At 52.9% G+C, this 70778-nt stretch overlaps 1 protein-coding gene across 1 annotated transcript; it reads right to left on the bottom strand.

Moving 5' to 3' along the window:
- Positions 1–38246: 38246 nt before the first annotated feature.
- Positions 38247–64697, bottom strand: LOC117035864 (collagen alpha-1(XIII) chain-like). Its single transcript, XM_033129974.1, has 3 exons — positions 63860–64697; positions 45109–45178; positions 38247–38365 (listed from the first exon to the last, which is right to left on the bottom strand). Exons 1-3 carry the CDS (start codon positions 64151–64153, stop codon positions 38247–38249), a joined length of 483 nt encoding a protein of 160 aa, XP_032985865.1. The 5' UTR covers positions 64154–64697.
- Between the last annotated feature and the right edge of the window lie 6081 nt (positions 64698–70778).

Below are 70778 nucleotides of genomic sequence, written 5' to 3'. Positions count from 1 at the left end.
ACAGGAATAGCAGTATAAAATGGGATGTGATAACACGGGCCTCCAAGAGATCTAGAGCTGAAGCAGGGACAATCGAACAAGGGATTTTTACCTCTTCGAGTCTCATTTTCCTCATCAATAAAATGGGCATAATGATACCCAATTCACTGAGTTGTTGAACAAATCAAATATAGGAAGAGTGATTAGCATAGTGCCTGGCCCATATTAAGGTCTCCTAAGAGATGGCTATTAGTATTATTTTACTTTAAGTCCAGAGCCCCATGGTTGGCACAGCTCTCTAGCATTCAGAAATGGTAACTAGGGGGGGAAATAAAGTGTTTGAGTCTACTCTTACCAGAGGGCATAGGACAAAGCAGGGACATGGTCTTAATCTAAGCTGGCATGCAGGAGGATACCCAGTAAGCCCATGGGGCTGCCTTCCCTTCCAGCCGCCCATTATAGGGCCACCTGTCTGGAAGTCAAGTCCAGTGTTAGAGGGGCTTGCATGCTGCCATCTGCCTGCCTGGGGCCCCAGGAGTGTACCATGGAGGTTTACCCTCAGTTATGGGTGAGAGAAGCTGGAGAGAGGACTCTCACCCAGACAGATCTGGAGAAAAGCGGCCACTCAAACTCACTAGTCCTTGGATTGAGAAAGACCAAGTGAGAGAGATGCAAAGGAAGGAAGCGGTAAAAGCTACTTACTGGGAGGCCAGGTCTTCCAATGGGACCCTGAAATAAAGGGAAAAAGAATGAAATTTACAAAGGTAAGGGTATTGTAATACCTGATGGTTCTATACTGCCCAACAAGCTATGTGACCTTACAGTCACTTGTGCTCTGTGAGCCTCTGTTATTTTATGAACAAAATGAAAGGAGGGCCTTCAAATTCAAGGATTGCATTCAACCAGAGCTGGCAGCTGGACATCATATATTTCCCTGTATTCCTCCAAAGAGACATCCTTACTGCCCTTGGTCATCCGGTTTAGTCTCACAGTTCCCATAATTAAGAAATTCTCTCTTAAATCTAGTGCAGGCATGACCAACAGATGTCAGCTTGAGTGCAGACACTAGTGGTGATTGGTAGCAACTAAATCAAGCACTATGTTAGAAACCTCCTAATCGATTAGCAATGTCTACCATGGGCATGAGGGATGGAGCAATGGTGGCCACAAATTTCCTACCACTTAAATGATTCCTGCTGCTACTTAAAGCCGTCCTTCATGGCTATGTTCTCTAGGGACTGGCCGTCCTCGTGCCCAGAAGAACCTGGGTCTTCCAACTGGAGTACAGAGCCACCCCAGGAGGGGTCCCTGAGATATACCCAGAGCGTGGCAGACAGACCATCGCTACCAGTTGCCATCTCCCTAGCCCTCATCTCTGGCCAATGGCATCCTTCCTTTGCAGAAGCAGAGAGAACAGGGCTAGGAGGTGATTCCCACCCTGGCCAGCTTCCCATTTCCTTCTCATCGTGCCTTGAGGTTTCTGCCACAGTTGAAAAATTCAGGATTCTTCTGTGTCAGTCAGCCTGAGAAAGCGGGAGAGCTACCTGGGCTCCCCGCCCTCACTCCATGCTGGTGGCCAGGCAGGCAGGGAGGGCAGGGGTTGTGAGGAGAGACTCAGAGCCAACCCCCGCATTCGCTCCTGCACTGCAGAGGCCCCAGGAGTGGCAGCACCCTCTCTGTCTGGGAACAGCCCCTCCACCCCCCAGGGTGAGGCCAGCAGAAGCCCTCAGGATGCTGTCTCCCTGGGGAGGGCAGACCCTCCAGTCAGGCAGAGATCCAGAGCTGAGCTACTGGGTGAGCCCAGCAGCCAGGCTGTGGGGAGAGGCACATGGGGGACGTCCCAGAAGTGGGGGGTGAGGGGGACGTGAGGACTCGCTTTGGTTTTGTCGAAAAAGGAGAAAAGCAGCCCATTTTCGGCAGGTGGTCTGTCGAAGTTTCCTATTGCCGAGTTTATTTTGGAAGATTGATGACAGGAATTGAGATCTGACATCCAAAACATGCCATGATAAATCATCCTTCCCTTGCAGGGAATGACATGATTTTCCTCCTCCTCTATAACTCAGCAGGCAGGGAGCTGGGCGGCATCGTCAGCATGTCAGCACGGATTCAATGTACCTCTCAGGACCCAGATGGAAGAGTAAATAATGTCTTATTACAAACTAGGCCAGCTGCTCTCGCAGGTACAGATCAAGAGGAAAAAACGATGGAAATGCCTTCTCCGAGGAAGAAACGCAATGGGGCTTCTTTTAGTAACCTTGAGAAAGATCTGATGCCGAGGGCTGGGCCCTTTCAACTCCAGTCCCCAGCTGCCCCTGCGACCTCTGGGTCTTTTGTTGGGATATCAAATGCTGTCCTCAAGAAGACACGCTCCTGTTCTCTGGATCCATTACTTCAGAGGCCAGTCTCCTTGGGCGCTTCTCAGGTTCTCTGTGCAAATGACTCGGCTCCCCGCCCCGCCCCGGGCCTTCGGGTGATGCCAGGAGAGGAGGCTGAGGTGCAGCCTTTAATTTGTGTTGTCTCCCAGTCTAACCCATTGACAATACTTTCTTAACAACAACAACAGCAACAATAACAAAACCACAACCTGCCCAGAGACTTGGCCAGAACAGAGCTGCCCACACAGTGGTCTGGGCATCACGTCCTCAGGAGCCGTCCACTTAGAGCGGCTCACTGACCTGTTCACTGAATGGGCAGGAGACCTTCCAAGGACCCAAACGGAGTAGAGATTATCTCTTTCTTCTTTCTAATACCTGCTGCTTCTTTGACTCCAGTTCTTTAGGGGACAAAGGAGCTGGACTGACAATGGGGCATGCCAGCTTTTCAGATTGAAATGGGGACCTGCTTTGCGGGGGCAGCCATTGTCTGGCCCTGGAGGGGTGCAGAGGTGGGTGGAAAGCAGAACGGCAGTCCTCTTCCCCATGTCAACATTCTGGAGGGACCGTGCACACTTCTCTGGAGGGTGTACGGGCTCCCCTTAACGATATGTGGGCCCCGCCCCCCACCCAGGGCCCGGTTACCAGCAGAGAGCAAGGCCTTTCAGATGTGCGAGACCAGGTTGTGGCTGGAGTTACTTACAGGAGGTCCTGAAAGAAAGAGAGAAAATGCCAAGGTCAGTGTCACTGATGCAAGTATGCCTTAGAAGCGGCGTCCAAGAATTCTTCAGCTGAGGGCTTTCCATCTGGTCTTCGAAGTTTGTATTTTCCTGGCCCACTTTCCCCAATATAATCTCTTCTGCCTTTATTTCATCTCCAAATTTGCATTATTGGATGAGAAATCCAGAGGTCTGGGCCCCAGGCGCAGCCCTGCTGGGGCTGTAACTTCCCGAATAGTCCCTTCCATGCCTCAGCTTCCCACCCCACAAAATGGGCCGCTCGGGGATGCTCCCCAACCCGTGTACACCATTGCTTTGCAGAACACAGGGCGCTGGGCATGAGAGCACACTGCAAAAGGTCACCGTGTAACAGAACCGAGAGAGTCCGGTTATTAGCGCTCTTGGTGTCCCCTCCACGCTGTCGTGAAACACAGTGGAAAACAAGCAGGAAGCAGCAGGGACAGAGGTTGCTCACTCGGTTCCCTGCCTGACGTCTATCGACCTGGTTTGGTTTCTGTTAAGCTGTGAGTCAGGCGGTTCTGCCCTCCTGGGTCTGCCGCCCACTACCTGGTCCTCACCGCCCACCTCTGTGAGCCAGCCCCACCCTCCCTCCACACCCCTCTTTTGTTCTTTTCTCTTTTCTTTTATTTTTTCTTTCCTTTCCTTTCCTTTCCTTTTCCCTTTCCTTTCCTCTCCTCTTCTTTTCTCCTAGTTGCGTCCACTCATTTTCCTTCCTCCCACAGGTCTCAGCAATAGCCCTATCTCATTACTGATAATGGCCAAGAATTACAAATTCAATCGCCCCCACAAAAGGGGGCCGGAGGATGGGTGGGGAGGAAAGGTGGAGAAAAGCAGCAGCAGAAAGATAGTGAACTAGAAGGCATTTCTGCAAAACATGAGTCATGAAACCCCCAGGGCCTGTGGGATTCCCAGCTGAGCCTGGGGTGTCTGCCCAGCCCCTGGCGACCTGGCCACATTAACACAGCTGCTACTCCCGTTGCTTCTTTTATGCTTGGCCAATAAAGATTCCTTGTTTCTCCTTGCTCCCCACGTTCCCAAAGCCGGCTTCCTTCTTTCCACCTTCATCTGCCAGCTTCTCTGTCCTGGGCTCCATCCAGGAGGAAACAGCCTCTTTTATGGTGGCCCCTGGTAAGCCATCACATCAAGGAGGAAAAACATGCTTTAAATTTAAAAAAAAAAAAAAAAAAAGTCAAGAGGTGCAGTGACCGGGTAAGGTGGGCCCCAGGCAGCCCTTCAGGCCTGCACACAGGGTTTCAGAACAGCAGGAGGGAGGCTGAGGGAAGAGGGGAGCATCTGGGAGCTTTTAGGCTGAGGGGCAGGGGAATATCACTCAGAATCTGAAAATATCTCCAGAGTACCGCTTGCCAGACGGGCCAGCCCCGCTGGAAAGTCCGTGCCTCCTGGCTGGGGGAAGTGTCCTCGCGAGAAGCAGGCTGGTGACAAAGTTCAGCCCACAGCAATTTTGGATGGTTTAGTCACGTGGAGGGCCCTATACCCGCTGGCCTGACAGGGCCCTCGCTGCCAGTGCTGCAGGCTCTGGGGGGAGTCCCTGGTGACTCAGCTGAGCTCCAATGCTGGCCCTGCCTGCTGTTAACAGTCTTGGCTGCAAGGGTATCATTAGATGTAGCCGGGCAGCCAACACAGGACTCGACACTTAGCCAGGTCCCAGGAAAGCCCTTTGCTAGGTCCATCCCTAAGTGATAGAAATTCTACTGAAGGTTTCAAAAGTTTTTACGTCACCATCACCACCATCATCACTACACACACCTTTGTGGTCCTTATTATGAGCCAGGCACGATTCTAAGTGTTTTCCTTTAGGATAAAGGTCCTATTATCCTCACCTTGCAGAGGAAGAAACTGAGGCACACAAAGGCTGAGTTACTTCCCCAGGGCTCTCCACACTGCTCATTCAAAAAGCACCTCACCCCCAAATTGCCCACAGACCCGTTCCCTCTCCACACCTCTCCCTGGCTCCTAGCTCTAGATCCAACCCTCCCACCTTTCTTTTCTGGGCTCCTTTTTCGGATGCAACGGAATTTGCTCTGTCAAGTTCTCCCAGGCTAGCATCCCCCCACCCGTCCTTACACAGACTTCAGCAAAGGGAAAGCCCCTATTTGTCAGTTGGTTCTGTACCTTAGGAAGGGGAGGAGAGATAGGAGATTTATTTTTAAAAAAGACTTTTTCTATCACATTCCCTCCTCCCCCAAGGATAGTCCTCAAGAGTCTCCCTGGAAAATCTTAGGGCCCCTTGGAAAATTGCACTGATGCCCTGCCCCTGCTTTCATCATTCCTCCAGATGTCCAGGCAGATGCTTCACTTAACACTGTGTTCAATGCCCAGCCGCACTAGGAGGCTGGGGAGCCGAAGGCTTTGTAACATCCAGCTGTGCCTTGGTGTCACTAGTTGGTCTCCCGTGAGGGCCACTTGGCTATGCTCAGTAACATGACTGTTGACTGACCCATTGTCCTGACCAGGCACCAAAGGATATAACTGTCCCAAGCACTGCCAAGTCTCCACTGTCCAGATGGGGAAGCAGAGGCCCAGGGGAGGTAGTGACCGTGCAGCTATGGGTCTTCCTAACAAACCAAACTGCCTGTGTGGTTGCTCCAGAGGTACAGCCCACACTGCCACATCCTGATGGAGGACCCCACCCTGTGCCTGCTGCAGCAGGGAGAACCATAAAGATTGCCCCAGTTCCCCAGGAGAGCAGAGCAGCCTGCAGCAGTCGCCCAGGTAAGAGTCCATGGCAGCTGCCCAGGGCGTGGAGGTTCTCCCTGAGAACTTCCTCCCCCTGCCTGACAGCTTTACCCTCTGCCTGATGTCGGTCACCCACCAGCTCTGTGAGGATACTGCTGTCCTCCCCAGGGTTTGGCTGCCCTCCTCCAAGTAAGCAGCAATGACCCTCCTAAATGGACATGCGGGAATGGACTCCTAGGGAGAATCCTGGAGTAGTGTGCTGGGTCATGCATCCTTCAATCATTTTCTGTCTGTTCATTCATTCATTCAACAAACACGTAATGATCATCTATCATGTCAGTCGCTGTGCTGGGCTATGACCACACAGAGATGAATAAGGCACAGTCTTTGCCCTTTGAGGAAGGAAAACTTCATTTTTTAAGCACCTAATATCTCCCAGGCCTGATGCTAAGCTCTAGCGATACAGAGATGAATTACTCATTTCCTCCTGTTGAGACGTCAACAGTTTCCTATGTGAGAAAGCTGGAGACATTCCAGAGAGGAGAAGAAAAATGAACAAAAGGATTTAAGGGACAAAGGTTTGCTGCAGAAGGGTGCATTCATTCAATCAATCAACATTTATTAAGCGCCTACTATGTGGCAGGCATAATGCTAAGTGCGGTCATTATAATAGCGCAGTTTAATCTTACAACAGCAGGCGTGGATCGCATTCCCATTCTCGTATCACAGATGAGGAACCTGAGGCTTAGAGGATAAGCAACCTGCCTAAGGGGGGCTCCCTGTCTTAATTGGCAACGTCTGGGGCCTTCCTTCCTTCCTTCCTTCCTTCCTTCCTTCCTTCCTTCCTTCCTTCCTTCCTTCCTTTCTTCCTCCCTCCCTCCCTTCCTCCTGTCCTTTCTTTTTTTTTTTAGGTTTAATTACCATATAGTAGAGCCTGGATTTGAACCATGTGTCTCTTACCCAGAAGTCTGTGCTTTCCAGCTAGAGGTCATGAAGGTGATCAGGGCTGAGAGGGGCATCCTGGCTCTTCTAACGTGGGTAGGTAAGCCCCCACCTCCTTCCCTAAGGGCTTGGCCCTGCCCAGACCCTGGATCCAGTCCTGGTTCTGGATCGGAAAGGAAAGAGCACCAGGGTAGCCCAGGTTCAATGTCATATGATCTGTGATCTGTTACCCTGCTTGACGGCTGTGTTGCCAGCAGCTGGGGTCCTAGCCCCGACCCACGCCTCCTGGTGCTTGCTGCCAGGCTGCCTGCAGCTGACCACCTGCCAGTTGGCTCTGCCACGTGCCGACCCACCCATTCTGCCAGGACAGATGCTCTGTGTCCCAGGCTTTCGTCAGAGATGGGGTGACTAACAGTGCTTGTCATGTTCTATCTGCTGAAGCAGGAGTTCTCAACTAGGGGTGATTTTGCCCCCTGGGGGATAGTTGGTAATATCTGGAGGCATTTTTGATAGTTACAATTGGGAGGCTTCTTCTGGTCTCTAGTGAGTAGAGGCCAGGGATACTGCTAAATATTCTACAATGCACAGGCAGCTTCCCACAGCAAAGCTTTATCTGGCCCTACGTATCAATGATGCCCTACACTGGACGAATGGGACCAGTCCTGCCTCCAGGCTCCCCGTGTGCCTGTGGCCCCTGGGTCCAGGCCCCAGCCCTCACTCAATCTTGTGGTTTGCAAACTTTGGGGATCCCATTCTTCTACAGGTTGGCCTTTTCTACCTCACTTAAGACCTTATTAGGACAAATAATAACTCGTTTATTGAGCATTTATTCTGTGCCTGGCACTATGCAAAGAACTTTATGTACCTTGTTTCACTCAGTCCGCCCAACAACCCAGTAGAGTAGCACTATTACTATTACTCCTATTCTGCAGATGAAAAAACTGAGGCCCCGAGAGTTCCAGGCAAGTGTGCAGTCACAGAGCTCATGCGTGGTACTGGAACCCAGGTCTGCCTGACAGCACTGCAGCGTGAACACAGCTTGGCACAGCCTCACATGACCATGGGGTCCCAAACCTTGAAGGAGGCACACGTAGGAGAAATAAGGGAGCAGCCTCTGCCTTAAGGAGTGGTGAAGGAGAGAAACCTGTGCAGCTTCAAAAACCATCAGGAGAAATTCATCAATGACCGGCGTGATGGCCACTTAGGGGAAACTGAACGAGCTTGGAGGCAACCTCTGTCCTTTGAGGTTGACATCAAAGAGAACGAGTCCTTCTCCCTTGCAGCCCAGCGGCAGGAACACTGACCTTAAAGGGAGGGTCAAGGCTGATTTCTGGGGTAGACTGTCTGGATCTGGTCTGGTGCCCTGGGTGCATGTCTGACAAATCACGCTTCTGACTGACAGAGCACTTCCTCAAATCTTAGCTCACCAAGTTTCACGACAACCTAACTCCCATTTTACAGATGAGAAAACTGAGGCTCAGAAGGGACAGAACTTGCCTATGGTTTATGGCTGGCGAGTGATCCAGTGCCCTTTCCAGAAATTTGAAGGGAGGCAGGAGGCCTTATATGTCTTAGAAGAAATATACAACTACTCAGATGGTGGTGTGCTGGAGCCATCTCATTCTACAGTCGGTGTTTAGGGACTTCACATTGGCAGCTGCGAGGATGCACACCACAGAAATTGGCCAAAGCTACAAAGCAGCCGCACCCCCACCCCAAGAGCCAACAGTTAACCATTTCCCAGCATACTGCAGCTCAAATCTGTCCCATAACGATGTCTCTCATCCACAAGACATCCTCAGACCTTTCAGCTTGGGCTGATTGAGAGTAACAAGTCCTGAGAGGAATGGACAGCAGTTAAAATCACACACACAACACCCTCTACGCCTGCACTTGTGGCAGACATTGCTAATCAATCATCGCTAGTCTACCCCCATTGAGCCTTGACAAGGCTTCACAATCCTTTCCAACACAGCCACTATCAACCAGCAGGAACTGGCCCGTGAGATGGAACCTATTAGTCATCTAGGAACTAGAGCTATCTGGGGGCTGAGACACAGGGAAGCAAGTAGGCAAAGCATGCAGCTCCTTTCACTGAGTCGTCAAGCAGGCCTGGATACAGCCATGGGGGACGCAGAGATGGAGGTGGAGAAGCTGGGTACTCAGGACTCCCCAGAAACACCTTATGCCAGGAGTAAACATACTGGCATTAATTACAGCTTTGTCCCCTGTCCCCATGTAGCTGTCACGACTGTCAGAGGAACTGGGAGGTGTGAACGTGGAAGGGACAGGAGCCAGTGAGGTCCCCTCTGGTTTAGTTCATTCCCTGGTCCCATGTGGTCCCCAGATGACCTACCGCTGCCACATCTGGAGCCAACGAAGGTCCACTCCAGTGGCCACCTTCCTGCAGATACCATGGAAGTGGCCTTCCCACCTGGAGGGGCCTCGGGCCTGCTGGCGTCTGGATCACTCTGCCCTTCAGTCTGGAGGTTGTCCCCTTCATATCCTTGCTTTCCATATTATCTGATGAGTGCCTGGGGACAGGCAGGGGTGGTGGGCTGGGGACAAGCTCAAATGCCTTGCCAGTCACTTGTGGACATGGAAGGGAGGCCTGGGTAGCAGACTCCATCGCCTCCCCAGCAGCCAGTCTCCCTTTCTCCTTCATGACAGAACCCTGATTTTATTCTGGTCTCTATTCATTCCCACACAGCCCCATGTCTCCAGGGAAGCTGATCGACCCCCAGGCCTAGGTAGGAAGGGGTGAGAGTAAGCGCCTGAAGCCTGGAACACTTGTGAAGATGGCCCTGGGTGGGGTTGGTCTGAGCAGGCCCGGGGGGACACCCACAGCCAAGGACACTGAGGTATGGGAGATCCCATTCCAATGACTACAGATCCCGTCACCTCAGGTTCCCACATACCCTGCAGTGGGGTGGGGGTGGGGGCGGGGAAGCAGCCCTGAGGCTCTGGGGAGGTGCCTGCAAGGGCTGCTGGTGGCAGGGGCCACACAGACGGGGCAGGAGGAGCCTGGGCCTGGGGACCTGGCAGTACCGGGACCTGGCTGCAGGGGGCCCTGCCCAGGAGACAGAGGGCAACGCCTTACCCCTGGCAAGATAAACAACAGCTCCGACCAAAGATGGTCGGTCACAGGCCGCACTCTTCAATTACCACTACAGCTGTAATCCTGGGAGGACGGGAGAGAAGGGAATGGTGTCTGGAGCTGACCGAGCACTGGGCCTGAAGGGCCAAGTATTAAACAGGAAGTGGCTGAGTTACTGTGGGTTATTTTTCTTACCTTTCAGCAGAGGCAGGGGCTTAAAAGCAAAGCTGAGCTCAGTACTGGGAGGGTGAACAGGACGGTGTCTCCGCACATGAGCGTGTCCCCTTCGTGCCCACTTCACAAGTGTTTATTATCATAACCATCTGCTCCACGCCAGCTCTGTGTGGGCTGCTGCTGGAGTCTGTCAAAGTCACACATGGCCCCTGTCCTTGGGGTTTCTTCTCTAGTGCAGGAGAGGCCTCCACGCCAAGCGGCACCCCTGACACTCCATGCCTAGGCGTGGGCTTCTGGCCAGCTTCTCCCTCAAACGGGGCTCAGCTGCCGGTCACCCCACTTACTGTCTCTCCCAGACCTCCAGACTGAGCCAAGAACCCCCGGAGTCAGACTGTGGCCCCCAGGCTGTCCCACCGGGGTTCAGGGTCCCTGATCCTGACGGACTGCCATCCAGGTTAGAGCGGGTCTGGGAGTGATGCAATCCTCTCTCCCTCAGGGCCTCCACCCACCTGGGACCCCACTCCTCCGTGAGGTCCTGCCTGGGCTGCTACGTGGCCGGATGGGCCCATCCCGTTGCCATTCAGCCTCTCTGCCTTCTCAAGGCGCCTCTCAGGCACCACACTTCTAACCCCGACCTTCTTCCTGACACCGGATCTCGTCACCATATCTGATGTCCCTGTGGAAGGCCTGCTTGGGGCGGCTCAAACATCACAGTTCTGTTGGCAGAGCCCCACCAGACAACTGCTGGCGGGGGTGAGCGGCCAGGACGTTAGCCCTCAGAGGCCTTCGTAGGTCCTGTCTTTACAACCAGCCTCCCAAGGAGGGGATTTTCACCTGTAAAGTCATACGTCTTGACAACCCATTATGGGGCTGACATCCCAAGTCTTTCATCTCATCATTGTCAGAAACACTACTATTTATTGAGCACTCACTTATCTTTAACAAGAGCCCAGCATGTTACCTGTCATCTCATTTACTCTTCACAGTAGTCCTAGTAGGGAGCAGTACTATTATCCACACCTAGCAGAGGAGGAAACTGAGGCAGGGGTCAAGTTACTGGCCCGTGGTTGTACAGCCGGAACCAGGTATGCCCGTAGCCTCAAAGTTATGCATTATCTCACGGAATAGTCACAACAACCCTGACAGGAAGGTTCAGCGCTATTATTGCTCCATTTTACAGATGGGGTTCTTGAGGCACAGAGAAGTAATTTGTCCAAGGTCACGCAGCGGGTAAGTGGCAGAGATGGCATTTGGAATCATCCACACCCTAAAACTTTCCTTTTTAACCTTTACATTTATTGCTTCAACTGTGAAAGCAAATAAGAGTCAACAAGATTTAGGTGGTGGGGCGAGAGGGTTAGACTGTTGAGAGAAAACCTACAGTGAATCCTTTCTCGTTCCTTTGAGGACCATGTGGCCTCATCCCAGGGCGAACATCAGACCACTCCCATCTCTTTCTTAAAGCAACTCCCTGAGCGCCCCCCACTGAGGGCTGATAACTAACCCCCTCCCCCCCAGACGCTTCCTGTCTGAGCAGGAACTACAACCTGTCACAGGCTCACACAGTCTCATTGTTCCTCGCTTTATTAACAGTAATGGAACAGAAACCTGGCTTGACAACTTGCATCTTTTGCTTATCAAACTGGGCTCCTGCTCAGAATCGTGGGTAAGAGCATGGGCTTTGGAGCCAAACAGCCACAGGTTCAAATCTCGACTTTGCTACTTACTAGCTGGATGGCACTGGGCAAGTGACTTAACATCTCTGAGTTCCAGTGTCCTTTCCTGTAAAATGGGGGTAATGATAATATCTAACTCATTGGATTTTGAGGAATAAATGAGAGAATTACAGATAAAGGGTTTAGCACTCTTCCTGCCTTAGAGTAAGCACTCAATAAATGATAGCTCGGGCAATCCTTATAGTTATGAAGTTGGAAATAATGACGCCCTATCCCAGAGGGTACCTTCCTCTGTGTTCTACGCAGAAGAACAGCTAACACTTAGAGAGCTTTCTCCATGTGCCAAGCACCATTCTTAACGTCTTATGGCCAAATTTAGCCTTTACAAGCCTTACAAGATGGGTCCCTCTGCTACCCTCATTTCACAGATGAAAAGACGGAGGCACAGAGAGGTGGTGTCTCCTGCTTAGGGTCACAGGCTGGTGAAGGCCGGGTGAATCCAGGGCCCAGGCTGTTAGCTCCCCTGCAGTACTGCCTCAGATGAGCCCCTGAAGCCCTGGAAACCATGAAAAACAAACAGGCAGGGGTCAGGGTGAGCTGAGATAAGCAGAGCAGGATGGATGGGGCTGGGTGACCACTGAAAAAAATAGTGTTTTTTTCAGTTCAAAGTCACCCAGCTTTGAACTGATGGTACAAATTACGCATGTTCTTGCTTCCTTGGGCCCCTGACACTTCCAGGTGGGGGTCAGAATCAGAAGTCCTGAGGGAGGAAATCTCAGGGGTAGGTCTTGCTGGTGGAGATTACAGGCCCAATTCTGCAGATTCAGGCCAAGGGCAGGCATTGTTCTCTGGCCCCCGTTTCCTGGAACAGCCTCCGGCACAGAGCAGAGGGGCCGGGCTGCCAGAGCCCAGATGGGGGCAAGGGCCCAGGGAATTTGAAGAGGTTCTCTGGAAATCAATCAAGGTTGGGGCACCCATCAGACTCTGCCTGCTCTGACCCCTGGAATCAATTCTAATAAGGATCTGGAGTCTCACTTGAAACGTGTCACCTTTGAATCTTCAAGAAGCAGTGAGATGCTCCTACCGCCCTGGAGATATCTCCCAAGGAGAGTTACTTCCTGCCCCACCCCCAGCCCTGCTCTTGGTCTTTCCCAGGAAGTTAGCAGTTGAGCAAGTAGAGTTCCCTTGTTACAGCCAAAAAAGCACAAACAGTTCTCCAGCAAAGGTCATAGCATGTACTCTGCAGCTCCATACTACCTTTTCCAGCCATTTGGCTATGACATACCACAACCTCATGTTACCACACTCAGTTCTCTCCCTTCAAATATTCAGTTAGCTTTGGTTCTTATTTGCAGGAACAGGTGCCAGTCACATGTTTTTCTACCTGTCTTTTCTGCTGGATTGTGAAATTTCTGTTGGGTCATAATACAGAGTGTTTTATAATAGCATAATCAAGTGTGGTCATTCACTCTTTAGTCACTACTCCAAGAGCAGTTGAAGGAGATTAGATGCTGCAAACTCCAGTGCCTACAAGGAGCCAGGCAAGTAACACAAACAAATGAAGCAGGCCAGGTGGAGTGCGATAGGGAGTGGTAGAGACTGTGGAAAAGTACTAAGGGCTTGCTTGTGTGTCTCAAATGGAGTTACTACCCATCAGCTCCAACCAAGTACTGCCAAGTAAGGAATGAAGACTCACTATTGTCAGATCTGGGAAATATTCAAGAAAAGCCCCAAACTGGATATTTTATGTAAAATCTTCTGATTTTTAAATGTGGATGTTAATTTAAGAAAATTTAAAAACGAGCCGAACAGAGCTGCATTTGGTCCTCCAGCTGCTACTTCACAGCATACCATCTCTAGGGACCTTCCAGGCTAGGTCTGTTCCAGTTCCACAACCCGAACTGCTGGCCCAGTACGTATGCTCAGAACATCCTTGCTGAATATGTGAATGAGTATAGGGGTGAGTCCACTGGCTACCACTGAAATTAAGGATCTGTGAAGAACTAATGTCTTAACAGTGTTTGGAAACTGAACTTGTGTTTGAGAGTTAGCTGTAACTAGGTGTGGAATCGTTTGGTTATGCCAACTTCAAGCGTATACACCCTTCCATTTTTGCCTCCCTCCTTCCACTGACCATGAAAGCCCAGAGGTAAAGACACACACGGAACAAGGCCCAATCCTAAGGATATCAGGTGAGTTAGAAAGCTGAGCTTTACTCAGGCCTGGAGGTAAAGCAGGCTTATGTTGAGCAGGATTGGGATTAATTGATAATTAGTGAGATTCTTAATTATCCCTGGGTATGTATTTTTCTTAAATCTTACTTAAATTGTACACAATGAGGAATATAGACCGTGATTAGTAATTAATAAGTGCTAATGCTTGGTCATAATACAGAGTGTTTTATAATAGCTTAATCGAGTGGAAAATGTGCTTGTCTCTGTCCCTAAATTAATCATGTCTCAAGCAGCTATGTTATTTGTCCATAAGGTCATGTTAAAGGCGTTTGTATGTAACCGTGGGCCAGAGAGCCGTATAGAAATACACAGCCTCACGAACAGCAGCCCAGAGACTCCACACGGGCCTCTTCCACGCCACCTGCCTGAACGGCACCACCAAACCCCCTAAACCTCACTGTGGCAAGTATAACAGTTACCGTGTGCCAGGTAGTAGACGGGGCACTTTTTATTCACTATTCCTAATCTTCATAGCACACCTTATCTTCAAGTATTCTAATTTACAGATGAAAACCCCAAGGCTCAGTGAGGATAAATAGATTGTCCAAGGTCAAATAGCTCATAAATGATGAAGCTGGGATTCTCACCTAGGTCCATCAGACGGCAAAGTCCACCCTGTTTCCAGACCAGCATGCTGCCTAGAGGACTGGGTGCATCCACCCTTCCTTACACAGGACAAAGTTGTACAGTACCCAAGATTCTCCAGGAAAGCACTGGCAGGGTTGAGATGAAAGCCTAGATCTCAGAGCCCTACTTTATCCCAGACTACTCTGGGATAGCAAATACCTGGGACGTATACCATTACACCTTTATCCAGGGCCCACGGCAGACATAACTGATCTATTTCAGAGAGGCTTCTTGTACTATTGGCACCCACAACCAATCAATCAGAGCTGGCCTCTGTGAGGAATCATATTTGCCATCCTTAGGGTCTTAGCACAACTGCAAGTGAAAGAACTTTCATAACTGCGGATGTAGAAATTCTAACCAGAGTCTGGTGGCAAGCAGAGATCGATGGAAATAACTATCTTTTGAACTGAGAGGGCCTTAAATATGTGATAGGAGAAGGGGAAGAAGGAAAAGGAAAGGAGAACATTAGGCTTTGTAATTTAAACACCAGCCCTGACAGTATGAGGGTGGGGACAGCTTACATGGCTAGTGTGTGACCTCATGTGTACGTGTTGGGGCTGTGGGGTCCTGGGGTGAACAAGGAGCCAAGGAACTGGATACATCTGAACTGAGAATAGTGAAAACATTTTGGATCTTATATTTGGCTTTGCTCAAAAAAGAGTTTGTTTTTCTGACATTTATTTATTGTTAAAACAGCTCTTTAAGAACATTAAAGGACATTTTGTGAAAGAAAAGCATCATCCCTAATCCCTCAGCCCCCTGCTTTCACACAACTATTTCCATTTCTCTTCTCTCCTCTGATCCTGGTCCACATGCATACCTATGTTTGCAGAGTTGAAATTAGCGTGCATTCGTGCAGCTTTCCAAGTGACATTTTTAAAATGTCTGTGCAAGACACCCTGATTTATCTATTTGTTGGTTACTAGATCTGGAAGTTTCCATGTTTTTCATATTTTATGCTACAATGAATCTTTTTTTGCATTTAGCACTTTTGATAGAGTATTTTCTTAGGCTAAAGAAGTAGGATTATTGAGTCAACATGAAACCTTTGATGAACAGTTATGACTTTTTGCACTTGCTTTTGACCTCACATGAATAAACTCTTGAGAGTTTTCAGAGCACTGTACTTCAGCTCCGAGGTTAAGAAGCTTGTTCCAGATCACCCAGCAGAGAAGAGGCCTCCTTGGAACTAGCACTTGTGTTTCAGGCTCCTTCACACCTATAAGCCTGGGGGTGCAGGGGTAAGGGTAGGGCTGGGGGTGGGGGGCTGTGCACCGGGAAAGGATGGGATAAGGAGTCCACAGGAAATGAGGACTGCAGCCTCAGGAGGAGGGTGAAGCCTCTGCCTCGACCCTTCCTCATGGAATGTCCCTTCCCGACAGGAGGTCCTGCCTGACTTTTTAATTAAGAGAAGGTGCTGTTTAGAGGTGGCTGAGTAAGAGGGGAGACTAGGCTGTGTTATCAGGTGCTGATTCTCATGAAGGAGCTTATAGCAGAGAAATCTCTCCCCACAGAGCCCCGCCACCCCACGCCCGGCAGCTGGACAGCCCCAGGCAGCATAGGGCTGTGTAAGAACTCTCCACAGAGGAAAAGGCTGGGTGATTTCCAAAGCTCTGGTCCCTTTCTATGAAGCACCGGGAAAACACAATAAACACAGGCCTGGCAGCCCCTGCCCCTGCCTCAGCCCCAGGCCAGCTCCAGCCCCAGCCTCTGCCCCAGCTCCAGCCCTGGCCCAGCTCCAGCTCCAGCCCCTGTCCCAGCCTCAGCCTCAGCCCAAGCCCAGCTCCAGACCAGCTCCTGCTCAGCCTCAGCCTTGGCTGTAGAGAGCCCACCTTGGCCTAGAACATCACTCATAGCCCAGGAGAAAGGTTTGTCAGTTTAGCCTAGTCAGGCCCACTCCATGTCCCCTCCCAGCCCACCAGGACCTGGTGGGTGCAACTACAGGCCACACTTAGCATCATCACTGGCCCTTGCCCCAAGCCCACCATTCTAGCCTGGGGTTCCACAGACCTGCAAGACCAGTGCCACCCCCAGGGCTGGAGGCCTTGTTGGGCCCACAGCAGCCCAGCTTTGCCACCTAGCAGAATCCTAGATAGTCAATGGTCACTTATGAAGCCCTTGCTTTATGTGTCTAGCACTGTCCTAAGTTGGTGCTGGGATTACAGAGGTGAAAAAGACAGAGTGCGTGCTGGTGTGTGACCTTGGGCAAATCCACCTCTGAGCTTCCATGCCCTCATCTGTAAAATGGGGGAGGGGGGAATCAGTACCTATCCCATAAGGTTGTTGTGAGAATTAATTGAGATAATATGTGTGAAGTACTTAAAGTGGTACCTGACACATTGTTAAGTACCATGTAAATATTAGCTTTTACATTGTTATTATTCTTTCTAGTTGCAGGCAATAGACAATAAACAGAGATGAACAAGTGAGAGAAACTCAGGCATTGATAACTGCTATGAAGAGTTAAAATATAAAAATGTAAAGAAGGGGAGCTAGAATTTGGGAAAACAAAAAATGCTTTGGTGGTAGAGGAAGGTCTTTCTGGGAAGATGATGTTGGAGTCAAGACTTAAGTAATGAAAATGAGCCAGCATGAGAGGATCCAAGGGATCATCATTCTATATAAGCAACAGCAAGTGCAAAGGCCCTGAGGTAGGAACAAGCTTGGGTGTCTGAGAAACAGGACAAAGGCCTAATGTGGCTGGTGCTGTGATGTCTAACGCAGTAGCCTGGTCAGGCCCAGCTACCTGTGGCCATTTAAATTTAAATTAAATAAGAAATTCAGTTCCTCAGTCTCACTAACCACATTTCAAGTGTTCCAGAGCTACATGTGGTCAGTGGCTACTGTATTGGACAGCACAGGTATCAAATATTTTCATAACTGCAGAAAGTTCTCTTCAGCAGCTCTGGCCTAGAGCTTCGGGAAATAAGAAGAGATTGACATTAGATGAGACAGGAAAGGCAGACAGAGGCCAGAAATCAAAGGGTCTTGAAGGCCAGAGCAAGGAGCTTGGCATTTGTCCTAAATGTACTGGAAAACCTTTGGGGTGTCTAGACTTTGGCAAAATCATTTGGCCTTGGGGCAGAAGAAGAACTCCCTCTGATTCTCCTACTACTCTAAGCCTGAAGAATCCTCAGAAGTGAGAGCTGAAGGGGAATCGATGTGTTTCCTGAATCTGACAAACCTTCTGAAGAGTATACAGGAATGCCACAGAAACTTCCGGGAACCTGCCATTTTCCTGAGGGACTCGTGGCTGCCCTCAGTGAAGGCAGACATGGAGTTCCTGGTCCTGAGGCTGCTGGCCCATGTGCTGGCACCTGTGGAAAGGCCCTGGTAGTGGGTGCTGTGCTGTGCCCCCCAGATTCCCCTTCAGAGGATGAAGGACTTAATCCCCCAGACTCAGAAAGTGCTGCCAGCACACAGCCTTCGCTGTCAGTTCTCGTCAGGAACGGCCTTGAAGAAAACCACATTGTTCAAGGGCCCCGTGAGTGCTCGGCCCCCGTGCCCAACTGGAAGCAGCTCTGAAGGGCCGTTCCACTTCCAGAGCTAGCCACCTGGAGGGCTGAGGCCTTTCTTGAAACCGCATCATAGCTCAACTTCTCCCTTTGCCCACTCCCGCTTCCTTCCCTTCCCTGCCCGCATTTCAAAGCCATCTTCCCAGGGCATCCAATCTGCCTCAGCCTGCAACGTCACAGAACAGCCTGTCCTTCTGCTCATTGGTAGGAGATAGTCAAAGAGTCAAGATAAAGTGGTCGCCATAACAACGAGAGCCCTAAGTTAAACACCACCCTGACCAGAAAGCAGTGTCCTCCAAGTGGGGGTGGCCCAGAAGGTCCCCAAGGGCCCTGTGAGGTTAGGAAAACTTATTTACTGAGTATCTGCCTGTGCCATGCCGTTTACACATGTGGCCCGAGTTCCCCTCACCAGGCCTGTAAGAGGGAGACAGTAATCCTTATTCCATTGGAAGCAAAGCCGGGGCTTTGAGAGAATCCATAACAAGCCCACTTTCCCAGAGTTCCCAGATGCCAACACTGGGATTTGAACCCAGATCTTGTTGATTCCAAAACCCACTCCTTTGCCTGTTCTGCGTTGTGCAGCTAATCTCACGGAGTTCCCAACGCAAGGATTTCATGTGTTAATGCACAAATTCATTTTAAGGAATGTGGACATCTGTCTCTCGTCTTGCCTTTGCTACAGTCAAGAACCAAAGTGACACTCTCCTGCATCTACCCCACCCCTTCATCCAGTGGGGGCTTCACGGTGTAGCTGTCTAATCTACTGTCTGATGTCTGTCACTGTCACTACTTTTCCACGCTCTACTAATACTGCTTTGGTGTGCTGACAGCCCCTAATGGGGACAGTAGCTAATAAAACATTCAGTGGAGCCCAGGATGGTCAACCCAAGCTACTGTCCTGACCTGTGACCGTCAGGAGCTGGCTGGGGGACCTCTGCATCCCCCAGGCACTGGGGGGGGGACAGACAGTTCAGGGAAGCTGAAGTCCCCTAGGCAGTTCACAGTTGGCAAGGCCTGGAAAGAGGCCAGGGACATTGTGACCTCAGCGGATGGGAAAAAACACCCATAAAAGAGTCACTTGGGGATGACAATGGTGACCTGCCTTGAGGACAGGTTGAGGCAGCCTGGGAAGATGTCGGGGGATACCATCCTTGCTGTCAACCCCTGAATACTACATAAGACTACACAGCTGGCTGCTTCTGAAGAAATAGGTCCTGTAGGCTACCAGGTCATAAAGTCCTACAGAATTGGGGCCAGGTGCAAGATCAAAAGGAGATGTGGAAAAAAAAGAGAAACAACATCCTCTCCTCTTATTAAAAATAAATAAGAATAGAAACCTGCCATCATACAAGAATAATCCTGCAATCCTTCCCAAAGACAGAGCAAAGAGCTACCGAGCCGGTCCAACCATGGGCCTTCGTGGTGGCGTGGAGGGAAATGAGGAGCGAGACATTACTGCCCAAGGCCCCAGGAGCGAGGGCCTGGCTAGGCGACCAGGGCGTCCACACCGCTGGCCCCCGGCTGCCCTCCTGCAGAAGTGGGAAAGGGACTCGAGGACAGGGCAGTCCCATCTCGTCTCCGGTGGGACCAGAGATTGGGGCTGAGGCCTGGAAGTGCCCTTCTGTCAATGTAAGGTCAGAAACCTGTTCTTTGTAAGCATTGTGATTTAAGAACTTTTCAGAATTCTAAAACATTTAAAAATGGTTTTAATACTTCTTTTTGTTCTTGGTAAAATTGTTCAGGTAATTCCAGTCCATCTGAACTGGAGCAGATTACGGAGATGAATTGTCTGAATGGCTTGGGCAGAGGACGGGGTCCAGGTACCTCGGGGGGCAGGGGACAGTGGACAGCAGGAAATCCAGTGGGGACAGTATTTCAGGAGGCAATGCCCATTGGGTGTGGCAGCCCTTGGCTATGCACATGGCCCCACTGCCTAGACACAGACACAGAGGGAGCTGGGCGATCGTGTAGCCTCGCTCGTCTGCAGGCCCCACCTAGTGCTGGACTCTTCCTTCTGTTCGCATAAGGAGAGGGGATCCCTTTCTGGCCCAGTGAAAGATCTTTGTCGTTCTATCTCCAGAAAGACACAAACAGAAGTCTGGGGCAGGGAAGACCTGCGAATCAAATGCAACCCAAGAGAGACAGAAAATCAGTGCACCCCCGGCAGGCGGTTCTCTCTCTCAGAGGTGCCACTGTGCATGAGCTTTGGAGCCAAACAGACCTGGGTGCAAATCTCAGTGACTCTCAGTAGCTACAGAGTCTGCAGCAAGCTTCTTTTAGTTTCCCTAAGCCTCAGTCTTCTTGTCTAATAGAACCAGCTTGCAAGATGGCTGTGACACAAGCGCAGGGTGCAAGGGTGTAAACGTCTTGCAGTGCAAAAGCACTCGGTAAATGGCAGCCTTGCTTCTTGTTACTAAGCCAGCACATGGGTTTAGGATGTTAGCTGCAGGATGATGTTAATTCATTTCAGGCCACAGTTTGCTCACACTTTGTCAGCAACCTCAGCTGTCTGGCTTTGCGACACTCCTGTGGCCATCTGATCCATCTTCTTGGCAACCTCTGCTTTTGTCCGGCTCCCTCCCACTGCGAGTCTCAGCTGGTGCCAGTGGCTTCCCCACCTCTATGACTTAGAAGACTTGAGTAAATGACCTGAACATCCATTGGACCCAGATATCCCCACTCCAGGAACCCAGACAAGCTGGGAAGGAGAGTAGAACCAGGGGGCAAGAGGGCTGTGATTCCAGCTCCTTCCAAGCACCCTGGATCTCAAGGCGCTTTCATTCCTTTAGGGTAGGATCCAGTCCTCCGTAGGGGGAATGCCCCCTGTCTCCCTCCCGGTGGGCTAGTCCCACGCCCCTCAAGACCTTGATGGGAAGAACCTACTGAACTTTCTGTAAGTTTCTTGGCTGACTTTGTGGGGCCTGCTTTTTTTGGGTCACAGATGGGGAGGGTGAAGGGAAAATGATTACGAGCCCCTCCCACTGCTTTGTCAGGAGGCCCGGCCCCTCTCTCCCAGGGCTCTTAATCCCTCCGCCTGCAAAGCAAGCGCCTGTCCTCGCAGGCTGAGATGCTGCAGAGCCCGAGGTTTATACACAGACCAGTTATTTATTGGGAGGCTTAGGGCCAGGATGAGTCTGGGCCACATTCTCTTCTGTCCTGGCTCTTCTCACCTGGGATATAAGCAGGGAGGGAAGAAGAAAGGGGCGGGAGAGAGGAGGGGATGGGACGGAGGAAGGGGCACCCATGTGCTGAGGCTAACTCTGTGCCTTATCCTGTACGAGGTGTTCACGGGGGCGACGTCACTGACCAGCCTGCAGTAGGTCACTTGTACCTGGTGTGTGTGCATGTGTGAGCAATGCGGACGAGTGTGTTCCAGAGACAGGACCGGACAGCCTACAACAGCATGGCTGTGGTCCAAACTCCAGCCCTGGCTTTCATGAGGGGACCTTATATATACAGACACGCTCCTTCCCTTCTTGGAACCTCAGTTTCTCATCTGTAAAGGGGGGATAAGAATTTCTACTTCCTGGGGTTCTAGAGGAGCTGGAGTCAAGCCCCAAGGATGGTGTCTGACATCCTGTAAAGCATGCAATAGGTGGTGGTTATCGCGAGGAGAAGGAGGACGAGGAGGGGGGGAGAAAGGGGGAGAATCTAGGAAAAGAGGGGGACCGTAGAGATGAGAAAAGAGGAGCAGGGTAAGGAGGCGTGTCTGAGCAAGAAAACTCACGGGCTTGCCTCCGCCGGGGGTTTGACCCCTGCAGGTTTCTAGCAGCACCTGTGAGTGAGGCCCTAGTAGGACCTGGGCCCCCACTGGGAGGCCCCAAGGAGAATGATGGAGAGAAAACCAGAGGATTCCAAGCAGCAGAACTGCCCCTGATGTCCCATCGCAAATGCCTGCACACCGTCTTTCACCAGCAGCCACTGCACAGAGAAGGGACCTCCAGGGGGTGGGGATTTGGACCCTCCTGGGGCTCCTTGCTGAGAATCAAAAAAGCTCCCTGTGTCTTTAAGGAGGCGCCTATTGGGAGCCCAGGAGGGAGGAAGGTTAAGATGATTAGCTGGTGCTAACAAATTTAGGATGTGGAAGAAGTCTTTTCTTGGCTGTCCATCAAAGGAAGGATTGAATGTCCCTGAGCTTGGAGAGAGCAGAAGGAGGGGAGGAAAGGGCTGGGGGAGAGGAGCAGGAGGGAGTTATGCGCTTACCAGCTGAGCTTTCTCCTTGGACAGGCCTTCCCTGGGCACTGGGGGGTTGTATGGGAGTCAGGCAGGCTTGCAGGGCCCAGGGGCTGTCTGTCCAGACGCTGGCCTGCTTCCTCATCAGCCTGTCTGTCCGTCGTCGCCCCTCCCCCACCGCCCCAACCCCAGCTCAGGTTATGTCCAAGCAGCTGGGCTGAAAAGTGATCCTGGAGGAAGAAGGCCCTTCCTGTTGATTAGGAACCAGTACACTCTCCCCCCAATCCCCTCCAGCCCAATCAGACACCCTCCTCATCCAGGCTCCCTGTCCTGGGGCCACCCCCTGCCCCTTGTCACCAATGGCTGGGCCACTCTTCATCTAAGTTTGCCCTGTAACCAAGGGAAACGTTCACAGCCTCCCAGAGAGATCACAAACTACTCACAAAAGCTTTCATAAAAGGTTATTTCCGGCACGCGCTGGAAGGAAGAGGGCATGGGAACCGTGCCAGGTCCAGTAACGGTTCATTCAGAACTGCCTGGGCACCGGCTCTGAGCCAGGCCCTGTGCCTGGCACTGGGGAAACAGACAGCAGGTCACGGCTGCTGTCCCTGCCCCACTACCTGCCCTCAGGAATGTGCCATCCAGTGAGGGAAAGAGAAAAGAACAAAAAGATGTGCTAAAATGAAACATATGTATGTAACAGTGGCTTTCACAACTCCACAGGCAAAAGGCCACCTGGAAGACGACTGAATGCAGATTTCTGGGCCACACCCTTGGAGATTCTGACACTATGGGTCTGGTGTGGGGCCTGGGCATTTGCATTTTCAAGCAGAGAGTATGATTATGATGCCGGTGGATGCTGGAAGTGATTTGGAGGAAGACTGAAATGGAGGCAGGAGGAGTAGTGCCAAGAAGGGGTATAGGGAGGGGTGGGACTCTGTACCCACCCAGGAGGCAAGAGAAGCTTTCAGAGGAGGTGACCTGAAGCTGATTCCTGCTGGGGGGGAGGGGCAGCAGACTCTGGGAGAGGGAGGGGTGAACCGGGCTGGTGATTGGGGAATGCCTAGGTTAGTGTGGCTGGAAGGCAGAAAGACCAGGCTGAGCAAGAAGGAAGCTATTGGAAGCATCTGGGGGAGTTTAATGTCTCCAGAAAGGGAGGTGTTTTGGGGTTTGCAATTTCGAGAGATTGTTCTGGCTGCAAAGTGGAGAATGGGTGGAGGGGATCAGATTGGAGGAGCGAGCAGTTGTGAGGAGGCTGTGGCAAGAATATTGGCTGAGGGCTGATGGTGGGAGTAAGACAGTGAGTGGCAGGAAGTGGGGAGAAGGAGACAGACGAGGGAATGGCAAGGAGGCTGAGTCCACAGGACGACATGGTTCCTCGTGGACTGAGGGGTGAGGAAGACGGAGGAAGCGGTATGATCCCCAAGTTTCTAGTCCTGGTAGTCAGTGGAGAGGCTGCTTCTCCCTGAGGCTGGGATACGAGAGAAAGGAGCTGGTTCAAGGGGAGAATGGAGCATATAGTTTTGGATCCGGTCACTTCAAGCTCTGTGTGGGCCATCCTAGGATAGCTGGGCAGTGGGCAAGTGAACGTACAGGTCTGGAGCACACAGGGAAGAAAAATGGGCAGAAGATGTAAACTGGGGAGATGGCAGGACCCAAGTCTGTGGCTTTCAAAGTTTTGACTGACCTAGTATAAGAAATCACAGCCAGAAACACACAGAAACAAAAAACTTCATGAAACCATAGTTCCCTTACTACGTACAATGCACTTGCTATTTTCTACTTCACCTTGCTTTGCTTGATGTCATTTAATTAAAAGAAAAAAAAATGCTGGTTACAGCCTCCTACATTGATTTTGATGACCTGATAGGTTGTGGCCGGCAATTTGAAAAACATTGATCTCCATGGAAATGGAAGTCAATGGAGTGAATGAGATTCCTAGGGAGACGGTTTAGGATGCAAATGTGTGTTGCCTAACACAGAAAGGATTGGTGGGAGATGAGCAGGCAGCCGAGAGGACTGGGAAGGAAGACACCAGAAACCCAGGAGAGACTGTCTTGGAAGAGAGGAGGTTAATAGAGAGACGTCACATAGCATGAGGCTTGAAGAGCAGCCAGGACCCAGCAGGGCATGGCCTGGTTGTCAAAGGACCACCCAGAGCCCTGACCCTGAATCAGACTCAGGGGAAGGACAGCACAAGAAGCGACCTCAGAGGTATTCTGGGACGTGCTGTAGGGAGGGAAACCGAGTCCTGCAGAGGATTGAACTCGCCCAAGGAGACCTGGGCTCTCTCTCCTTCCTACCTCTGCCGCCTCACCCTGTCCTGGGAGGGGCTGCCAGCCGACCCCTCTGTTACTCTATCTCCCCAGTGCACTCGTGGCCTCTTGCGGTCTTTGGAGAGATGCGTTTCCTCATCCTGCTCATGCTCAAAGCCTGCTTAGAGCTGAGTAGGATATTTGTGATGAGGATCACAGGCCTTTGTCACCACAGCTGACTCACTTGTCGTTATGCTGAGGGCCTACTATGTGCCAGGCACTACACTGGTCCTAGAACCTAAGGGTTCCTAACCTAGCCTGGGGTGGGTTAGAGCCACTTCCCCAGGATGGGAGGTGTCCACTGAGACCTGAAGAGTGAGTAGGACAGAGCTCGGCCACGAGATAGTACAGACTGTGTCAGGAGCCTGGGAAAGGGGTTTACCACCTACTCTCCACAGATCCTCTCGGACTGAGTGGGTCTGCCGTACGGAAATCAGAGGCATTGTCCTGGGCTCTGAATGTTGGGCAGGGTGGGGAGCTACAGACTGGAGGTGCTCAGTGGCTCAGAGGCTGCCAGAGCCCCAAAGACTTGGGCAATGGCCCCTTCTGCACAGGTCACAACCTTACCACCGACGGCCCTGAGTAGCCCTCCTGTGACTTCTCCATCCTCCCCAGATGCCCATACACCACTGGGCACAGAAGTTACGGGAGGCTGGGGAGAGCCTGTCGTCTGCCACAGGCTGGCACCTTCCAGGAGAGGACCTCCGGAGACGTCCGAAGCCTTCCATAGAACAAACCAGAGATGCTGCTTGGAAAAGGCCTGGGGCACCATGGAACCAAATGTCCCATATTGCAAATAAGGAAACTGCAGGACACAGAATCATGTAACTGATTAGTCGTAATTATAACTAATGAGCGGTTTTCTTGGGGGCCGCTCCGGTAAACTCCTACTCATCTCTCAAGACCCACAGGAAGTCACATCCTTTGGGATTCCCAAAATGGAGCCCAGGCCCTCCAGAGCCAAACCACTGCAGACAGTGAATCAACTCAGGAGCGGAGGCTCAACCCCGTCTGCCTCCCTAGCGCTGCTGTCACTGACCGTCTGGGCAGCTCTCTCTCCAGTTTGCATTCACCTGGCACCCGCACTTCATGGTTTCAAACATCCTCTAAGGTAGGTGAAGCTTGGTCGGCCATGACGTCCACAGCCACCCGGGAAATCCTCTGACATTTTGTGCAGGGTGACTGATCTTTGGGAGAGGCTGGCCCTCTGTGGGACCCCCCCTTGTGCTGTGGCAGTGGGCAGCGGAGGAGATGAGCCATGGTGAGGAGATGATCCCATGAGCCATGATTTTGCAGGAGGGCTTTGGTCACGGGCTCTGCAGCCAGAGAACATAAACAGTTTACTCTCACGGGCTGCCTTTCTGCAGCTCAGGCAATGGGAAAGATTTAACCTTGTTCGGACCTGGCACCAACTTCCACATGTACAGGAAAGCACATAAGGGCCACGGCTCCAGTGCAAATACTGCTGCCCAACTGTTGCTGGGCCCCTGTCTGAAACCCTCACACCGTAGGGCCCAGCGGGTTTGTCAAAGAGCCGGGTTCCCCGCTCCCCAAAGGAGCAAACCCCAAGTGAAGCAGTGACTGGCCCCCTGGCAGCACACTGGGGTCAGTACCTGTGCACCTGCAGCTTGTTCTGCGGCTGGAGACAAGGTGTAGAGAAGACTATGGCCTCATAGAAAGCCAACATTCAGGGCAGGGATGAGCGTCGGCATATGAGTGCTTGAATGGGGGCAGTGTGGACGGGGAAGGAGGTCCTTAGAGAGATCCATGAACCTGGGGGGGGGGGCAGCTACAGAATATGGACATCATGCTGGGGGCTGGGTGTGAGGACACCTGGCTTCTGGCCCCTGCTCTGTACAAAAGCCGATGAGTTTTTCATGACACCATTCTGATCGAGATAAAAGACAAAAATCTTAACATGGTCCACAAAGCCCTACGTGTCCCAGCTCCTGCCAACCTTCTGAACCATGTCTCGTTCCACTCTCTCCCTGCAAGTTCCCTGCTCTGGCCGCACTGCACTTCCTTCCGTTAGGAATTCTTGCCACACTCCTTCCCAACTCTAGGTCCTTGCACATGCTGTTCCCTTTACCTGGAATGCGCTCCCTCCCACTTCGCCTGTTCAATTTCCACTCCTCAGGAATTCCCTGGTCCTCAGGATTTTGTCCAGTTCTTCGTGGAACCCTGTATTTCTCTTTGACAGGGCGGGTCACCATTGCAATTTTACATTTGCCGGTGAGATCAATGGAAGTCCCCTCCCTCACTAAACTGTAAGTTCTCCCTCACTAAACTGTAAGTTCTCCCTCACTAAACTGTAAGTTCTGTGAGGGTGAGCGTTGTGTTTTGCTCACCTTTCGGTTCCCATGACCTAAGAAACGACTGGCACTGAGTGGGTGCTCAGTGATACAAGTTGAATGAATGAATGAATGAATGAATGAATGAATGAAAGGATGCTATATTGTGATTTTGTGCAAGGCAATTCTGTCCTCCGGGGCAGATACCTTAAATGATGACTTGTAGAGTATCTACTCAGTGCCAGGTGCTGGGGAGGGCACCGAATTGACTGTCTAGAGAGGAGACAGGTGAGTGAACAGGCCATGGTAACACAGTGGGATAAGGTTATGCTCAGAGGACAGGCAGGACAGAAAGAAGCTTTTAGCAGGTGTGTTGATTGGGGGTTGGGAGGACTTCCTTGAGATTATAACCAAGGTCCAATCTGAAGGGTGAGAGTTAACAGGCAAAGATGGAGATAGGGTTTATGGTAGAGAGCAGAGCAGAGGCCAAGGCACAGTGGGAAGGGAGCCCCAGGAAGGCTGTGCTGCAGCAAGGCCAGGCGCACGCGTGGCGGGGTGGGGGGGAGTGGGGAGTGGGGAGAAACAGGCCAGATGGGCCCAGTTGGACTTGGTCGTGAAGGCTCTGGCGCCACGGTGGGGCTTCAGGCGGAGGGGCAGCCGAGGAAAGTTCCGGGTAAAAGGCGAGTCTGAGGCCCCTCCAGCTCTGGCGCCCAGGGGTATGAGAACCACGGGGCGGAGGAATGATGGGCTAGGTTAGGAAGGTTCCAGACTACGTTGCCAGCAGAAGTCTCAAGGGACTGCTTTCCTCCCTGACGTCAACTTAAAGGTCACACAGATCCCAGGTTTCCACTCAGGAGCCGTTTAGGGCTCCACGTTTCATGAGTTTACCCAGATCCCTTTGGGAATGCCATGATATTCCCAGCCTGGAGCACCGTGTGGAGGAACCAGTCCCCTGAGCCCCGGAGGTGCTGTGAGAGGCAGGACTTCTTTTAATGTGTCCTAAACTCACCTCACTCAAGTTTCAAGGGGGGCCCCTCATCCTAGTATTTCAGGAGTGGAGACGGAAATGCACCAGGAGCTGCCGCAGTGGGAAGGGGAACTCAGGACATCTCTGACTCCCGGGCCCCCGCAGCACATCAGCCCACAAGCTGTATTCCCACCACAACGGCAAAGACAGGCTGCCGTCTCCCTCCCCCCAAACCCAGGCCCCTCTCTGAGCCTGAACAGGCCAGGCATGAGCTGATGAAGGAGAAGCGACCATCCAAACTGACTGCTCACTCTAGCAAAGGGACGCCACAGCTGGGGGCATGGACATCACAGGACCCCCAAGTTACCAGGCTCCTTCGATGCTGCTGACTGTCCTTCCGGGCCTGTCCCCAACCCGCCAGGAAACCTGTATTCGCCAGCACCTTGGGCTGAAGCCATTCTCTAGCTCCAGCCCCTTCAGAGCCCACGCCAGGTCATAGCTCTAGTTAAAAAGGTCTCAGTCCTGCTTGGCTCCTCTCAGTTTCTCCCCCCACAGGCAGCCCATCAGCAAGGCCTGCCGATGTTACTTCCAAAACGTATCCCAAGTCTGTCCATTCTGCCATCTCCTCTGTCACCATCACCTCTCTCCTGGACAGCCACCACAGGCACTCTCTCCCCCTGCCTCTCCGCCCCCACCCACCCCTGCCCTCATACTCCATTCTCTATCAGCACCAAGAGGAGTATAAAATGTAACCTGAGCATATTGCTCTCCCTCTTAAAACCTTCCAGTGGCTTCCTGGTTCACTGAGGGCAAAATTTACAAACCCCACAGGCCAGAGTCAGGCAAGGTGCCACAGGGTTGGTTCCAGGACTTCTCTGAGTTCTCTGTCGTCTCTCTCCTTTTCCCTCATCCCATCGGGCCACTCTGACCTTCTTTCTCTTCTTCACAGGTACTAAGCTCATTTCTACCTCAGGGCCTTTGCACCCTCCTGCTGACTGGAAAGCTCACTCCGCATCCTGTTTTATTTATTTAATAGACAGTTTGTCGTGCTTTATTTTACGCCAGGTTTAGTCTAAGCACCTTTCAAGCTCTGGATCATTTGCTAACTCTTTGTATGATTGGCTCCCTCTTGTCAATTCAAAGGTTTCCTTCTCATGGAGGCCTTCCCTGGCCACCACCAGACAAGGCTACCACTGCTCCCCCACCAGGCCCTATGGAAAACATGCCTTGGATTCAGTTTTGTCGTAACAATCAATGGATATTTTCTTATTTATTTCTTTATGGATTAGTAGCTCTCTCTTCCACTAGATTGGAAGCTTCAGGAGGGCAAGACCTGTCTCTCAGTTTGATCCTCATGTCCCTAGAGCCTAGTATGGTGATGCTCATGAGAATGAATGAATGAAAGGGTCACCTGCCTGGAGAGGCTTCTTTCTAAGACCACCATGCCCTCTGAACCCCACAGCTGGCATGCACAAATTGCAGGATATAAGTGGTGAAAGGCTTCCTGTGGAAACTGCTCAGAGGCCCAGGTGGGGATGGGCTTCTACAAGGTCGGGGTCAGGTCTTGTCCGTAAATACGAAAATAACAACGGGCATGTTTGTAGCAAACGGTAACCCACTGTAGAGCTTTCAAAGAGCTTCACACACATGCACTCACTGGCCTCTCCCAGCCACTCAGTGAGGCTGTCATAGCCCCATTTTACAGATGCAGGAGCTGACGCCCAGAGAGTCAGGGCCACACAGTGTACACAAGAGCCAGGGCTCACCCGCATATTCCAGTACTGAAACCTTTACAAAGACCTGTATCCACCTGAGCGTCTGTGCTCTGTGCAGTGAGTCCTCACTATCACTGATGAGTTCTTGATACTGTGGCAAAACAACGTATTGTGGCAAAACCAGCTGAGCTCAGAGATGTTACCCCACTTGCCCATCATAACCGTTGGATCCTGGAACACAGCCAGCAGACAATCCTGCCACTTGTTAGAAGAGACGCTTCCAGAAATGGGTAGGGGACCCTGAAAGAGCCTCTTGCCGTCTTTGGGTCTCAGACTCTGTCTGTAAAGCCCGGCTTCTCGTTAGATCCTGACTAGGCCTGTCTGGCTCTGACACGAGTAGCGGAGGGAAGAGAGCAGATGGGTGGCTGCTATGGTCTCCTGTGGCCCTTTGCAGCCTGAATGTCTTGGAGCAAGGGCAGACCCCACACTGCCCACAGTTCCTTGGATGGAATGTCCAGGGGTAACCAATCCACAGGGCCCTGACCTCCGGTACCGGCTGGGTGACCAAGACCAGGGGCGCTTGGGAATGCAGGCGGGCTGGGAGATCTTGGGGTTCCCCAAGACCAAGAAAAAGACTCATCATATCCAAGGGGGGGTTTTAAAGTGGGCAAATGCTATGAGTAACATCCAGTCCCGCTGCAGGGCTGCTAAAATTAACAACAGAAATGGGCTTCCAGCCTGAGCTTCCTTTGCATAATAAAATCGGATTCCTTCTCTGTATGTCTATTTCTTTCCCTTTTTCTTTTTTTTTTTTTGGCAGAATCTTTGAGACTGTTGTTTTACAGAAACACGATCCTACTGCGTAGGTGTCCAACCCCCAAGGGGGACGGGCACGAACGATGGAGTGAGAGTCCAGGCCAGTTCCTAACTCTCAAGGGAACCCCCACCCTCCACACACAGAAGCAAGGAGAGGGTGAGGGAGCGGGAGAAACGCAAAGGGGAGAGTAGAGAAGATCGGGTCTGACTTCATTCCTACATATAGCTGTGTGGTGGGCGGGGGCTTCAGGGGCCAATCGGTTTTAGGGATGTGGCAGCAGCTTTTGTTCTGTCAGAAGGATGGGCTGTCTCGTGGACAGATGAATCTGGAACCAGACACCCAGCTTGGCTGGAGCTCTTGGCTCAGGAGGCGCCAGGGCCAGGGCATTGGCCGACAGTGGCCACTGGGCTGGTTCACATCCCTCTGCCTTGCCTCAGTTTCCATACCACTTCTGCCTCCCTGTGTCCCCAGTGGTGGCACTGGGGACAAGACACGGTGGAAAGAGCCCAGCCATTCCCTATCTAGCTGTGTAGCTTGGTGGGGGCAAGCTCCTGGTTTCCTCTTAGGGCCTCAGTTCCCCCAATTGCAAAATGAACAGGCTGAATGACACAAGAGGGTTTTATATCCTGCTCCTAGAGTTCCAAGGTGCCTGGACGAGGACAGCCGTGGTACATGCCCTGGGCACCAAGTCCTCCACCCCTCCCCCATCCCAACTGAGGGCTCTGCTCTTCCACTTGCATGAGGTATATGGTGGATTACGTGGAAGATTCCCTTCGGGATAGTGGATGGGGGGAGGGGTTGACACAGTGTGAGGGATATAAATGATAAATGTCTAACCATTACAGTGTTTTGTGCACCTGAAACTAATAAAAAAAAAATTTAGAAAAAAAAAAGGTTCCCTTCGAAGAAAGGGCTTGCCACTGCCCCATCCTGCCCAAGGTGACCTCTGACACCCTGTCGGTGTGGCGTTCTGAATCTGGCAGCTGTGAAGAGGAGGTATGTGCCCCTTCCCTCCCTGCGGGACTTTGGGGAAGGGCAGAAACTCCCTCCTCCTTCCTGGTCAGCACCCAGAATTACGCCAACATCGCCCCACGGCTTACAGGCTCCTCGCTCTCCCTGTCTTAATGCCTCGCTTCCTCCTTCTGCTCCTTCCGCAGCTAAGTGGGGGAGCACTTGGCAGATGCCAGTATTATAGTTGTAAGGGAGGGGAGCTGGATTCTTCTAGAGCTGAAGAGACTTTCCAAAGTCAACTTCTCTGATGGCTGGTGAAGAAGAGACAAAGTGCTGAGGTGGCAATGCAGAATGAATCATCTATATACGCAGGTGATCCAGCACGGCGGGCACCACAGACCTGTACAACCTCATTTAAACAGAAAGGAGACCTCAGTTATCCAGAGCACCACGTTTTCAGGTGAAAGGGGCACATGACTTCAAAACAGCCACGTAATAGAGATTTTTTAAAAATCCCTGTGAACTTCCAGTGACGTCTCTCAGAAGCGGCACAGATTCAGCCCAATGGCTCATCTACCCCCTTCTCTTCTCGTCCCCATTCTCTGAAGTGAAAACGGAACACGGCACACCTGTCCATGCCTCTGAGGGCCAGTCAGCCAAGCACGACACGGCCAGTGGTGGTGTTGGCAAGGATTTGGAACGAGAACGACGCGGAGACCCACCACCACACCTGACATCGGCCGTGACTAACGGGGAAGTCCCCCGTGCAATGTCGATGCGGCCACAATGTCCAGATTCGGGAGCACCATGAGGAAAAGGCAGTTCTTCATTCGACAGGGACTGGCACTGGGTCTTGAGCCTAAAGGGCAATGAAGAGGACATTCTGGCTGCCAAAGCCCTCGGGCTCTGGGCATCTGAGAGCCTCAAGGCACAGCCCGAAGAGCCCTCCATGCCAGCAAGCAGGCAAGGCCAGGAGCACACGGCACTCTGCCCTGTCCACGCTGCCCCCAGGCAGTCTGGGACCTCAGCCCTTCCTCGCTGGCCTGTCACAGTGTGGTGGGCCCCCTGCGACAGCTCACATAACTGTGTGGGGAGCTGGCGTCCACTTAAAGCCCCGCCGCCTGCGGAGCATGTACTACGGCTCCATGCCAGACTGGCTCATGGCACTTCCTCCCCACTTGGGCGGGTGGAAGTGGCAGGTGGCACTGCCCAGGCTCAACCCTCATTCCAGCCTCTAGGAGCCTCCCCAAGTCTCCACTGGATAGAGAAGCCAGCCTGCCGAGGGAGGTGCGAAGACCAGCCATCTCTGTCTCCTTTGGCAGCACCCCTGCCCCACTGGAGACATTCTCCCAATGCCTAACCTGCCATGCCTGCCACACACAAACAGATGGCAAAGGCTGGATGGGGTGGGAGGAAGCATTAGGCTGAAAATGAGTTTGTGAAGTGAGCTGGAAAGAATGACAGGCAGGCCCTGAGCCACTCAGCGACCGCAGGGCCTGACCCTTCTGTAATGCTCTCCTCCCCACCCTGCCCTGCCCATAACCTCCACCACGCACACCCCCACCCACATGGAGAGCCACTGCCTCTGTGCTGGGGACCTCTCCTGCTTTTCACTCACCAAGGAACCCAGTGGAGCTGGGCCACAGGGTCCCTCTGACCCCTGGGGCCGGTACCTTAGGTACAAACGCTAGCTGTGCACGCCACTGGCAGTAGTGTGGTTCTCGACCACTGTCCTCACCTTGGTCCCACCTTGCTTGTGGCCCACCTCCCAGGGGCTGGGACCCCATGTTCCTTGTCTTCTGTATGGGGATAACCATCACAGAATGCTTGATGGGAATAGACGCAACACGGTATATAAAGCACACGTGAGATGCCATCTCTTAACGTAAACACGCGGTGATCACGATCGTTACCCGGGCTGACACGCTCACCACTGCCTTGACTCCTTCTCTGCCCACACCTACCAGGCGGCCAACACTTGCCAGTCTTACTACTCCCCTCGGCCCCTTCTACATGCTGCTCCACGTCTCTTCTCTTAGCAGAACTGTTGCAGCCTCTTCTTGGCTCCTCTCCTCGACTCTAATTTGTCCTCCACACGGCAGTATGCACAGCTGGATCCTGTCATACCCTTTCTGAGAAACCGTCCATGACATCTTCAGGGAGGTGTCCAAGACCCCCCATGGTCTGTTTCCCCACCCCCAGCTCTTCTTTGCAGACTTATCTCTGATTCCATCCCTCCATGTGCACTGGCTACAGGCATTCTAGATTATTCCTCCTTTCCCAGTGTGTGTGTGGTGGGGGAGGGAAGAGAGGGAAGCACATTTCTTACATCTCTATATTTTTATTACACTGTTTCTTTTCCTTACAATCTCCTTATATACGTTTTCATTTACTGACGTCTTTCTTGTCTTTCAAAGCCTGTTTCAAATGCCACTTCTTCTATGAAGCCTTTCCTGATTCCTCCCTTCAGAAGTAACCACGCCTCTTGTGTTTTCCCACTGTGATGCTTATACTTAGGTCTAGCTCTTACCTAACGCTGCATAGGAAGAACTGTGTCCGATTCACCTTTTATCCCCATGGCTGAGCTCACGCCTGGAGTAGCCGTTAACCCCTGCGGGGCCCAGGTCCCATGCTGACTTAGCCCATGGGCAGCCTGGAGCCCTGAAGGGCATGTAGCCAAGCCAGAGTTTGGCCACTGGTCCCTGGCCTGCCTTTGCTGGGTTGAGGTAAGGGGAGGGAAGTTGGGGGTTCACTCTGGCCACAGTTTCTGCCCTCACAGGGCAGGTTCTAAGGAAAAAGCTCTCACAGGTAAGCGTGTAATACAAATGTGTGGGATCATCACAGGGGTGGATGGTCCTCTCGGAACCGGGGGCAGAACAGTCTCTCCGTTCCCCTGGTCTCCTCTGCTGGTCTCTTTGAGGCAGTGATCTGGACGGACAGAGAGAAATAAACACCCCGCGGGTCCCGCCATCCCTACGAGTCAACCCAGCCAGACAGCTGTCCCTTGTTCTTTCAAGTTCCTGCAAAATTCCAGAGTCACTCCCACCCCCAACAACAGCTGCTGCAAACATGGCCCCTTCCCCTCTCAGGACAGAGTGAGGCCGACTGCCGGCCTCCATATGGATACAGGACATATAAACATGACCTTTCTGAAAAGCCCCACTGCCCGGGGTTCCCACTGCAGGCTGTGGCGGGGGGCAGTGGAGTGTAGGGAGGACGAGTCTTTCTTCATAAACCCTAGGCATCAGCAGTGATCTCAAACATCCCCTCCAAGGAGCCAACCATCACCCCACTTGTAATTAACACCCCCCTCTGGCATGGTCCACGGCCCTTTGTTTATATCCCACAGCACTCAACACACTCCACCTTCTACTGTATAACTGGATTGTGGACAAGTCGAATTTCTCTCCCTCTAATAATTTTCATTTGTACAGTACCCCATGGTTGACCAAGAACTTTTGCAATAACCCTGTAAGATCATTATTTATAAGTAAGAGATCCTAATGGAAAGGAAACTCAGAGAGGTTAAGCGGCTTTTTCAATGCTGAAGAGCTAAACCTTGAGAGCTGGGCCTCAAATCAAAGGCTCCCACCTCACAGAAAATGCGTCGAGGGCAGGCATGCATCTCAGCCACTTTGCATCTCTTGCAGGGCATCGTATAGTCTCCTGTAAACAGATGCATCTAGAGTTTTTTCATCGAGTTGGTACGATTTATTCTCCAATAGGGCAGAGAGGGAAGTAGGAAGGAGCTGACCCTTTCTGCAGCTTAAGCCACATTTCGCCATTACATTTGGTGGCATCACCTGGCATCTCTTCTAAGACCTCATGTGGCTGCAACTGGGTGAATGCAACTGGGTGAAGGCTATAGCACCTCCTCATGACCCCATTTCACCAGAAGCCCCTTTCCCTTCAACATAGTCGTCATCATTATGGCAACTAACACATCGTTATGAGCCAAGCATGTGCCAGGCCCAAGGAGGTGGGTACTATCATTACCCTCCATCTCACATGAAGTCAAGAGGTTCATTCACCCACTGTCCCACGACTAACAAGGAGTGGAATGGGACCCCTGGGATTTGAACCCAGGATTGTTGGGAGTCAGACTTGTAACTGCTGGGTTAGCCGGCCTCTCCCTGGGAAGGTCAGCTGGGTACCATCGCTACTGAAGCTGCACAATCGCACATCCCTGCAGACAGCCCAGCCCTGCCCAGGACAACCTTCCGGAAGTGGGGGAGTCAGAGACGGAAAGGAAGATCCCGAAGAAAACAAGACGATGGATGACAGATACAGAACTTATTTCACCGACTCCTCACCCCGGGTCTATGTGCGGGCACCAGCGCCTCAGTTCACAGTGGCAGAGACAGATACACAGAACAAGGCTGTCAGCCCTCAATGCCTGGCTGCTGCTCCCAGAGAAAGCCGTCCGCTCTGGCTGGGAGAGCCCGGGGAGCTGTCTCAGAGGTGGCGACACTGAGTGAGGCAGAGGAGCGGAAAGGAGAAGCACAGCCTTAGGAGGGGACTGGGTGTTGGGAGTCCAGCCGAGCAGGGTTTGGACCCCTGGACATGGGTCCTGGTCGGGCTGGCACTATTGTTGCCAGCCCAGAGGAGGCAGAAGGCCCCGCACACAGGATCTAAGCCCCAACAATGATACATCCTTGTTGGTGGAGAGTGCCAATTAGGTCCTAGAGAGTCAGGCCCAAAGGGCTCCTTCAATATCCTTTAATCCAGGGGCCTCCAAACTTTTTCCAACGTTTTTCACCAAGGGCCATATGCGGTAAAACACACAAACAGCCGGGCCACTCACTCGAGGTGAAGTACGTATTGCCTCACCTGGTTTATTTAAGTAAACTAAATATATTTTTGGAATTTGCTGTGGGCCAATTATCAATGGATTGCGGACCGCAGTTGGCCCGCGGGCCGCAGTTCTGACACCCCTGCTCTAATCCAACAAGGTCCTCTAATCAACGTCATGATTAAAAAGTGTTTAATCTTGAAATATGTTAGACGATTCCAAGAGGTACACACATAATATAGCGTCTTATTCAGCAATAGAAAGGAACGGAGTACTGGTACATGCTACAACACGGATAACCTGGGAAACATTACGTTACCTCCATAGAAATAGAGAGTAGATTGGCGGTTGCCTGGGGCTGGAGGGGTTGAGGGGAAATGGAGGGTGACGACTAAAGGGTATGGGTTTCTTTTGGGGGTGACGCCGGTGTCCTACAATTGATTGTGGATGGTCGCACGTCTGTGAATATACGAGAAACCATCGAGTTGTATAGTTTAAATGGATGCATTATATATGTGAATTATATCGCAATCAAGTTGTTACAAAAAAAAACAAACCAGACAATAATACCTACCATCCAGCTTAGTAGTTAGCAGTATGGCCAAAGCTCCTGGGACCCCCGTCTCCACCCTGTCCCTCCTCCCTTCTGAATTTGATGGGTATCCCTCCCATGCATTGCTTATTACACAGATATTCCCTGAACAATGGATCATGTTGTTTTACGTTTCCAACTTTATACAAATGAATTATATTGTACAAGTTCTTTGCAATTTGCTTTCCCCCCCCTCAATAAGAGGAGATCCTCCGTGGTACAGAAAGCTTGGTCTGGAGGTCAAGTTCCTCCGTGCTCCCCGTGTATGGTATTGCTGTGATGGAAGTATCGCAATTTAATAGCCTCCATGTGTCTCCACGCTTCTACTGACAAATATTTAGGTTTTCTTTTCCTTTTTTCAGGAGTACCCACAGCTCTTACCCCTTCTGCATGTCAAATGACACCTGTGATGCCCCGGTGACACCTTTGTGCTGGTGACAGCATTTGGAGCAGAGAGGCTGCAGGGGAAGGGAGCCATGGCCAAAGCAGAGCTGGAGTGAGCACCCTGTCCTCTCTGAGGCATGTGAGTGTTTCTCTAGGATGTGCCCAGGAGAGGCGCAGCTTGGTTGGGGGCCATTCCACACTTTACCAGATATTACCACATTGTTCTTCCAAGCCATTCACTTCTCTTGACAAGTAAGGAAACCAAGGCCCAGAAAGAGTACAGTGACCTACTCAGAGTCCCTCAGGGTCTGGGCCCAATTCCCAGCCCAGGGCTCTTGGGCCCCAGCACACTGCCTTTCCGGAACCCTCCATTTCCTTATTTTTATTTCTCTACAAATCCCAGTGACCACCCGGGCAGTGTTATCAGAGCCGATCTAGGAGAAACACATTATCAGCATCGTCCAGGAGGGCTGGGGATCTGGAAGTGCTTTGGGGAGGAAATGGGGAAGAAATTAACTTTAGAGAATTCCCCAGGCGGCTCTAAAGTGCAGAACAGAGCAGAGAGCCTTGAGAGACAAGGCGCTTCCAGGGGCAGGTGGGGGCTGTTTGAGGGCAGCTGTGGGTCTCTGCAGCCCTCCCCACACTGCTCCACGAGGACTGCAGGCATCCTTATGTTCAGGGCCCTCTCCGAGGTAACTGCCAGTGCTCCTTCTGGGGCAAGCTAGTTGCCCAAAATTGGGCCACAGAGGCCACTGGAGTGCCTACATTTGGAGTCCAGGGTCCACGATTTATTGACTGGCTGTCTGATTTCTAAAGCACAGAATTCCAGCTCTGGTTCGGCCATGGCTCCCTTCCCCTGCAGCCTCTCTGCTCCAAATGCGGTGGCCACCCCAAAGGTGTCACCGGGGCATCACAGGCGTCACTTTGCAGAAGGGATAATAGCTGGCGGAAGAGGAGGGCTGAGGGGGCGGAAGGCCACATTAGGGATTCAGACCTTTATCCTGAGGGTGATGAAAAGTGCTAACGTGCTTTAACTAAGGTTATGTATTCAGTTTTAAAAGATCCTTCTGGCTCCTGGGTGAAGAAGGGATTGTGGGATGCCAGCTAGGGGCTACTGCGGTGAATAAGGTCGAGATGGCAGCAGCCTGAACAAGAGGGGCAGTGTGGAGCTGGAGGGAATCAGTGAAGTGAGGTCAGTGGGGCTCCGTGATCGATGGGATGTGAGGGAAAAGGCGGCATCCAGGCGACGCCCAGTTGTAGCCCCAGTGCAGGACCTGCGTGGTGATGGCATCATTCTGCCAGGTGGGCGATGCTGCCAAAGGGCCCGGTGTGGGAGAAAGACACTGGCTTCAACCGTGTGCCCTTTAAGGACAGGTGGCCTGAGACACATCCAGGAGGAGACAACGTCAAGGAGCCTGCCCAGGGCAGTATGTAGGTGGGGAAGGTCCTCCCCGGCTGAAAACCCACAAAAGCTCCTCTCTGTGTAACAGCCTCACACTGAATTTTGCTGTCAAGCGCCTCTGGAAGTGAAAGCAAATGGTTTATGATCGTGGCTAAGGAGAAACCTTCACAGGTATATACATTTTGGTCTGTTCTCACTGCTCATTTGAAGACAAATTACTTGTCCCAGCAGGTGGTTTTGCCTGGATTATACATTGAGCACCACACACCAGGCATTAGGTTAACGTCGTAACCAAACAGCACCACTAATGGAAAAGGCTATATTAGGAGAGAAGGATGGGAAGCGCTGCAGGGACGTAGTAGCAGGCCTGGCGGGGTCAAGACTTCATCAGGCAGAAAGAGTAAACAAAGTAAAGATATCAAAACAGGATGAGCAGATGTGCACAGCTGAGACTCTAGGGCAGGTGATTCGCCCAATTGTACTGAAAGCAAAGGAGTACAACACAGTGGGACCAGGCTAGAGACAGAGGGGCCTGTCTCTCTTTAAGTGGGGTGTATACGAGCACTAGGGAGCCAGGGATGGTTTTGAGCAGAGGAGTGGAATTGACAGGACCCAGCAAGCGTTGGAGCGCATGGGTGAGAGAAGCAGGCGCTGATGCTGCCACGACAGGCTGAACCTGGTGTCGGGAAGGTCAGATGGGCCAGGAGACAGGACTCCAAAGTCAGGAGGAGGAGGTCGGGGTGCAAGAGGGGGCCTGAAGCGGATACAGCACATGAAGCCCATCCCTCTGGCTGAAACAGAGCCAGGAAGAGTCTGAATTGAACAGGAGGGTCTCTTCCCAGGCTGGCCCTCAGGGCGGACGCGCTTTAAGGAATAGCCAGGAATGACTCAGAATGAACCCAACACTTATTTGCGTGTAAAGCAGAATTTCTCAGGTACCCGAAAACAGCATTTCTTTCGTTGAAATGTTCCCCCTAAAACAACCACCATCTCTGCAACCCTTTTCTTTATTAATGGCTCCCAGGGACACGGTGTTCTGCATTCTCCCTTTTCTGGGTTAGCCGAGTCTGAAATGAGGAGAACCACAAACAAGGGGTGGCAGGCTGTGGGTCTGCTCTGCTGCAGCCCAGTTGGGGACAGAAGCTCTGGCCACAGGCCCTGCGCATGTAAATACCATACAGCTATTGGGGGTGTTCTGCATTCTCCCTTTTCTGGGTTAGCCCAGTCTGAAATGAGGAGAACCACAAACAAGGGGTGGCAGGCTATGGGTCTGCTCTGCTGCAGCCCAGTTGGGGACAGAAGCTCTGGCCACAGGCCCTGCGCATGTAAATACCATACAGCTGTTGGGGGTGAAATCTGGTGCCAGGGCTAGGCTAGACAAAGAAAGGGTTTCAGGACACGTGGACGCCAGTTCTCACCACCTATGGAAAACAGCCAGGCAGCTCCAACCTGAGCATAAAGGGCAACATGTGAGAAAATTGAACCTTGTTCATAGAATCACAGGCTTTTGTTTCTGGAAGGGGCTTCTCTCCCCTCCAAGCCATCGTCCGCACCACTGCTAGTTACTGCCAGAATACAAATCGGATCAGCTCCCATCCCTCCTCCCCAAACCTTCTCTGGTGCCACAGTAGCTCTTGTGGGGTAACAAAGCCAGGGCCCATACATTGCTGACGACTGCTGGGGCACCTATGGCAGACATCATTAAGCGATGACCACATCTGCTGCACTTGGATGCCGCCTCAGAATCTGATTCAGCATAGCCCTCCAGGCAGTCATTACTAATCAACCACCCTCAGGATGAAAACCCTTTGCGTTTTGCGAAAGGAGAGAGCTGGAACTCCTCAGCCTGTCCCTTTGCTGTCTTTTTCCGCCCTGATTTCCCATCCTGCTTCTGCACTCCAGCTTCCTTCAAATGCCTGCCATTCCCAAACAGGCCTGCCTTTTTCTCACTCTCAGAGCCTTTGTCCTTGCCAGTGCCTCAGCCTGGAATGCGCTCTATGCAGACGGCTAGTTGTTCCTTTGAATCTGTTCTCCCACTTCTCATAGTAATAAAGCTGTAGCGAAGCATATGGCCACCCAGCGAAAAACACTGCCTGGCCTCCCTTGGACCTGGGGTTAGCCACGTGACTATCCTGGCCAATGGGATATGAGCAGAAGTGATACATGGCAGGTTGTTTTTCTTCAAGTTTTGCCCTTAAGGGTTTCGGCATACAATCCCCTGGGCACTTTCCCCTTTCATGCTGGCCAGGGGACGGTGAGGACGAAGGAGTCCAGAGATGGAAGCCACCTGATGACGATGGCAGGGCTACCCTGCCAGCCCTGGACCACTGTCCTCTGGCCTGCTAAGGAAAAGACCACCTCACCTTGTTGGAGTCCGGGCTCTGTTGTTATGGTGGCAACTTGGTCTATATCCTAACTATATGCCCCCGCCATCTGCTTCCTTGGTCCTTCCCACACACCTCAGTGAAGTTTTGCTGGCGCCCAGGCTCCTCTGGGCTCCCCAGCACAACAGACGCACCTCTCATCAGCATAGCCAAGACCAGAGTATGGCCACGGCCTCTCCCACCAGCCTGGCTGAAAGCCACTTGTGCCCCCTCATTCATCCGCTCTACAGAGCTGGCTACGACACCAAGGCACGGCCTGACCATATCACCACCTTGTTTCCACTACTGCAGTCCAACTTCTTAGCTTAGTGCATGACGTCAGTGCATGACTCCAGCCTACTCCTCCCCTTAGCGATGAGGCCAGACAGGGAGTGACCTGCTGCAGCAGCGAGCCTGGGGCCGGCGCCCTCCGAGTGCGCAGCCATGCACCTAATCCCTCAGGCTGCCAGCCCCACCCAGCCCCAGCGTGGCGGGCCTGAAGGAGCTGTTTCCTTGCTGATGGAGCCTACATTGTCCTGCTCTTCATTTGTTACTAAGAACAGGAACCGAGAATGGGAGAGTTGCCCTGATTTTTGTGTTCTTTCCAAGCGGCCTAAGAAGTCCCGTGGTCTGTGTGTCTGTTCCCAGGGCCCTTCTCCTGTCCCACCAGGCCGTAGGCTTTGTAAGAGGCCCACACCTATTCCTCTGAACTTCTGGTCCTCGTGACCCTCCTAATGAAGCCTGACCTTTGGCCTTCCCTGCCAGGCCTGCAGGCCCATCACTCCTCTGGCGAACAGTGCACGCAGCCCAGAAGCAGGATGCAGCCAGATCCCAGCCAGTACTTGGTTATTTTGGGACAGGGAGGATCCTGGGAGGATGCTGGCGAGGTCAGAGTAGGAAGGGAAGGAGGTGGGTTTTCTGCCCACGATTATGTGTCCCAAGCCCTCTGGATGCCACCCAGGGCCCAAGGCTGCCACAAGGAAGAACACACCCACCACAGGACGCCCACCTCGGCCCAGCCAGCCACAGAGGCAAACTGAGGGCAGGCACGGGTTTGGGGCGCGAGGCTTCAATCTCAGAGGCCACAGTGGGCAGGAAGAGCGTGTGTTTATTTGCTGTGTCCCAACAGCGGTGACTTCAGCATCAGGCAAGACTCAGAGCAGTCTTGGGGGCAGGGAGGGATCAGAAACCAACCGGAGGGGAGATGGAGAACACGAGAAAGAATCCAATCACTCAGGAATGATTCTTGATGATCAGTCACGGAACATCCATTGAGCATCTACTATGTGTGGGGCACAAGACTAGGTGCTGGCAAGACAACTGGGAATAATGCTTTTCCTTTGTATTGGCACTTTACAATTGTCTAATTCCTTCTGCAAGTATCAGGAGCTGAAAAGCGGTTCATAAACTCTGACCCTAAGGAAACAATCGGAGATGCATGATTTAGATGCGAGAAGGACAGTGGTGTTTTACCCAGGAGTTTGAAGATTGCAAGCCTTTCCCAATGTCAGAGCCCCACTCTGCCTGTTGCCAGCGTCCTGGAGGAAATCATCCATCAATGTGAAGTGCTCAGCACATAGTAGGTGCTCAGTTAGGGGCAGTGGCAGTAACGGCGATGACTCATAAGAGCTTGGGAACTCCATGGGCAACAGACTTCCGTGTGAGGAAGCAACCTTACGACGGGGTGAGAAGCCTCGGTGTGCGCAGAGGGGGCAGGTCCAGGCCCGGAGCAGGACCTACCTAGCCTATCCCAGCAGACGCCTTCACTCCGCGCTTCCATTGTCTGAGATGCTTCTGGACAGCCCTTCTCTGTCAACTCCAAAAAGCTGGGGAAGCACTTAGTCTCCTTCCTATGTTGCCTCAATGTGGGGTCTCCTCTTTAAAATGTCCTGGTGTTACCCACCTGGCTCCAATCAATACTTTGGGGGACCTCTGACCTGGACACCCCTGCCAGGGGCCCCTGCGCTGTCTCTTCCCATCTCCTGGTCAATTTAATTCCTGCTGGTGTCCCTCACAGAGGACCTGTGTCAAGCCCTTCCTTCTCCCTGCTCCATCCCTCCTCCCCACCGTGCTCCTCCCCCCACCCCACCCCCAGCTGCTCATTCTGCTTCACAGCTGTCTCCTCCCCCTCTGAGAGCCCTGGGTCTCACACAGACTCGCCAGAAGGTGAGGAGAGATGAAGCCCTCTTCCGGATTCTTCCTCCCTCCTGCCACATCCTCCCCAGCTCCCGGCCTCCCAAGACCCCCACAGCCAGACTCTCCCTAGCACAAAACTGATACCTATTGGTTAGGTACCCACTCTGATGGCTGGCAGGACAGGGGAAGCCCAATCTGGCAGGGAAGAGAGAAGGGCAGCCCTCTGCCTTGCCATAAATGTGCAGCCCACACTGCCCCCGACACCAGGACATGGTGCTTGACGAGGATTTCTGTGCATCTTTAAAGTGCAAGAGGAATGGAGGGGAAAATCATAATAATTGCACTTACTGGGAGTCAGGAGAAGTGACTCCACAACGGTCTCACTGAATCTCTCCCCCAAACCTGCCAGGTGAGTGTTATCACCATGGTTTCACACAAGGCAACCGAGGCAGAGAGAGGTTAAATAATTCTCTGCAGGCCACACAGCTGGTAAGCGTCAGAGCTCGAATCCAAACCTTCATCTTTCTTGACTCCAAATCTCCTGCCCTTCACCAGCATTTTATACTTTGAGCAAAAAAACGATTGCAATTGACCAAGAGTCATGGGGACAACAGACACGATTCCTTGAAATGGGGGCCGCCCCAGAAACCTTGATGCCACGTCGCCCTGCCCAGGCCCCGCCTCTCCACCTTGCTTCATTTCATCTCATTAATCCTGGCATTCTTTTCCCAAAAGCTTGCTCAGATCCCAGGGCTCAATCTTCTGGGCCCTGAAAGAGGGAGAGAGCTTCCCAGGGCTTCTGGACACCCTTTTGATTAACCCAGGCGACCCTCTTCCGACTGGTGCCAGCTGAGTCTTGTCACGGTCTCAACCATCTTCCGTGGTAGCACCCCTGAACTGTGACTCCCACCTCAGCCTGCTCACGCTCCGGCAAGAGCAGTCCCTCCATTTCCCATATATTCAACATCTGGTGGCCTCTTTTCCCTGGCGGGGGCCTTTGGGTGAGGGCCACTGGGGCACCTCAGCCACTGTGTCCATGGAGGGCCTGCCAGAGAGCCCAGTTGGTATCCTGCCAATGCCACCTGCCCACAGCAGGTATCGAGGGACCACACTCTGAGCTGGCAGAGGCCCAGAGCAGGGCAAAGCCCTCTGCAGTTACTCGGACGTATCACCTTGTCTCCCTCAACCCTGTTTTGGAGCTTCCTTCTTCACCCCCCCCCCCCCCCCACAAAGTACAGCCCATTCCAGTTACCATGGGAACAGGGAAACTTGCTCATCTGTCATTCTCATGGCTTAATAATACTGGTCAACAAACTAGAAAAGTCCTCATGAATAATAACTTATCATTATTATTAACTATGGACAATGCAGTTGAACCCAACACGCAGCACGGCACCCAGCGCAACAGGCACCCAGCACAACAGGCACCCAGCACAACAGGCACCCAGCACAACAGGCCCCCAGGCACAGCTCTGACTAGAGGAACAGACCCAGAAGAGAGGCAGGCTGAGTGATACAGAGGCAAGAGCCCTCGAAGAGGCATTCTCGGAGGTGAGGTGCCCACACAGGGTTAGTCAATGACAGAAGCAGAATCTGAATCCAGAGGGGACTGGTTAACTTTGTGACACCACCTCACCTTGCGACCGTGTGTAACTGTGTGTTTGTGGGGGTAGCCTAGATACTACACACTGAACATGCAGCACCCTACGCCACTGAGCGAGGGCAGTCAAGTGTTACAAGTATGGGGTAATTCATTCACTCTGGTAACCACACTCTTGCATACCTACTATGTGTCAGGAGCTAGAGGCACAATAATGACCATGACGAGCGGGGTCCCAGCCCTCCTGGGCTTATCGTCTCTTCAACTCTGCACAACACTTCAGAATTGGCAAACTGTGACCACACCCATGAACTTATCTAATTTCACCATGTGGTGCATACCGTGAAGACCCATGGATGAATTTATGAATGAATGAATGCTTGAATGAATGAATGACGGATAGGGGATGAGTGGGCCAATCAACGAGTAGATGGAAATGAAAGATTCCCATCTTTCAATGGGACGCTCTGAGCAGGGTGTGGCCAGAGCACACCCACTGACAGGGTGTCTGGTGTGCGTGCCTGTCCTAATCACCCATTTGCCGGGCTCCTTACCTGGAGGGCAGTGACATCCTGGAGACGTCTTTGGGGCCTCCCGGCGCCTGCGAGAGTGGAGCTTCCATTTCTGCACAAGGAAACAGAGGAGAGGAGTCACTGAGAATTGTAAAGGCCAAGCCCTGGAAACCGTCTGCGGGCTGGGGGAGAGGGGCTGCTTGGGGGCTGGCGGGAGGACTGTTCCTGGATCAAAGACTGGCCACCAGACAGCTGGGTGATAAGAAGCAGACAGGGGTCCCATCTAGGTAATCTCAGTATCTGATGTCTTCAGAATGCTCTTAACCCCAAGCACAGGACCCTAAAAACCAGCTGTGGGCTTCCTGCTCTGCACCCGCGTGGGTACAACGACCTGCTTTACTTGGCTCTCTGCTCTTCGTTTCCTGACTCGTTCTGGGCTCCAGTTGGATCCCGGGGTAGAAACAGTGACTTCCGTTCTGCTGTCCCCACAGAGCCAGACACGGGCAGGAGTGGGCGTAGGGAGCTAGGCAGGCCCTCTGCCCCTCCGCCAAACCTCTTCCTCCCCAGCTTGCCCATCATGGAGCCCATCTGGAAGGCCCCAAAGAGGTGGCAACAAGCAGACTGGGACACCTCCTGCCCTGAGGAGATGCACTTCCGTGTGGTGAACGGACCAGGGCGCGCCTGTCAGCACCAGCACTGGCATACCCACTCTGCCAAGGGCAGTGCCCCTCGTGCCTCAGTGCCCACAGGCAGCCTGGGGCCTGGGCTACACTCGCACAGAGGTTAACACGCACGCCTCTGGGCCAGCCTTCCTGGGTTCATACACACTTCGTGGACTCTAAGTTGATCACAGTCCCTGCCTCCCTGGGTTCCTGAGATGATCGAAAAGGCTGATGCATAGAAAGGAAAATGCCCGACACCCAGGGGGAGCTCAAGACATGTTAGCTATTGTTGCACTCAGGCCACAGGGGAGGAAGTACAGAGAGGAGACTATCCTGGCCAAGGTCGAGGGTGGAGTAAGGCTGGGATCTGAAGCCCCCTCTCTGAAGCTACTACAACAGTCAGAAGCCACATTGGCCCTTCGACGACGTATTTTATTTTGTTCCCACAGTTACTTATTTGTTTTACATTGTATTTGTTGCCAATATTTTGTAGAGGCTGATTTCTCCTGCAAATCTGCGTTTCTAATTTCTCTTGAAAAACTAGAAGGTCTGGCCCGGTGGGGCCTGTACCGTGGCTGGTAGTGATTGATGATCTCCAGCCTCCCTGACGTGTACACCGGTTAGGGTGCCAGCTGGCCCTCCATCAGCATTTCTCCAGCATTTGTCTACTGTGTGGTTCTGCCACTTAGGAAGGGCCACGAGGGAGGTAAAGAAAGCTGCGTGGGAGGTGTGGTAGGATGGGTTGTCGCCTCTAGTTTGGTGGCGGGCTGGGCAGGTCAGGAAAGCTTCATGAGGATTCACATCAAACTAAAAATGTCTGCTAAGCCCTACTCTGTACTGGCCCTGAGCTGGGTACTTTTATACAATCACATCTATTTTTCACAATCTAACTCCAAGGTTAGTTTCATAGTGACCTCATTTTTTCACGTAAGGAAATGGAGGCTCAGAGAGGCTGAGTAAGTTGTGGAAGGCCACACAGCCAATATGTGGTGGATGTGGGATGAGAACTCAGGCGTTTTAACGCAAAGGCCACTCCATCCTGCTGGAGAAAGGTGTGTATACGTGCTCCTGGAAGAGGGAGCACAGCAGCACACAGGATAGGAGGTCTGAGCGCAGAAGGTCAAAGCAGACAGGAGGAGGAGGAAGGGAGGAATGTCCCAAAGGGGAGACCTTCACTCAGAAAGGGAAGCTGGCGCACAAATGTTAGGCGGACGGATGTTGAGGCTAGGTCACAGGTGGGCACAGAATGGTCACTGGGCAAACAAATGGCCTCTTAGGACAAAGTCTGGGGAAAGTCCCCGTGATGCCCAACTCGGAACCTAGCTAACCAATACCACTTTCCCGTGAGGGACTGTACCTCTTGTCCTTCCTTTCCCACCAATAACCTTGGGCTCTTAAGGCACTGTGGCTGTTCCTGGACCGCAGTAGGTACGTAACACAAGGCTGCTAAGTGACAGAGCCAGTCACTGAGTGACAGCCAAGGCCAGCTGAGTTGGCAGCATTTTGGCTATAGGTTGCAACCATTAGGGTTGTCACACATTCAACCACAGCAAGGTGCCAAGCAGAGGCTGGGCCCCGGAGATGAAGAATACCCCCCAAGGCAGACAGGTCCCCTGCCCTCATGAGGCTCACCTTCCAGTGGAGGAAACAGACAATTCATAGAGAAACAAATGAACGTATAATTCAGGCAGTGACGAGTGTTGTAGAGAAAAATAAAACAGGGTAAGGGATGGAAGAGAACGTTTTAAACTTGGGGGTGAGGGAAGGTCTCACTGTAGAGGGGACATGTGCGCAAAGAGCTGATGCAGCAAGGAAATGAGTTGTGCACAGATCTGGGGGACGCGTGTTCCAGGCAGAGGGACCAGCTGAAGGGAAGGTGCTGAGACAGGACTGTGCATGAAGCATTTGAGGAAGAGGAAAGAGGGCAGTGTGGTTGGAGCGACTTGGGCAGGAAGGACGGACAGGAACGTGGTACCAAGGCTGATCAGTAGGGCGCTGACAGACTGAATTTATAACTACACTGATCCCTGAAGTTCCCATGGCTACTGACGGCCATCAAGCTCCAGCGCTGGTGAGGACGCTGTGCTGTGCCACCCAGCCTCCTGCTCAGGATCAGGTCATTCATCCTTAGCTACCTGCGTGGGGCTGCTGAAGGCCGTCCGTCTGTGCGGGTCCAGGGCCTGCCCTCAGCGGAAAGGAGTGGCCTCCTCCAGGGTCACGCCCACTCCCTCCCCAAAGCAACCCCTATCCGATGAAAGACATGGTTCAAAGACTCAACCGCTTCACCTCAATTCAGGAGGACGCTGAGGGCCAGCCCAGCTGCAGAGTTCCCATGGGACCTCCCTCTGCCCAACACGCTTCCCTCACCTCCTCCCATGTCAATCCCACTAAGCCTCCTTCTCACAAACCTCCACCTCAGAGCTGTGTCCTTAGGAAGCCAACCTAAGACAGACCTGGAAGTGACTTTCACATTTCCTAAGGCTTCCCCTGACCCTCACGGCCGCAGGCCAAAAGTCAGCCCATTTTATAATCAGTGACAAACTCAGCGAGGGAATGAAAGTTGCATTGAATAAGTAAGCCACACAGAGGCTTAAAGTCCAGGTCCTCCACCTTCAAGTTCAATACTTTCGTTCAGTTGACCCAATGTATAGGGAGCTCTTCCTAATTGTGAGACTGTGCGAAGCAGAGAACAAGACAGCTGCCATCAGCAAAGGAGTTTGAGCTTCATGTGGGAGACGTGTGTTGAGATATGTCCAGGTGACTGCGGACTTTGAATGTGGAGTGAGAGACGGGGGACTGTGTGCCAGGGAAAGGGTCTAGCCTGGTGGAGCCATTCAGAGGTTTGACGCAGAGGAGGCACGGGGTGACATTTGGGTTGTATACGAGCCCTGAGTTGGCAGCGTTCGGCTACAGGTTGAAAATGTGAGGGCTGTCACTCATTCAACAACAGCAAGATGCCAAGCACGGCTGGGTCCCTGGAGACGATGAGCGGGACAGAGAGAAGGCTGGAGGCTGAAGTTCCTCTCTGGAGGCTGTCATAGGCATCAATCCAACTGAGAGACACTGGTGGTCTGGGCTACAGCACAGCAGCGTGATGGGGAGAAGCAGACAATGAGAAGGACACGCAGAAGGAAGAACGGACGGGGCGCGGGACGGACTTGGTAGGAGGGGGGTAGGGACCAGGTTCTGCCATGGGCAGCCACCATGCTCCCAGGGGGACAGGATGGCGGTGAAAGCAGGCTTGTGGGAAGATGACAGGTTTGGCTAGGGACAAGCTGAGTTTCAGGGTTGTCCTTGGGGAGGAGTCCAGGTGGGCAGGGGTCCTTGTGGCCCCGGAGCTCAGCAGAGAGGCCCGGGATAGAAAAACTGGCTAAATTCAGGGTGTGGGTGTGTGTTTTCTTAGCCCGCCCAGTGTTTATTTTGGAAAAGTATTAAATCCCAACATCCTGCATTAAATCACAACATCTCAACCCTTCCAGAGTCTGGGCTCCCACCCCACCCACTGACCCTGATTTCCAGCTCACTCCTTCTAACTCCTCCACCCCAGGGATCCTTCCAGACTGCAAGACCTTCAGTCCATGAGTCGTTCCACCTTTTCATTGTCGCTCGCCTGCCACATTTCAATTCCGTCCTTGCCCAGCTCAAATTCTGTGGTCAATGATTTTAATCCCTCTCCTGGCTACACCCTGGGCTGCCATGATGCCCTCCCCTTCAGCCCATTCTCTTGACCAAGCCACAAACCTGGCAGATGGAACGTTTCCGCGTACCCCACATGGGCACCCCAGCAGAAGGAGCGAAGCCCGAGAAAGCACCACCCTCATTTGAATACACGATCGTTATCTCAGATGAAAGCCCGGCAAGCATACTGTGTTTCCCTGGCGCCTTCGTCTCCCTGTCCTAGGAGTTCTCACATCTTCTCTCCCCAACGCAACACCCTGCCCCCAAGGTCACTGTCCCCAAGGTCACTGTCACCTGATCACTTTGAGAAAAACAGAAGCAGGAAGAAAAGGCCTTCCACCACCACACATACCTTCCTGATGGTCTGCATCGGTGCAGGCACACTCTCCCTTCTCTCGGGTGCTCCATTTGTGCTCCCAGATCCAGCCAACCTCCCGTCTGCACACCAGGTCGTCCCCCTCCGGCTTCCTCGGGGACACCGGGCAGCACGTCCCCCTCCCATCTGCATCATCCATTTCCTCCCCTGGACTGAATCACTTACACCAGGGGTCAGCAAATGTTTTCTGTAGCGGGACAGCTAGTAAATATTTTAGGCCCTGTGAGCCATACGATCTCTGTCACAACCACTCAAGTCTACCGTCTAGGCGAAACGCAGCCATAGACAGCTTGGAAACAAAACAAGCGTGGCTGTGCTCTCATAAAAAGCATATTTATGAAAACAGGCTTCATGTGGGATTGAGTTGTCCTTTGCCCACTCCTGATATATAAGTCATTCTGCAAACATGCTGTCGTCCCTCTCATGGGGAAAAAAGGAAAGAAAAATCCTCTTTTGACGAAGCTTTTTTCCTAGATAAAGTCCCTGATGGAGGGTGTCTCCTCCTGCTCACCTGGCCCTATCACCTCTTACCCTTCCTCCACCTAAGCGGTCACGGGTCACCGGGTCACCGATGACCTCGTCTGCGTCTGCGTGGCTAAGTCCAGGGGGTGGTCCTCCGCCATATCTCAGCCTGTCACTCATTTGCTTGCTCCTCCTCCTCCTTGACCCACTTTCTTTACTCCGCTCCCAGGATGCCACTCTCCAGCTTCCCCGCTACCACGATGCGCTCCTTCTCCGTCTCCTCTGCTGGATCCTTCTTATTTATTTAACATCACAGTGTTGAAGGGCCACAGAGCCCAGTCTTACTTCATTTCTCTGTGCACTGGCTCCTTGGGGATTTCACCCGTCTTATGGCTTCGACGCCATCTGTATGTGGTGACGGCCAGCTCTTTGCACCTTGAACCCGGACCTTCCTGCAGAACTGCAGACACATTTATCCAGCTGTCTAGTTGACATCTCCATTGATAGGCATCCCAAAATTAGCCTGCCAGAATAGCTCCTCATATTCTGTCCCCTCTCCCCAGGCCTGCCCCTCCCACTGCCTGCCTCAGCAGTTAATGGCAACTCCATTTTGCCGGTTGCTCCAAACCAGCCTGACCACGGATGGCTCTTTCTTTCTCACTCCATATCCATTCAGTCAGAAATTCTTGTTTTCTACCTTCAGCCATATCCAGGATCTGACCCCTTCTCACCACTCCTGTCACTACCCCCTGGTCCCAGACTCATCATCTCTGGGCTAATGTCTGTGATAACCTTCTGACGGACCCCCTGCCTCTGCCCTTGTCCTACAGACCACTCACCACGGCAGTCAGGATCACCTTCCTCCTACCCCAGGACCTTTGCACTCGCTGCCCTCCCTGTCTGGGCTGTTCTCACTCTAGCTAACCACTGGCTCATGCTCAGTGAGGTCTTCTTTGCCCCGGATGCCTTTCCTTAATATACTTACTATCCCTCCTCCGTGTTTTATTTTCTCCTTAGGATTTTGTTGTCGTTGTTCCCTTATTTATCTTGCTTACCGTCTCTCCCCACCACTGGAAAGTAAGTTCCACAAAGACATGGATATTTTGGTCTGTTTTATTCACTGCCATGTCCCCAGCGCCTAGAACGTGGCCTAGCATAGGGCAGGTGCTCCATAAATATTGGTTGCTTACAAAACAGGAGATTTCACCTAAAGGTCTGGATTTCCAGTCTCTCTTGTACCATGGGAGGATCTGGCAACACTAGGCCATGGTAACAATCGGTGGTACTGAGTGGTGGCTGCCACCGTACCCTCCCACTGGCCAGCTTCACCTACTCAGGCCACCAGCCTGGCCCCCTTGGGTATCTGAGTTTGAGACCCATGGTAAGAAGTCTCCAGGCTGAGGCTCAGGGGCAGGTGGCAGACTTTCTGAGGCCCCGGGGTGGACCCCCAGCCATCCTGGACGGAGCAGCCTTCCTGCTTTGCCCCTCCTGGCAGCCAGGGCCTCCTGGAATGCCCCACGTGGCCAGAGCTGAAACATCACCCGCCTGATCATTGCAGCTATTAAAATGCCCGTATCAGTATCAAAGGGAAAATGCCAAGCGGCTACTCACTCCCCCCAAAGAATGCAGCTCTGGCCAGGCCTTGGGTTTAGGGGCCACTCCCTCCCATGCTCAGCACCCGGGCTCTTAAAGGGCTCAGGCTCAACCTGGGCCTTTGTAACATGTGGGTGGGGCCAGGTCATGGGGTGGGGGGAGGAAGCCCAGACGCAGAGCCCAGGTGAGCTCTGGACTCCATGGCCGTGACCTTGAACCTGGCATCTCCCCTCTGGAGGAAGCTGCAGAATGGGGATATCACAGCCCCCAGACTGCCAGCCTCCTAAGTGCTGCTGTGGAAAGTGCCTGGAAACCATGAAGCACCAGGCGGAATTATTAAATGAGTTAACCTTAAAAATAATAGCCCTACATATTGAGCAGTATATACCAGGCACTGTGCTAAGTGCTTGAGGTGGAAATGTCATTAATAATTCATTTTTTTATATTATTAGTGCATGACTCCCGTGAGAACCCACCTGCCCTTGGAGGCTGCAGTGGAAGTCTATTTTGGGGTAGCACAGATCCCAAACTCCGTGAGTAGCCACCGCATGCAGAGCTTGGCAATGTTGATATGGCTCGAGCTACATTGGGGGGTGCCGGGACCTCGAGGTCTAGCTCCGGCTATCTTACTAACTAGTACGTATTAAGCAAGAGATATAACCTCTCTGGATCTCAGCTTCATCATCCATACACTGGGGATAGTATTACATATCTGTCAGCTGGAGGGAAAAATGAGAGGAGATCAGAAAACGAATAAAGGTGTCTAGATGTGAAGAAGTGTGGGCACCTGCGGTGCCAGCTTGTTTTTCTTAGTGGCCAGGTGAAGGCCACTTCTCTCTTGAGCTGGTGCCAGGCCTGCCTCCTTCCACCTGCTCTGGTGAGGCTGGCCTGGCCTCATGCACTGCCGCAGGCATGTGGACATGTGGTCAAGTTTCCTGCCATCCCGCCCTCCCCCTCTGGGGAAACTCAGACCCCCTCTTCCCGCAAGAAGGAGGGTGAGTGAGGGTCCTGCCTGCAACCCTGACTTTTGACCCTGAGAACCACAAGTTGAAAGAAGGAGTTGCCCATCGAAATGGCCACACTGGGCAGAGCTCTGGCCCTTGCATCAGCGTCTGATTACAAGGTCTGGCAGAGCGGTGCTTGATCCCATCTGCTAGAGTCCTTTTCATCACCCTGAGCCACAACTGCTCCTGGACGAGTGCCCTGTTGGAGACGGAGCCCACCTTAGAGGGCAGGGCCCAGTCTGGTGTCTCTGATTCACACTTGAATTGAATTACTCACTTTTAGGTCTGTCCCCTAGGACCCATCCCTATGTACCCAGGAGGACACAGGCTGGGCTTCGGCAGAATTTGGGTGGAAGGAGAGGAGGGCGGGAGGGCATTCGGGTGAGGATGAAAGGCACAGAGGCAGGACCTGGGCCGCGCAGGACTGGCTCTGTGGGCCTAATCCCAGGGCTGCAGGAGAGGGCAGCCTCCAAACGGGGTTTGTGAAGGCAGCAGGCCCTTGTGTGGGTGCATGCCCCGGGGCCCAGGCAGCTCAGCAGGGCGAAATCAAAGCGGAGGAAATCTAGACACTCAACCCACACCCATCAGAACTGGACTTGCCCCGTCTGTTTGGCGGCCTGTGTGCCGGGAACCCGGAGGGGATGCGACGGGGCCGCCTGAAGAACTGCCGACCCCCTCCCTCCACAGCTCTCTTTGTACATTGGATTTGGCGCCTGATCACAGACTTCCAGGGCCAAGAAACAGGGGCCTGAGGGTCCGCCGGATGCCACGGCTGCCACTGCTCCCTGTTTGCCCAGAACCACAGACAGAGGTGGCCCCAGGCTCTACAGATCAGAAAAAGTGAGGGAAGGAGGTACATGCCCCTGTATGAGCTTTCCAGCCTTCACAGGAGGAAGTCCTTCCTTGCAGCTAACCCGAGGCCCTGCCGCTCACTGCCTCAGGGGAGTCAAGGGGCCGGGCCCTGGAATTATGTGGATGTGGCTGGGAGCTGGGTTAGCACGGCGCCTAGGACCGTAAGGCTTTTAGGGGCTCTGCGACCATCTACGGGATGAAGCGGGGGCCCCCTGTACAGAACAGGAGGTGCTAGAAGTGAGCGTGTGGACTGGAAGTCGGGCGCCTCTTCTCTCCTGCCCTCCCTTCCACAAATGGGTATGGAGCATTTATAGGTGCCAGAGCCATACACAGTGTCGTGGACACATGTCTGAGCAAAGCAGATCCTCACGCTGCCCTCATGGAGCTCACTCTCTAGGGAGGGCACATAAGAGTCTACCAATGACACATCAACGTGAAGCAACCCCTGTCATCAGAGGTATGGCTGGCAGGGGCGCGGTGCTGAGAGCCTGTTCTGTGGCCTGAACGAGGCTGGCTCATCGCGGGGAAGTGACCGCGGGGCTGCGAGCTGAGCATGGGCAGCAACAACAGAGGAACAGGTTAGATATGACACATAGTGTGCTTCTTGTGAACCAGGCAGGGGGCTTGCCTATATTAATTTATTCAGCACTCACGGCAACCCAGTCATGAAGGAGGAAACGGAACGAGGGAAAAGGTGAATGAACTTGCATGATGGCACACAGCCAAGAAGGACAGAGGCTGGATTTGAACCAGGAAGCCTGGCTCGGCGCCCACGTCCCGCTCTGTGTATGCCTGTGACGGCGGGGCCGGGGCTTGTCTCCTTCAGACGATCGCAATTATCATCATACATATTACTGGCGTGCCAGGCACTGCTCAAAGCACTTACGTTAACTTGTTTAATCCCCAAAACAATACTCGTAAGAAGGAGATCCTCCATCACCCCCATTTTACAGAGGGGCAACGCAAAGCACCGAGAAGTTAAACTACTCACCCAGCGTCACACAGCCAGGCTGACACAGCAACCTGGCTCCAGAGTCTGAGTTCTTAGCCATGACAGTGCACGGCCATGCAGCTGGATTCTGAAAGTAAGGGGAGGTGAGACACGAGGCTGAAGAGGGTGGCAAGGGTCAGGCCCTGGTGGCCGCATAGACCATAGTAAGAAATTTAGTCTCTGGCCTGAGAGCAACAAGACGTCACTGAAGACTTACAATCAGGGGAATGTGGCCGTCATATTGAGAGTTTTTAAAAGATCGTCCTGGCTGCCATGTAGATGATGACAGGGTAGGATGAATAAAAGCAGACGAGTTAGGAGGCTCCCGCTGTGCCCAGGAGACCCCAGGGTAGCTTGAGTGGGGAAGGGCAGGCAGTGATGGACAGAAGGCAGATCTGGGGGAGACTGAGAAGGTGCGGTCAGTAGGGTGGGGAGGGGTGCAGCTGGAGGCCAGTGTAGTCACCGATGAAAGCGTTCTGGGGACAGCTGCACTCCCGGCTCAGTTTAGACACATTGAGTTTGAGGTGCTTTTAAGACACACTGGAGGGGTGGGATGTTAGGTTTGGAGAGGGGTCTGGAGCTCTGACCAGATGAAGAACACACACGACATTACAGTCCAAACACATCAGCCTCGTAAAGTAATGAGCTCCCTGTCACTGAGGGTGTGTAAGCCCGAGAACCAGGGAAGTTGTGGAGGATTCCTGGTACAGCGCCTAACTCCCTTCCTTCAACGCTCCGATTCGATGGAGTGGAGAGAGGCTGCAGGGGGCAGGCCCACAGGCGGACCTACCCCCAGGAAGCCTCAAGGCCAGCTCACGGGGAAGTGGACTCAGGCTGTTCCTGGAAGAGCCCCAGCTAATGCCCCTTTAATCAGCCCTCTTTCTTCATCCCTGCTCCCAGAAGTCACCCTTTCTGTCCTGCCCCACAGGCCACCTTGTCAGAGCATGACCCGATGCAGAAAATCTCAAAGTGATGACCTAAAAGGCACTGTCACGGGACATCTGCCGCTTAACAGGGGACTGCAAGTGTAAAGTCCCAGGCCCTGTGACCGCCTTTTGGGAATTGGCAAAGATGTGTCCTCACGGGGCAGCAAGACCTCCTAGTTGCAACTTACAGAACAGGTAGGAGAGAAACGCCCCGCGGGGGGGGGACAGGGGGGGGGTGGGCAGGGAGAACCTGCAGCAGTGGGAAATACCTGAGCTAAAAAAAGGCCACGACTGGACTACAGGCCTCGCAGAGGCTAGTGAGGCTGGGGGCAGCAGGGTGGAGAGGAGAGGAAAGGGTGCTGAACAGAAGGCACAGACTCCAGCCATGGAGGCGTCTTCTGGAAAACCCACAATAGCCTCCAGGAGGGGAGACAGGACCAGGATCCCGCTGGAAAGCTGTGCCCAGCCTCTCGGGCAGGCAGTTCCGCCCCTTTGTGCTGGGCTTGCCCTCACCCTTTGAAGGCCCAGAGGAGCCCCTGCTGCCAGCAACCCCAGCCCACCCTTTCAGCCACAGAGAGTTTTCTTCTGGGAAGCTCTCACCCAGGGCATGTGGCATACGGGTGGGACAGCATGAGTGTCATTGTGGAGCTGCTGGGGCCTGCTAGCAGCCCAGACTAAACCCAGAGGGACCCAGCCTGCCCCGGCCCTCCCAGGCCCTTCCAGCCCCTCCCTCAGTTTTCCCTGGTAGGAGTCTGCTGACTTCCTTTACTTACTGAGGACTCAACAAGCTGCTTCTGGGAGGGGAAGAATCCAACCAAAAGAAGTGGGAGAAGGATTCTTGAGGCTTCTCCTAAAATTTCCTTTCTCCTGGATGGCCAACCCTCAGTTGACTTTATTTGTTGAAAACAACAACAGCAACCAAAAAATCAAAACCAACCCTCCCCCGCCAAAAGCTACTGCTAACTCTTCTTTAAACCTCTCAGCCTTTCAAACTGCACAACGCATGGTAAGACTTTCACTGACATCTCACTGTGACCCCATTATTGTCACCATCAGCCCCTCAGGCACTACTTGGGATCCAGGGGAGGGGTCCGGGTTAAATTGCACAGGATATTCCAGGCACAGGGACACAGATGGGTTCTCTGCCTGTCACAGGGACTGCCAGCCATGCAGCTTGTTAAATACCCCAAGGTCAGACCCTCCCCACCAGGATTCACACAGGGCTTTGGGGAGGGGTGTCAGCCTTGGTGTGCTTTAAAGCGGCCGGGTGACACTAATGCGGCCAGCCTGTCACCAGTCCAGAGCAGGCTTTTGAGGGTGTGCAGATATGAAGAGAAAGAGGGAAGAGTAACTTTAAAAAGTTTAGTTCCTGTAGAACTTTTAGCTCCATCTTGCTCCAGAAGGGGACAGTCAGGCAGCTGCACAGACAGACAGACAGACAGACACACATTATATAGTAAAGCAGCAGGAAGTAAGACGGCAAAAGAAAAGGCGGGGAAGGGTGATAAAACATAACGGGAATGCGGCTTACACAAAAACCTATGCCCAAAGGACTACACTATGACGTGCAGTGAACTTGGTGCTAAGCTTCCTAGAGGACAAGTGTCTAAGAGGCAAGAACCAACCCATCCCTCCCAGGAAGCCCAGGCATTCTGGAAGCCAAGGCTGGACACAGGCTCCCCTAAGGGCCTGATGTAACAAATGTCATCCTTACAACAAAGATGGCATTGTGGGCCTGATGCTAAGTCAGTTCAGTAAATGCCACTTTTATAGGAGCCAAACCACACTATCCAGGCCCCCGATCCCTGGCCGTTGGAACCTGCCACAGCTGACTTAGTGGGGTATGGTACCTGACACAGCTGGTATATGCCAGCGGCTCAGAATGCCAGCTCTGGAGCTCTGGAGCCAGACTGCCTGGGTTTGAGGCCTGGCTCTGCTATGTATTAGCTGTGTGACCTTGAGAAAGTTACTTAACTTCTCTGGGCATCCATTTTCTCTTCTGTAAGAGGGGAATAGTAAAAATACAACCATTTCAGAGGATGATTGTGAGAATTAAATGAATTGATGGAGGTAGAGGTCTTTGGACAGTGCTCAGCAAATATTAGCTACTAACAAAACTTGTGGACATGGCTCAGCCCCATCTTATCTCCTCCGCTGATGAGGGAGGTGGTAGTGATTACAGGTGCTATTCCCCTGAATGATTACATTGAATCCTGCAACAAGCCTGCGGAGGATGTGCTCATGCCCACGTTTCAGATCAGGACACAGAGGCTCAGGTCACACCATTAGTGAGTGGCAGAGGTCCATGGGATACCCACTGCTGTGGACTTGCCCAATTTACCAACACATGCTAGGCAGCCTGGGCCGGTGAGGTGAAGCTCCTGAGCCTTGGAAATGGGGGATGGGAGGGGATGGGTGCTCCCAGCCACTCTGGCCGGGTGGGAACACATCACACGGAGCCAGCCCCACTCTCCCAGCCAGGCCCACAGATGCAGCCCTGACTTAGTAGTTAATCCTTCCACCCTCTGCTGGTGGCTGAGAAACATCCACCTGCAGCACCCCCCCCCCACCCCTCACCCCGGCAAATGCTGAGCATACAGCTGGGTCTGGGGGTAGAGGCATGGGGAGGACGGCTGACTGAGATGGCTTTACTAGCCTCCAGCAGGGGGACCGTAAACCAGCAACTAATTGGTGAGCGCTGCCTACTACGTGCAAAGTCCCGGACTAGACCCAGTAAGGGACCCTGAGACCAGTGAGGCCTATTCCTGCCATCGGGTCGTGTGTGATCAGGTGGAGAGACGAGACATTTCAAGGCAATAGAGAGGAGGGCACAGCACACAGTGTGTTTGAGGCTGAGCCATGGATGGCCGAGGGATTTTATCTTGGGCATGGACTCTAACGGACTGGGAGTGGCGGCCTGTGTTGAGAAGGATTCTGAGGCCTACTAGGGTCACTGGGGAATGTTAAGCAGTTAGTCACGGGTGCCGTGGTTCTGAGATAAGAGAAGTCAGCACGGGCCGTATCTATTTTCCATCTCTGCGTTAGGTGTTTGGCATGGCTAGGAAGTTCTACAGGATGTCAGAGCAGGGAGAGAGCCCATTTTGGGGTGGGGTGGTTTGGGAACGCTTTCCAGATGGCACTGGGGCAAGAATGCTTAGGAATAAAGGAAAATAGCATCTTTCTGAGTGTCCAATTGTGATATACGCTTAAGACATATGGCATTTTGTTTCAGATGCTTTGTCTTTTTCTCACCATCTTCTGGGGCTACTGAATGAGGTCCTCAGTGTGGTTTGGAGCTACCAGCTAGTTTAAGCCTTGGAGAAGCTGTGAAACTTTAGAAACTCTCCCTGGCTTTATCTATAGTAAATATTGCTCTGTATTTTTTTAAAAAAAAATTAATTAGAATCATGAAATGGCTCTTTATCTTGAACATCAACTCTTACTAGTTAGTGGTAACTTCCTGGCACACTGTGTTGAAACGGTGTCTGAGGTTGTATGTAAGCTCCAGGGGAAAGTGTGCTGCGATTGATTAGCAATGTCTGCTGAGGGCCAGGGAATGGCGCATTGAGCACACACGTTGCCATGTCTTTGTCACCACTTAGCCGGACAATTAACTCTTGTCTGGAAAGAAGAAGGTGTGCTGTGGAGGAGAGATGCTGGCTGGAGACAGGCATCCTACCCCTGGCTCCTCTGATACCTGCTTGGGCGGCCTTTGGACCTGTTTTCACATCTGTAGCTAAAGGCCCTGGACTTGAGGGGCCCTGAGGACCTTCCCTCTATTACCTCCCCACAAGATTAGTCGTTTGCTCACTGCATGAAACGAGGAGTAGTTTCAGGACTGACACAGTTGAATCTTGGCTGCATATGAGAGCACCTGGCTCTAAGGTCCGTTCATTTACGAAGGTGCACAGAGGCCACACCCTGCACCACACACACGTTTCCCTTTAAGATCCTGTCCAGTTGTCACCCCAGCATTTCAATCCTAGGGAAGCCTATCCAGAGCCCCAGTCTCTCAGCCATTGTTTTGATCTCTCCCCTAAACACTCCTCTGGAAAGGACCCAGTAAAAGGGCCCTCGTACCCACCCTATAAATGTGAGATAGTCCCTTACGATGGTTGTATATTTACTGCTGAGGGAGTCTGCCTGGGGTCCCTCAACATTCACCTTGAACGTGGCTGCTGACGCCCTTTGCTCCCCCTTGGCCTACAAATGGATTTGGCTATTTTAAATTCCACTCCCTCCTCTTTGACTGTACACCCTCTGCCCAGCCATAGGTGACATCTGATTTCCTCCATTTGGGACATTCCAGTTTCTCTCTTTCCAGCAAGCACATCAAGTAACGGCAGCTGGAGGGCTCATTATGGGTCCCAGACCAGGAGAGAGGCGCTGATGGGGGAAGAGTTGGGGGCTGTGGTCTGGAAGCCACACTCGCCACGCCCCGTCCTCCTCTCCCAGCTCTGACCCTCCCCTCCCAGTGGTTTGGCCCCTCCGATCTGGGCCTTCTGTTCACATCTGCTCCCGGCTCGCCGCATTCATGCTCTTCTTCTACTGTATCCCCTCAGCCCCGCTTCCCTGCCAGCTCCCTGTTCCTCCGGCCTCACACATACAGTCTGTGCCCCTGCACTCTGCTTTCCCCACCGGCTGGGTGGCATGCATGGGCCCTGGATTCCTGCCTCCAGGCCATTCCACAGACTGTGTGCTTCACCGGGACGCCCTACCCAATGCCCTCCTTCCAGCCTTCAGGGAGGGCCCAGGTCCACCTGCCCCAGGACGAATCGCCTGCCCCGCTCTCTGGGAGGCCCCCACCCCCTAAGCACCCCTGTGATCCTGAGCATGGTCTCTGCTGGTGGCACCTTTTAGTGCACTCTTCCACGGCCATCTCCTGAGAGTCTCACAGCACCCCAAGAGGGAGGTGGGGCCTGGCTTTTACAGAGGAGGAACCTGAGGCCGAGGAGGGCGGTGGCAAAGCCCAGCTGGAGTCCTGGGTCTGGACCCCTTTGCTCCCATAGGGGTGCCGTGTGGCCCTCGAGAGCAGGGACCTGTTCGCATCCATTTTATAGGATCGTTCTTTAACCAAACTATTTTTCTCTGCATTTTCTTTTCTCCCAGGGGTTTCCACATGTCCCAGTTCTTGCTTCTCTGTCTCAGCCGTTCCTTACCTGTGTCATTTGCTCTGAACTGGGAGAATATACCTCGGAGAGCAAAGGCCCAGGGTAGAGGAAGGGCCTCAGGTTGCTCTGGGGACACGTTTGCTGGCCCAGCAGCATCTCGCTGCTGCCAGAGTGCTGTCCCATAGAACTTTCTGTGACAATGTGTACGATCTCTACCTGGCTGTCCAGTAGCCACTAGCTATAAGGTAGGTGTTTACTGAGCACACAGTTGAAATCTGGCCATTGTGACTGAGGAACTAAGTTTTAAATTTTATCTCATTTTGTTAGGTAAATATGAGTCACACGTGACCAGTGGTTACCGTATTAGACAGCGCAGCCCTGAAAATGCCCCTTTACGAGCCCCTGGCCTGTAGGCCCCACCCAGGAGCTGCCCCTAGGGCCATCTGCACACAGGCCAGCCAGCCCTGGAACTCACAGGACAGCTCTCTCCTTCTGGTTCCAATGCCCTTTGCGACTCACCTAAGGGCCCACCACTGCAGCCACCACTCCCATTCACCCCTCTTTGGCCCCACTTGTACCCCTAGCCGCCGGGTCATAGTCCCCTCTGGCCTGCACTAGCTTGTTGTTCGGCCTCCCTGGTCTGCCTTAAGTTCCCATTCTAAGGACATAACTGCCCTCCTCAGACTCTTCCAGAGCGCCCCTGTGGCTCTCCAGCCGTATCTTTCCCATTCCACCCTCCCAGCACTTCAGGGTCTTGGATTCCCTTCAGTTCCCCACGGCACACCCCGCCCTCTGGCTTCTAGCCTCCAGAAGCTGTTCCCTTTGCCCTAAGAAGAAGGTCCCCACACGCATTCCCTTTTGCCTGGAAAACTCTTATTCACGCTTTAAGCTCTTCACTTGAAAACCACTTTCCCAGGAAGCCACCACCATCAGGGATGTTGTATGTTAATAGTCCCCAGGCCTCCTCTGCTTCTATTATTGTGGCATTTTTCACACGACACAGTCACTGCGCATTTCTTCTTTATGTCCTACTTGCCTGTTAGTTTAGGAGGCCAGAAGTGTGTCCATACTGCCTGACACATAGCTGGCTCTCAGGAAACACGTGCTGAATGAATGAATAAATGAACGAATGAATGACAACAGACAAAGGAAGGAGGCAGGACATAGTAGGAAGAGCGCTGGGAGTAGGGTCAGGAGGCTTAGGTTCTAGACCTGGATCCCACCATGAGATTCTGAGTAACCTACTGACCCTTTCTGGGCCTTAGTTTCCCCATCTGTGAAATTGGTCAGTTCAGATGCTGTGCAGATGAGAGATCTAGAAGTCAGTGGGAGTAAACGAGTGCTGCAGTTTGGAGAGGAAGAATCAGCACGTCACATAACACTGTTAGCCTCAAGGTCCTGACATGACACTTGGCATGGCTAAGTCTTAAGCAGAGGAAGCAGGATCTGGGAAAGGGCTGGGGCACGCCCTGGCCAGCAGGAGGGGCCAGGAAGGGGAGAGGATGGTGAGAGGAACTGAGGGAAACTCCCAGGGTCCGATGCTTGTCCTTCTCAACCAGCGCCCCAGGGATACCTGGGAGAGCCCTCACGGCCCTCATACCTCTCCACTGCATAGGGCCCTGTGCACTCGCATCCAGTCCACAAAAGCTGCCTGCCTGCATGGCTGAGCCTAAAGCCTGCCCCCAACCCCACGCCCTGCCCCCAGGCCCAGGGGACTGTGGCAGCCTGACAGAAGCCTCTGGATTCTCTATGGCCTGGCCGAGCATGGGAATGAGCTGATGGCAAAAGGTATGGGCGCACTGCTAACGCCGTAAACTTGCCCTGTGACCACCCTCTGCTCTGGCTCTGTGACCTCCCTCTCCTTGACTAACCTGGAGAACCACTTTGGCAGGTACCAGCTTTTGCCTGGTAGGGGCACCTCAGAAGGGCCTGGCTGTAGGGAACTGGTGCGTTATTCCAGAATGGCTATAATACCACGACAGTTACAGCTGGGCTCTAATGCTTGCCATCATCACCACGACTTTGCGAGCTCAGAGGGGTCAGGGTATTTGCCCCAGGTTACACAGCTTCTAAGTAGCAGAGTGGGAATAAAACCCAGGCCAGCCGGACTCTATTACCCTGCTCTTCACTGCTCCACACCACCTCTAACTAAGAGGCCCTCTCCCAGTTTTTCCCATGGAAAACTTCCATGGCCTGCTTCTTCCCAGATTGCTGCAGCCTTCACCTGTGGGGTCTTCTCCTTCATCTGGGCCCTGGATCCCCGGTGCTGTCCAGATTCCCATAAGTCACCAGGCCTCATGCTCTCACTTCCCAGCCTTTTCTTTGGTGGCACCAATGAGACTGCACGTCCCTCCTTCCTGGGGAGGATGGGTCTTTTTTTGTACACACAAGATTGCGGTGGCTAAGAGGCACTACTTCTGTCCAAGAACATTTTGGGAACGCGATAAAGCTCAAAGTCCTTTTCCCAGAAAAACACACAGACACAAAAGGTTGGGGGACTCTTCCAGGGGGTCAGGGAATAAGAAACCCGGTTTAGGAAGAACAGAGTATGCACACCTGGGCCGCAGAGGTCTGAGGCAATGGGCAGGGACCAGGACACCACCTGCTGAAAGTACTGCCCCTCTGGCCTCTTCCCTCCCTCCCTTTCTCTCCCCAAAGGAACGTTGGCAATGAAAGTCAGGCACTACTGATCCTCCAGGGATAGATGGGGAGGGCCGCGGGGGCTCAGCCAGCCTCGGCCCGGGCCGCAGGGCACATGTCCAGCTGCGTGGGCGCTGGGCGACTCACACCACCTCGGCGGGGGCGCAGGGAGGGGGACCTGGAGCTTGGCTGTCTCCGCGCGCCTCCAAGAGCCATGCCTTCCTCCACCTGCCCCGCGCGCCCAGAGCTCTCGCAGCGCGGGACGCGGTGAGTGCCTGCCGCCGGCGGGAGCTGAGGGGTCCCGCGCAAGCCGCTCGGGTCCTCTGGGTTCCTGCCAGGGCAGCATCCGTCCCCGATCCCAACACCTCCCGCTGACAACTCGCGCGAGTCCCGGGGCGCGCTAGCAAGCTCCCGCGGGCACAGGCTGGTGGAGAGTTTGGAGGCTGCGCGAGGGGGCGCCGCGGGGAGGGATAAAAGCCAGCAACAAAGAGCACAGACCTCGTCCAGCAGTTGGTTGACTCGTCCCAAAATAGCCGGCTCCATTTGCTGTTCCCCACGCTCCGCTTCCAGGCGCAGCACCCGGGCCTGCAGGTCCGCAGTCCGAAAGTGGGCGAGCAGGCTGAGCGTCAGCGAGCAGAGGGCCAGGGCCAGCAACCCGCAGGACCCCGGGCTCGGCAGCCGCGCGCAGCGCTCCGGCGGCGCCACAGCCAGCGCCACCGTCCCGGGTGTGCCCAGCTCGCCAGGGCCGCGGGCACCGGCGGCTGCCGCTTTGCGGGCGCGCTCTGTTACCATCCCCTCGCGTCTTGAGAACCAATAAATAAATAAATAGAATAAATAAAGGCGAGAGCCGCTGCCCAAAGGCGCGAGCCAAGCTGCGGGGCAGGGTGAAAGGGGTTGTGTCGCTGGAAAATGTCCCTTTCCTTTGCTCCCGGCAAAGAGGATGGAAAAATCAGCAGCAGGAGCGGGGAAAGCCGAGAAAACACAACCAGCCGCAATCGGGGTACGCCCAGGTGAGACAAAGTTACTTCGAAGAACGTTCCAAGTCCGGGAAAGTTAGGAGAATCTGGCCGGCTCTCCTTCTCTCCGCCCCGTCTTTCCCTTCAAGTATCTGCAGAGACCTCGAGTTGGTTCTGCGCTGCCGGTGCCTCTTGGTGTCAAGCGTCTCCCGGGCGAGCCAGTTTCAGTCCCAGGGCGAAGGGGCGCACATGGAGGGCCCCATGGGCAAAGGTGGGTCGTGGCCACCGCTGAGGAGCGCTGGGGCCGATTCCGGCGCCTCTGTAACTTGACACACTAGCTGCGGCGGCACGGATCGGATGAGCAATCCGTGCTACTTCCCAAACTAATCTCTCCCGCCCCCTCCCTCCTCCTCTCCTCTCCTCCTCCACCTCCAGCGGGGCCGACGGCTTAGATTTGTTTATTTATGCAAACTCGCCCGGGGTGAGGGGCGTGGTGTGCAGGGCCCACTGCCTAACCCGACCGGCCCAGGAGCCCCTCTCCCGCGCTCCCTGTCCCCTTTGAAGTGACACTTGGGGTTATTTATAGGCAGGAAGGGGGTGAGGAGTGGAGCTGGGGCTTCACTTCTCTCCCTTTCTCCGGATTCACACCGAGGGCCCTCTTTGCCTTCCGCCAAAGTCATGGAGCCAGGCGTCACTCCGCTTTCTGACAAGCTGGCAAAGCCAGCTTTTGGGATCCTCCAAGGAGCCCGGCTGAGTTATTGTCAGGCCAGATGGATCTCCACGTCCAGAGCAGGACGATCTGAATCCCTTCCGCTGCCATTGAGCGCCCAGCGCTGTGTCATCCCTTCCCTGTTTCCCCAAACCGGCTCCACCCTGGGCTCTGCGCCTCGTCCGGAGTCCTGCAGCTTCCCCAGCTCCTTTGAAGGGGTTCATTCGGACAAGCACACCTTTACTCCCGGGTGACAAGCCAGCCCTCCAGGGGGCAGTAGAACTGGTGCCCTTTTCTCTCAGGACCCAGACACAGCAAGGTACAGGAGAATAAAAACTGAGCAGAAAGTTTCGTTGGAGGGTATCTGAGAGGCAGGTCCCCCTGCCTGCCCGTCCTGGTCCCTCCCGTCTTGCCCACCATTTATCTGAGACCCATTCCATACCTCTGCTGTCACACCAGCCTGCCCCAACCGATTGGCCATCAAAGGCGAGCAATTCTCTCACACACCCTCCTGCTCCCTCCCTGTGAGAGGCCTTCTCACTCTGCGTCCTCCTGCTGACATTTCCTAGGCCCCCGCAGAAGCTGCCTGAAGGGCATTTTATAGTTTCCTCTCTTCTCTTGTCACCTCTCCCACTTGAAGTAACTTCTGTATCCCAAGAAATTTTAGCTTCTTGGGTTTCTTGACATTCTTGCAAATGAGGTGGTGGGGTTGAGTTTATAGAGAAAGCCTACTTCCCGGAAACAGTGGGCAGGCGACAAAAGGCTGGCCCTCGAAACGTTAAATGGGGTTGGGGGGGTGCGACAGGAGTGTTGTGATTCCATCTTATAAAAACAGGGTGTGCCCCCTTCACGTTTTATATGTTGACCGGGTCGGCCTTCCTAGATGACACAGTATTTGACAGGGTAACACAGTAACATAGTGCTTAGAAATAATAAGTGTTAGAACATTGCTTGTTAGGTCAGTCAGCCACGATGGAGGACTACAGGGATAGAAAGTGATGCAGCGGAAAGGACTGGCGGCCAGCAGCTCTGGGTCAGTCCCAGTTCTAGCATTTCCTCGATGTGGACATTGGGGAAGTGTGCCTCTGTTTCCCTACCCTGTGGTGGGGTGTCTCAATTGGGCAGTACAGAGTAATCCCTGAAAAACACAGTGGTGTTGAAGACCACCAGGGGGCACCAGAGAATTTCTGCGTTGAGAGGTACTGCCGGATTCAGGGACTTTGACTCAGCTTCTGCCCCCACCCACCCCACTCCAGCCTGCAAGGGTAGTGGAGGTGGAAGACCTGAACTGGGGGGTTACTTTCATCCTTCCTTGTTCCACAAGCTGATCTCTTCCCTTTCGAGACTTTAGGGGCCCTCCGGAACACTAAGGCAGTTGAAACCTAAAAGGTTTGGGGCGGGTACATCCTCTGAGATGGGAGCTGAAGGAGAAGGGTACCTTGCTAGCCTGACCCCAGCATCAGAAATGACATGTCTGAATCCTGGGAACTTCCCCAGGGACTCTGGAGTCAGAGAGACCGGGTATAAATCACAGTTCTGTCAATGTTAGAGTCACCCAACGTTTCTGAGCCTCTATTTTCTCATTGACAAAATGGGAGAACTTAAGCTTGGGAGAACTTATTGAGGTAATGCATATAAAACACTTCACACAGTGTCTGGCACATAGCAGGCACTCAATAAATGGTATCTGCTTCCTTCTTTAGGACTTCATGCCAGTTGTGAAACAAGAAGGAATATCAATCGCAAGAGGAAGCAAATGAGTCATTGCCTCCTTTTGCCACAACTGAGAGCTGGGGCAGTAGCTTGTGGGAGGCAGCTTGAGGTGGGGGCCTTGTCCCCAGATGTCCCTTCCCTTCTTCATGCACTGTCTGAAATTCTCACCCCGAGGACTTCTCCCTTCTGGTTAAGCCTTGCCCACCCCAGGCAACTGTTACACACAAATAGGTTCATCTTGAAACCTCTTTCTGCAGAAGAGGAGCCTGGGACCTAGAGACCCGGGAGTGAAAAGACCCTGCTTTTTAGGAGCTTAAAGTCCAGTAGGGAAGATACTCATAAGATACATTCCGAAACAACTGCCACAAAAAGCAAAAGAGTGAAAATCTACAAAACAGAGTAAAGGTCATTATAAGGTGCTTTGGGGGTTCCCAGAAAGAAGGGCAGGTATCCTGTGGCTCAGGACGAGTCCCTAGGAAATAGGGTTTCTTGTCTGCAGCGAGAAGATAGAAGGCTTCCAATGCTAACTAACCCAAAGCATTTGACTTCATCTGTGGTCGTGGTTACGCTCCTAGATAAAAACAGATATTCTGGGTATCAGAATGGAAAGCTAAGAAAAAAATATGCCCCTATGCATCGAGGCTGTACTGTTCCTGAAGTCTTTTCTGTGTTATTCTGCTTCCACATATTTGTTCTGCTGGACCCTCTGTCAGCAGCTTCATCTTTCACTCACCTGTTCCCTGCACAGTCAAATCCTGCCAATTGCTCCAAGCCCAGTTTTATGGAGCGAACCCCGCTTCTCTCCCTCTCACTGTGGCTTTGACAGCATCGACCTGCCTCTTCCCCAAACCGTCACTAAGCCGGCTCTTGAGACTAGGCTAAAATGATCGGGAAGGGACAGCTATTTCTTTGCGAAGGGCTTTCTAAAAGAACATCAATTGGTGCCGGGGCACCTTCCCGCTGTTCTTAAAGATCCGACCAGGGAGCAGAACCCACACAGCTCGTCATGCCTGCACTTTTCAGTTACAGGAGTCATTTTAGCTCACGCCAGTTTGAGCTGGGTTTCTTCTCTCCCAAGTCAAAGAACCCAGAATTACAGATAAGGCCTCTCCCTCTCTTAGGGAAGCCAGAATCTTACCAAGTCAGAATCTCTTTGTGATGGGAATAGGGGTACGGGGAAGCCCAGGTTCCCGTCCTGTTTACAGAAGCTTCCGGAGGGACTGGAATGTACATCCAAGATCAAAGGTCACTAAACTGCACCCTTCCCCCCTGGGAGAATCTGTCCTCCTGAGCTCCAGTTTCTAGCTCTCTAATGAGAACTCTCTCATGCAAACCCACAGCTCGCATCCCTGGCATGTCTCACCCGTGTCTCCAGCTGTTTCCTGGCAGCTCTGTTTGGAGCTCCCCACCCCCCACGCACCCCAGGCAGCCTCCCGTCACTCTGCCTCCCTTTCCTTCCCTTGGCATGTGGAATTGGGATTATCCTGTGGCTCAAACTGGAAGATTGCCTTCTCTTCTCCCTTACCTCCTTCATCCAGTTGGGACCAAGTCCTGTGGATTCCACCTCTTTAGTTTCTCTCAGACCTGTTCCTCCTTTTGGGTTTCTCTGCTCCTGCTGCCTGCCCCAGGCCTAGCCTTTCAACAGGCCCAACTCTCCCACAGAGAGCCCACAACTGGGAAACCTAACCCCAGGAGGCCTGGCCCCAGGGCCTGCCAGAAAGTCCCCCAGGCACTGCAGACTCCTGTACCTTATTTCTCCCCGAGGCTTTAATACTCCATGACAGCTCTTCCCCGCAGTTCTGCTTCTGACTCCTACATATAGTGAGGAACAAGGCAGAAGGTAGAAGGGGCCTAGGCTCCTGGTGGTTCATGCCAAGCAAGGCTAGACTTTCATGTGAATGAGAAGTAACACATCTCATGAGAACCACTGTTACTCTGGCCTGTCTTATGCAGGCTAAACCGTGTCCTGTGACCTGTGTCTGTCCCCTCCCCTAAACTGTGAGTGTCTAGAAACAAGGGATGACTGTGTTTATCTCTGTACCCTCAGCACTCAGCACAGTGTAGATGTCCAAGAAATGGTGGTTTGAGTGAATGAATGAATGAGTGAATGAATGAATGAATGGATAGATGGGTTCTAGTTCAGGCTCTTTCCCAATTATGTTACTTAACCTCTGCTTAGGTAGATTTAGAGATTGATGGGCAATGAAGCGAAAGGAGAAGTGGAATATGTAAGGGCCTCCCTAGTTCAAAAACTCATCCATTCAGCAGATCTTTATGGAGCACTTTGGGGTGCCAGGCCCTGAGCTGGCAAGGCTAGTGGTGGAGGCCGACAGGATAAGTGCTACAATGCACGGCATAGAGGGTACTTGGGGAGCGCAGAGGAGGAGCCCCTATAGGCCTGGGGGATGACACCTGAAGGATGAGCAGTTAGGCAGAGAAAGGGGCGCATGGAGAAATGCCAAACAGAAGGACCTGCTTGTGTAAACACCTGGAGGTGAGAATGAGCATGATGCTTGGGGAAGTTGTGCCTGGTTGGCTGTGGCTGAGATATGGAATGCAAAGGGAGCCGGGTGGGGCTTATGGGGACGAGGGGGGCGGGGCTGGGCAGGATAAGGGCTTTGGGCTTTGTCCTGGGGGCCAAGGGGAGCCATTGAAGGGGCTGTTCACCTATGCTGGGTGTTGGGAGCTATTGACGTGCCCCAGATGGAGTTCCCACGCAGCCAGCCAGGCTCGGAGGAGAGGAAGATGGTTAAGGCAGGCCGTCTCTTGGGCTAAAGCTCTCAATTTTGCCTTGCTCCGGGCTCTCAAACTAAATCCGTTTGCCGCAGGTAGAGGACAGTAGCATGCAGTGTCTCTGAGAGAGTTCTTTGGGTGTTGGGGGCCAGCCCGAGGCTCCTGCTTGGAGCTGCAGATCAGACATTTGGAAACGCCTCACCCCTAGTCCCCACTTCCTTCCCACTCAGCCACGCCAATCAGTTTGCTGGCTGTGATTCTGCAGAGCAGGGGATGGGGGTCGAGGGGCAGGGGCTGCAGATGTGAGGGGGAGGGCCAGCCTGCCCAGGAGGCCCCGGGAGCCTTATTAACTGAGGCCAAAACAAACTCTCTCATTAAGTAGACAGCCGAGCCAAGTGAGGAGGCTGCGCTGATGAAAACGCCGGGGACCATCTTCTACAGGCTGAAGGGCTGCAGGAATGCGGGTGCTTGTGGTTTCAGGCCACGAACGATTCTGTGCGCGTGTGTGGGGACGTGATACCAGCTGCCATCTAGCCAGGGTCTCACCGCATGTACTTGCCTTTATCTGCACTTGTGTTTTGGTACACATGAGATCGTGCACATTTCTGCACACACATACAAGCAGGCACGCGTGGGAATGCAAATGCTGTGGGTGATCAGGGCTGCCCCACAGTACAAGTGGGCTGGCTCCCGGCCACTCCCTGTGTGTGTGTGTGTGTGTGTGTGTGTGGCTGTGCACCTATTCATGTGCCCAGAAAGGGTGCATATGGCTCTACGTGTATAATCTGCTTTGGTCTCGCTGTGTGTAGAAGAACATGTATATGCTTCTGAATGGTCAGGACCCCAACCATGTCTACGAGTGACAGTGGCAGTAAGTAGGGACAGTATTTCAGTCATCTATAGCTGCATGACACAATGCCAAAACAGTGACTGAAACAGGATGCTTTGTCATTTCTCACGATTCTATGAGTTGAATGGCTACTGCAGAGTGGTTCTTCTGCTCCAACTAATGTGGCCGAGGTCCCTCATGTGGCTGCATCGTGAGAACGTGGCTGAGAGCTTGGCTGAGTCTGGGACATTCAAGATGGCCTCTCATCCTTCAGGGGCCACTCTAGGTGACCTCTCATTATCCCATAGCCTATTCTGAGCTTCTTTATAATATGGTGGCTGGCTTTCAAAGGGAGAGTTCCAAGAAGACAAGTCCCATTGGACAAATGCTTATGACACCTCTGCTTCTGTGACATTTGCTAATGTCCCACTGGCCAAAACAAATCACACGACAAAGCCCAGATTCAAGCCCAAGGAA

This window comes from Rhinolophus ferrumequinum, chromosome 16 (assembly GCF_004115265.2).
Source record: "Rhinolophus ferrumequinum isolate MPI-CBG mRhiFer1 chromosome 16, mRhiFer1_v1.p, whole genome shotgun sequence".
Lineage (NCBI taxonomy): Eukaryota > Metazoa > Chordata > Mammalia > Chiroptera > Rhinolophidae > Rhinolophus > Rhinolophus ferrumequinum.
Note: the sequence above shows the minus strand (reverse complement) of the source record. Positions and strands in the feature narration are given on the sequence as shown.

Coding starts and splice junctions, on each gene's coding strand:
- LOC117035864 (XM_033129974.1), bottom strand. CDS start 64,153: ATGGTAACAGAGCGCGCCCGCAAAGCGGCAGCCGCCGGTGCCCGCGGC. Junction 45,179..63,859: donor TCAACCAACTGCTGGACGAG/GTCTGTGCTCTT, acceptor TTCCTTGTGCAG/AAATGGAAGCTCCACTCTCG. Junction 38,366..45,108: donor AGGATGTCACTGCCCTCCAG/GTAAGGAGCCCG, acceptor GCCCTTTGGCAG/CATCGCCCACCTGGCAGAAT.